Source organism: Zootoca vivipara, chromosome 5, assembly GCF_965207765.1.
Source record: "Zootoca vivipara chromosome 5, rZooViv2.hap1.1, whole genome shotgun sequence".
NCBI lineage: Eukaryota > Metazoa > Chordata > Lepidosauria > Squamata > Lacertidae > Zootoca > Zootoca vivipara.
This window is the reverse complement of record NC_142588.1, coordinates 78108957-78171331: the sequence shown is the minus strand read 5'-3', so window position 1 is coordinate 78171331 and position 62375 is coordinate 78108957. Positions and strand designations below refer to the sequence as shown.

The window sequence follows — 62375 nt, the reverse complement described above, 5'->3', positions numbered from 1 at the left end:
AGAAGCTGGATTTAGGATGGGTCATTATAGGAGACGTCTGCCTTGGAAGCATGCACAAACCAAACTCTGTCAACAGCATGCTCACAAATACATTAGATAATGGTCGCCCTTCTCTTTTCCAACCATGTCAAAACCACTTCATTATAAAGGAATTACCTCAAAAAAATCATTCAATTTGCCCTGTCGTCAACCTCCCTAACGAGGACGTCGGTTGTGACAGCGACACAGATCATCTAGGGTGTACAGTCTTTCAAAGAACCAGGGACGACAATAAGGTGGCAATGTCTATAGAAGATAAAATGTTTTTACAGACTATGGAACGGGAATTTGTTAAAGATGATACAAATAGCTGGGTCGCACCCCTTCCCTTTAAACTGCAGAGACGACGGCTACCTAATAACAGAGATCAGGTGCTCAAACGCCTCTCTTCTCTCAGACATAATTTACAAAGGAAGCCAGAGATGAGAGATCATTTCTTCTCCTTTATGGACAAGATATTTAAAAACCGTCATGCGGAAATAGCTCCCATCCTCAAAAACTCCGAAGAGTGTTGGTATCTGCCAATATTTGGAGTGTACCACCCCAAAAAGCCAGGCCAGATTAGAGTAGTATTTGACTCCAGTGCCAAATTTGAAGGTATCTCCTTAAATGACGTCCTTTTGACAGGACCAGATCTCAACAATAAACTTTTAGGAGTACTCCTCCGTTTCAGAGAAGACTCTATTGCCTTCACAGCAGATATTCAACAGATCTTCCATTGCTTCTTTGTTAAAGAGGAAGACAGAAATTTCTTGAGATTTTTCTGGTTCAGAGACAATGACTTCTCTAAAGACATCATAGAGTACCGCATGAAGGTACACATCTTCGGTAACAGCCCCTCTCCCGCAGTTGCTATCTATGGACTTAGACGTTCAGCACGTGAGGGAGAAGCAGTGCATGGCACAGATGTTAGACAACTCGTAGAGAAGAATTTCTATGTGGACGACTGCTTAAAATCTCTGCCTTCAACTGAGTCCGCAATCAGTCTCCTTAAAAGAGCGCAGCAGATGTTTGCCTGCTTTAACCTCGGACTCCACAAGATTGCTTCAAATAGTAAAACTATAATGGAAGCTTTTCCTACTCAAGATCACTCCAACGAGCTAAAAGATTTGGATTTGGGAACGGATTCTTTACCTATCCAACGCAGTCTTGGTCTGCTTTGGGACCTGAAAGCAGATTCCTTTACCTTCCAGGTAAATACAGATGAAAAACCCTTTACTCGCAGGGGTATCTTATCTGCGGTAAACAGTCTGTATGACCCACTAGGTTTCGCAGCTCCTGTCACTATACAAGGTAAAGCATTACTTAGGGACTTAACTCGTGGGACATCTGACTGGGATGCTCCACTACCCCCTGAAAAAAAAATCTCATGGGTGAACTGGAAAAATTCCCTAGCTGCTTTGGCTGAACTCCAGGTTGTACGCCCATACGCAACCATACCCTCCACGAAAGTACGAAACCAAAAACTCTGTATATTTTCTGATGCCTCTACCAAAGCAATAGCTGCTGTTGCTTACTTGAGAACTGTAGATTGTGAGGCACAGTGCCATTTAGGATTTGTCATGGGCAAAGCAAAACTTGCTCCTCATCCTGAGCACACTATACCCAGGTTAGAACTGTGTGCTGCAGTATTAGCGGTTGAATTAGCCGAACTTGTCACTTCGGAACTGAACATCAATCTTAAAGATGCTGAATTCTACACCGACAGTAAGGTAGTGTTAGGGTATATCTACAATGAGAGTAGACGCTTTTATGTCTATGTTAACAACAGAATTCTACGGATTAGGAAATCCACTTGTCCAACTCAATGGCATTATGTACCTACTGAACACAATCCTGCAGATCACGCTACAAGGGCTGTTGCAGCTGGTCATCTCAAAAACACCACATGGTTGACAGGACCTGCTTTCTTGTACAAGACAGAGCTGACTGCCCCTCAGAATGACATATTTGAACTAGTGAACTCAGACCTTGATTCTGAAGTCCGTCCTGAAGTTTCTGCACTTCAGACAATAACTACAGTCAGTCATCTCGAGTCTCACAGGTTCAGTAGATTCTCGACCTGGAAGTCACTCATTAGAGCCATTGTTAGCCTAACCCACATAGCTCATTCATTTAAACATGTCACACCTTCAGTAGAGAGTAATTGTAAAGGCTGGCATCTGTGTCCCAACATCCGCACACCATCAGAGCATCAACATGCGCAAAATGTGATCATTGGCATTGTGCAACATGAAGTCTATGCCAGAGAGATTAACTGTATCTTGAACAAAAAGGTTATCCCTAAGGACAGTACTCTTAGGAAACTTGACCCATTCCTCGGTCGAAATGCCCTGTTAAGAGTAGGTGGTCGTCTCAAGCAAGCTAAATTAGAGTTGAATGAAAGAAACCCTCTAATTATACCTGGCCAGCACCACATCGCTTCTCTGATTGTACTGCATTACCACCACCAAGTCAGACATCAAGGACGTCTATTTACAGAAGGAGCTTTACGTTCTGCTGGTTTTTGGATAGTGGGAGCCAAACGACTTGTGAGTACTGAAATTTATAAATGTATTACTTGTCGTAAGCTTTGTGGCATACTTCAAACACAAAAGATGGCCAATCTTCCAGCTGACAGACTCAGCACAGACCCTCCCTTTACCAATGTAGGCCTCGATGTCTTCGGCCCCTGGTCTGTTTCCGCACGTCGTACTAGAGGAGGTTATGCAAGCAGCAAGCGCTGGTCAGTCTTGTTCACCTGCATGTCTATTAGAGCTGTCCACATCGAAGTGATTGAGTCTATGGACACGTCTAGCTTTATTAATGCTTTAAGACGTTTTATTGCTATTAGAGGCCCTGTAAAACACATTCGCTCTGACAGAGGCACTAATTTCATTGGTGCCACCAAAGAACTGAGCATTCTCTCAAACTTAGACACAAAACAAGTAGAAAGATATTCGAGCAGTCAAGCTTGTACATGGACCTTCAATCCACCGCATTCTTCCCACATGGGAGGAGCTTGGGAAAGAATGATAGGAGTGGCTCGTAGAATCTTAGATTCCATCTTCCTACAAATAGGGAATACTAGGCTTACTCACGAGAGTCTGACAACCTTCATGGCAGAAGTTGCAGCAATTATTAATGCCAGACCTTTAACCCCTCTCTCCAATGACCCAGAAGAACCCTTTTTGTTGACACCGGCAACTCTCCTTACTCAAAAAATTGAAGTAGTCAGTACACCTCCTGGTGAGTTCACTAACAAAGACTTGCATTTGCGTCAATGGAGACAGGTTCAAAGTCTTGCAAACACCTTCTGGGATAGGTGGAAGAAGCAGTACATCTCTATGCTACAATCAAGATCTAAATGGCAAACTGCCAAGCTTAATCTAAACGTTGGTGACATCGTTCTTGTTAAAGACTGTCAGTCTCAAAGGAATGAATGGCCATTAGCCTGCATCACCAAAGTCTTCCAAGTGAAGATGGAAGAGTCAGGAAAGTGGAAATTAAAGTATGCAAAAACCAACAAACAAAGTTGTTTCTTAGACCAGTCTCTGAACTGGTTCTACTGTTGTCATCGGGGGAATCAAATAGTGGTATCTGTTGATACCAAGCGGGGAGTGTCATGCCTTTGGCACGGGCAAAGATCATAAATGTATTTAGTTTGTATAGTTTGTATACATAAATGTATTTAGTATTGTACTGGGTAGCTCGGCTCCACCTACTGGCCAAAAAGAATATTGCAAGAACGGCAGTTGCTGACAGTTGCTGACAGTTGGCCTGAGGGGTTAGAGAGGAGGAGTTCAGTGGTGCGAGGTACCAGAGGGAGTGCTGTTACATGTTCTCCACCTGCAAGATAGTATCGTTGTTTTACCTCATTTAATACTTGTCTTCACACTTATTATTTGTCTTATTTGATTTATTTTACCTTGTCCTTGACTGTTAATAAAGTATAGGATTAAAAGTAAAAAACAGTCTCTTTCCTTCCGTCGAAGACAAGAAGGTTTAGCTGTATGTCAAACTACCTAGGTCACCAGGCACGGTAGTGAGGACAGAACAGGCACTGTTCCGTAATAGAATGCTGTAACTTCAGTCTTTCTCGTTCACAATAGAATGTTTTTCTTGTACGAACATTCTCCACCAGTATAGATTTCTGTATCTGATATTTGCCACAAACAACAATGGATGAAAAATAAAAAAATTCCTTCAGTAGCACCTTAAAGACCAACTAAGTTTTTATTTTGGTATGAGCTTTCGTGTGCATGCACACTTCTTCAGATACCTGGTGAGGTTGATGGACTTCCATTTCATGCGGCTCAATGTGGTGCCTTCCATAGTTCTGGTTACAGGTAGGTAGCCGTGTTGGTCTGGATCGAAGTAAAATAAAAAAATTCCTTCAGTAGCACCTTAAAGACCAACTAAGTTTTTATTTTGGTATGAGCTTTCGTGTGCATGCACACTTCTTCAGATACATCTGAAGATACATTTCGTGCATGCACACGAAAGCTCATACCAAAATAAAAACTTAGTTGGTCTTTAAGGTGCTACTGAAGGAATTTTTTTATTTTACTTCGATCCAGACCAACACGGCTACCTACCTGTAACCAGAACAATGGATGAATTGGCCATCTTATATCTATCTCTACTCTACTCGAATTCAGAATGACTATAAGATGTCATTAAAATGTGCCACGACTAATCTTTCTCTAGATCTGGCTTCCACAACCTGATACCCTGTATGTTTTGGACTATAATTCCCATCATCTAGGACTGTAGACCATGGTGGCTGGGACTGATTGAAGTTGTGGTCCAAAACATCTGATGAGAGACAGATTGGAGAAAGCTGCTATAGATGTTGGTGATGGTGATGGTGATGATGGTGATAGCATGTGAGCATATTCCATCTTTAGTTTGAAGCAGCCATGGCCAAGGAGTAACTCGTTAGCTCCATCTGTTGTTGTTGTTTAGTCGTTTAGTCGTGTCCGACTCTTCGTGACCCCATGGACCATAGCACGCCAGGCACTCCTGTCTTGCACCGCCTCCCGCAGTTTGGTCAGACTCATGTTGGTAGCTTCGAGAACACTGTCCAACCATCTCTTCCTCTGTCGTCCCCTTCTCCTAGTGCCCTCAATCTTTCCCAACATCAGGGTCTTTCCCAGGGATTCTTCTCTTCTCATGATGTGGCCAAAGTATTGGAGCCTCAGCTTCACGATCTGTCCTTCCAGTGAGCACTCAGGGCTGATTTCCTTCAGAATTGATAGGTTTGATCTTCTTGCAGTCCATGGGACTCTCAAGAGTCTCCTCCAGCACCACAATTCAAAAGCATCAATTCTTTGGCGATCAGCCTTCTTTATGGTCCAGCTCTCACTTCCATACATCACTACTGGGAAAACCATAGCTTTAACTATACGGACCTTTGTAGGCAAGGTGATGTCTCTGCTTTTTAAGATGCTGTCTAAGTTTGTCATTGCTTTTCTCCCAAGAAGCAGGCGTCTTTTGATTTCGGGACTGCTGTCACCATCTGCAGTGATCAAGGAGCCCAAGAAAGTAAAATCTCTCACTGCCTCCATTTCTTCCCCTTCTATTTGCCAGGAGGTGATGGGACCAGTGGCCATGATCTTGGTTTTTTTGATGTTGAGCTTCAGACCATATTTTGTGCTCTCCTCTTTCACCCTCATTAAAAGTTTCTTTAATTCCTCCTCACTTTCTGCCATCAAGGTTGTGTCATCTGCATACCTGAGGTTGTTGATATTTCTTCCGGCAATCTTAATTCCGGCTTGGGATTCATCTAGTCCGGCCTTTCGCATGATGAATTCTGCATATAAGTTAAATAAGCAGGGAGACAATATACAACCTTGTCGTACTCCTTTCCCAATTTTGAACCAATCAGTTGTTCCATATCCAGTTCTAACTGTAGCTTCTTGTCCCACATAGAGATTTCTCAGGAGACAGATGAGGTGATCAGGCACTCCCATTCTTTTAAGAACTTGCCATAGTTTGCTGTGGTCAACACAGTCAAAGGCTTTTGCATAATCAATGTAGCAGAAGTAGACATTTTTCTGGAACTCTCTAGCTTTCTCCATAATCCAGCGCATGTTTGCTATTTGGTCTCTGGTTCCTCTGCCCCTTCGAAATCCAGCTTGCACTTCTGGGAGTTCTCGGTCCACATACTGCCTAAGCCTGCCTTGTATAATTTTAAGCATAACCTTGCTAGTGTGTGAAATGAGCGCAATTCTGCGGTAGTTGGAGCATTCTTTGGCACTGCCCTTCTTTGGAGTTGGGATGTAGACTGATCTCCAATCCTCTGGCCATTGCTGAGTTTTCCAAACTTGCTGGCATATTGGGTGTAGCACCTTAACAGCATCATCTTTTAAAATTTTAAATAGTTCAGCTGGAATATCATCACTTCCACTGGCCTTGTTATTAGCAGTGCTTTCTAAGGCCCATTTGACTTCACTCTCCAAGCTCCATCTAGCTGCATCCAACTTTCCTCATAGCAGGCTGAAAATATAGGAAGCTGATCTTTCCTGAAAAGTGCTGCTCCCAGTGGGAGATGAGAGGTTTCCCCAGAAACTTACCTTCAGAAGCCTTTCACTTATTGATGAGAGGTGATCTGTTCTTTAGCTTGAGGGGGAAGACTCTCCAGCAAAACGGAGTGAGTGCCATGACATCACAGATGGTAGCTGTGACCTGATCACTTTGATTAGGGAGAGGCCAGCACTGCAGGATTTTCTTAACTAATGTTTTAGTTTTCTAAAAATACTTTCTTGTTAGGATCAAATTATCACAGACCTATCATTGCATTCAGGATTATATCTGCTTTTGCAAAACTAAGGAAACCTAGCCTATAGAAGGATGAAGAAATACCTGTAATGGGGAAAGGGTTCCTTGAAGTTGAGTAATGTATAGGAAGATACATAACTGTTTACCAATATAGAGGCCCTAATCTAGCTAAAGTTAACTGTTGTTAGTGGGACTAAAGTTGTTGTCCCATTGATTTCAATGAGATTTAAATGTCTAATTCTAGAAAAAGTTTTCACTTCTAGTATATATGAGATTAATAGAAAGGATTATTAACTGAAGAATTTGCTTATTGGTTGGGCTATGGGATGCTCACTAATTGGCTAGTCAAGGAATTAGAAAAAGGTTTAGAAGAATCAAGTGACATTTGTCAGATAATTGTTTATTTTAACCAGTGTCACAACTCTATGATAATAACCACCTTGTATATATTTGATTTCTAACATTACAACTTCAAATTTGTATAGGCAAGTTCCATTTGATTTCCAAGACTGGAAGAGTTGAAAAAAGTGTAGAAGCCCACTGTGGAGCTGTACTTGCAGGGAGATGGAATTATGAGGGAACAGCACTTGTTACAGGTAAGAAGATTATTATTATTATTTTGTAAAAATGTGATGAAGGAGAACTGTCTTCAAAAGTATAATGTCTTCAAAGATGAAGTATAACATTCATAGAAAAGAACGTGTACCTTCCTGAAATGTAGTGACAAAATTAACATGACCAAAAACATACTAGATGTCTACTGAATATTGAGAGGGGTTAGATTGAGATTTTCTCTTATTGAACACAAGAAGATTAGAGTATTTCTAGATCAGACCAAATGACCATCTTGTTCAGCATCCTGGTCTCACAGTGGCCAACCAAATGACTATGGAAAGCCAGCAAGCACAACATCACTCTCCCCACTTCAGATTCCCAGCAACTGTTATGCAGAGGCACATTGTCCTCTCCATCCACAGTCCTAGGATTGCAAAAGTAATAAATGATTGTTAATCAATATCTCCTGGCCAAGGGTCAGTACCAACTGTTAAACTAGCCAAAGGCTGCATCACATCTGAATAGTTTCAACTCCTATAAAGTTCAATAAGTTGCTAAGCAATCTTGAAGCAACACCATGATGAATGCACAGCAACTGCTTGTCATTTAATTCTTGTGTTTATATAAGTGAAAATAAGGCAGAGTTTGGAGTAAGCAGTGAGATAGCCAAGTTTGCTGCTACTAAATTGTTGAGGTTGGTAAAAACAGTAAGTAGCTATAGGGCTGGCCCAAGCATACAAGCAAAAGAAGCAATTGCACAGAGTGACAAAATTCCAGGATCATTTATTTTTGTGTTGTATCCCACCTTTCTCCCAGTGCAGGACTCAAGGCAGCTCGCAGCATAAATTAAAATGGATACAACTAAAAACACAATGAATATAAATATACAAAAATACAAATAACCCTATTAAAAATAACACCAAAAACAATTAAACAAATGTAAAAGCACACATATAAAAGGACACCTGCTGTTCGAAGACCCTGTCACAGCGGGACACACAGAACACAATAATCTTTGCTTGCTAGTGAAAGCAAAGGGGGGCCACCCCACCCTCCTGTGGAAAGGAAATGCACTGTAACTGTGCAAAGAGGAAGGCTCTACCTGCAGTTTTAGAGAAGGCACATATCAACAGTTTAGGAGCTTATTTGTGGGGTGTTATCTCCTACTCTCTGACAGTGGAATGGGAGGTTGTAGACTCTTCTTCCTTGGAAGGTTTTAAGCAGAAGTTGGATGACCATCTGTCTTGGATGCCTTATTTGAGATTCCTGCAATGCAGACTCTTCATAGGATGTTATATTTGCAAATGGTTAACATTTACATGTTTGGCTTTAATCACTTTTGAATGCATGTAAATAGGTGCAATGAGGATTCTAATCTGTTAAGGATGGGACCCAGGAATCATGATAGTATTTAGTATAGATGAACTAATATGTAGCACAACACTGTGACAGTCATTTTTTTTAAAAAGGAATAGTATCCTGCTCTATTCTTGGTCATTTATTGTGTAGACAACAAGACACAAAGAAGCATATAGGCAAAATTTTAATTTTTGTGGTGAAACAAAACACTTTGGGCCAGCCCTGAATAGCTGTTGTCTGTTCGCTGTCAAATATTTGCATATAACAATGAAATACTTTAATGCCAATATGCAGTAATAGCAGGTAGTCATGTTAGTACATTAGAAAAACAACCCAAAAGTAGCAGTAGAGTAATATCTTTCTTAGGTCCAACCAAAAAAAATAAACTAATGATCAATTTTTATCTCAGTATAAATTCTTACCTGATGCTTCCATTTCTTTATGCATTTCATTATCTGGATGTCTTGTTACATCCCCTCCTATTTTGCATGTTCTGCCCTCACTTGGAGGAAGAGGGAGAACAGGCTAACCTCCCTGTTCCCCGGCCTTACTTATTGCAATGTTAGCAGATTTAGAAAACCTTTGGGCACACACCACCTGTGTCATTTAATCTCAGTGCCCTGAAATAGCCGCCCTCTGAGGAAGCATAGTTTTATAACGTAGAGTATGCATCTGTTCCCATTCTATATATTTCCAAGTTCTTGGGGACAAACAGGATCATGCTCATTCTATCACCTCCTACATGAAAATCACTGGCTATTACATCACTTCTTCCAGTCAGTTGAAGCCTGCTGTTATGACCCACCCCCAACCACTGACATACTGCATTGGAGCATGATTTATTATGGTTATTTTGGAGTGGCATAGGAATTCCAGATGAATGAGGTGATGTGGCATGTGATTCCTCAGAAAATATTAGGAAATTTTTATTGTCTGTTAAATTTGTTTTTTCAGTGTAGTTAACTTAACACAATGTTAAAAATTCTGAGTGTTACAATTAAGAATTTTAATTCAGTCATTTGCAAGGTCATTGCTAAATGTCCCTTTGTTCTAGTTGGTGAAGATGGACAAGTCAAAATATGGTCTAAGAGTGGAATGCTGAGATCAACTTTAGCACAACAAGGTAAGGTGTTTTCTATGTACTGTAACTGCAATATATATTCCTACATTCCCAGAAGAATTACTTGGTTCTTCAATAGTCCTGTACCACAAATTGTTGTTCGCATCTGTCTGTCTCACAAGACAATGGAGGAGTGTGCCTTTGGGGGTGCTGTGAAATTGTGAGGTCAGGACCACCCTGCTTGCCCACCCATATCTTGGTAATACACACAATAAGTCAAGTTGTGGATGAGCCAAGTTTTATTATGGACTGACATGACTTTTTATTTGACTGACATGTGGGAGGACTAATGAGCATCGCTACCCAGGTCCCATTAGGATTTAGTGCCATAGGTGCAAACTCCCTGGGGCCCTGGGTGCCCAAGCACCCACAAAATTCCCCATGATGGAGCTGGGCACCCACAAATTTTGGTTCCAGGGGCTTGCACGCTGCATGGCACCCACAACCCCAAGCACCCACGGTTGCAGGGCCAAGCTGGCACTCCTGGAAGTTGGAACTGAGGGGGTGACAAGCATCATCTGCCTGTCCCTCCTTTAATGATGGTAATAGATTCCATTTTCCAGTGCCTTATCTCTCTATACCCAGAACCTGGCAAATTGCTGCACCCCTTGCTGCCCCTCCCCATTCCCCATACCCAATAAGAGTTGTTCATATACTGGCTACCACTTGTAGGAACACTGCCAGTGGTAGCTTCCCAGCCAGACAAATCCATAGAGTGTAAGACTGCACTGGCTTATAGCCCCGATGGCTATGTTCCACCACTACTGTCAGAGATAGTATGCCTCTGTATATCAGTTGCTGGGAATTACAAATGGGGAGACTGCTGTTGCACACATTTAGCTGACCACTGGACTAAATGGGTCTTTGGTCTGATCCAGCAGGATTCTTACTATGTTCTTATGTAAAGGGAACATTTATTTATTAATCATCTGCCTCTTAGAAGATGAACCAATTAAGAAGGCTTTCATGCATGAATTACTTGCATGAATTTAAAATGATACCCACAAATCAGGTGTGCATCCATATATGCATTGGAATATGCGTATCTGAGTGTGGAGTATTACTCCCACTAGAATGTGCATCCTCATCCACATTCCAGCACATTTATTCATACCTCTCTCTTTTTGTTAAGCACAAGAGTTATTTTGAGCTTAGAATGTTTAAGAAAGCTCTTCAGCTGTTTTTATTTTGATCTGTATTTACTTAACTGTTGTGTTTCTGCTGTTTATAAAAGGACTGTAGTGTGGTTTAATCTGTGATTTATATAGTCTATTTTGTTAATGTAATTTTGTACACCAACTTGTGAGTGCAGTGTACTCTGAAATGCAGTTTTATTATTTTTACAAACAAATACCGTGTTTCCCCCTTTTTAAGACACCGTCTTATTACTTTTTTTTCTCAAAAAACCACAGGGTGGCTTATTTTTGGTGGGATGTCTTACTGGTACCGGTATTTTTATTACGAGTCTGAGGGAAGGGAGGTGTGTGCGTCCCTGGTGCAGCCCTCTCTCCCCGGCCCTGGGATGTTCGCGAAGGGCTGCTCTCTCTCTCCTCCAAGGTGGGGACTCACTTAATAGCAATCTGCTACACTGGAGCTTCTTAAATCTAAACCAGTATAATGGAATCTATCTGTGTGATACAGTCCTAGCAGTAGCCTATACCTAAAGCAAGTAAGGATCTCTACCAGCCAGCTGCCCAAGACTGCAAGACTGTCTGAAGTTCCAACAACATAGCACTTTGCAGTGCTATCACTGATAGCAAAGAAGCTACCTGCTGAGAACAAAGAAGCCAGCTAAGCAGCAATTAAGATTGCTGACTTGGTAAATGGTAGCAATTGAGAAGCAATTGAGCCAGCGAGGTGAGGAAGCACGTGTTGTTAGGACCGGCAGTTTAACTTTTGTGTAAAGCAGCGTTTAGCAGCTCCTTTTAGCAGCTCGCAAACAGCGAAGGAAAAAGTCCTTAATAAATAAATAAAAGTCCCCAAGGCAAGGACTGCGATCCAGACTACTTACAAATCCTTAAAGGGGCAGCTCCACAGACAACCAAGCAGCATAAGGTAGAAAGAAAACTGCAGCAGGATTTTTAAAAGGCTGCTTTATGCCCGGTAAAAGCAATGAGACAACAATCAGACACGGGAGATTCCCGTTAAGAGGAAATCAACGTGCATTGAATGGAAGGGAATTTAGGGAAAGGTGGGGGGAAGCGAGAGGTGGGCTGTGTGTGTGTGTGTGTGTGTGTGTGTGTGTGTGTGTGTGTGTGAGAGAGAGAGAGAGAGAGAGAGAGAGAGAGAGAGAGAGAGAGACGCAGGGGGGGGGGGAGAGAGACAGACGCGCGCACGGAGGTCTCTCCCTAAAAGGGAAAACAGCCTTTGCATTCTTCAATCGCCCCTCTTTTCTTCCTCGTGCCTTCATCTCCTCCCCACCCCACTTTTCTCCCCTTCACCAAGTAGAGCTTACACAGCTTGGCTAAAAAAATTATTTTTGGATCTTTTTATTTAAAAAAATGCTCTCAGAAACGGGGAAGAGAAATCACAAGGCTTCGGCAGCCAGCAGCTACGGCTGTTCGGTGCATTTTTACAAGCTTTTAAAGGAAATACGTGTCTGTGGAGCGACAGCAAAATGGGGAGAGATTTTTAAGGGGGGAGTTGGCTGGCAGGAGGGGGGTTATTGCTAGTGGGTGAAGGGTCTATCAGTATGTCTTATTTTCGGGGTATGGCTTGTATCGCGCAATTGCTTAGAAATCCTGCTATGGCTTATATAATGACTACGTCTTAAAAAAGGGGAAACACGGTAGAACAAAACATAACTGGGGATATTTCATTGTGATTTGGAGCTAATATATTTTAAATATGCACTTTTCAGTACTTTTCAGCAAAATATTTTGTGGTAATTTTCTGTTTCATTGAAAACACCCAACTCTTCTTTACCTTTGTACATTTAGATCTTGCACTCTCTTGACATTAAGAAGTCACATGCAGCTGGGTTTGGTGAAATGTCAGACCTTTATCTCTTTCTTTCTAAAACAAAATATCTAAATTCTCTTAGCCTATGAAATACATTTCTAACCACAAGAGTAAAAGACAAAGAGATGTCAACTGTTTGAAGGAAGTTTCTATCACAAATGCAGCGTGTTTTCTCATTTGCTGCGAAAAACCCCCAAGATGAGCCAACAGTACATGTTGACATTTAGTTTTCTTTCAACACAGTTAATAGAATGTTTGTGCCTTATTCCTGGCAGGGTCTTGCTTTCTCTGAAATTACACAAAAGTCTCATGTGTTCAAGCAAGCTAGCAATACTGGATATTATTCTTACCTGATATTTTTTTTAACATTTTAGATGTATTTGTGTATTTTTGAAATGCATTATAAAAATAATTGTAGAAGAAGTTAGTGAATGTATTCAAAAGTATTTTAATTTCAAACACAGTTTTTCTGATTTCTTATTAAAATGCTCGTCACTTAAATATGAGACTTAGGCCTAATGGACAAATGGACAGAGAGACCAAAGAAGGATAGGAATGGCAAGAACAGAAGGAAAGGCAACTTTTTAAAAAACGTTTTATTTTATTTCATAGGCTTATACAAAGTAACATGGATTTTGACCTATAACATATGGTAGATTATGAACAGATACATTAATCTAAAGACTTTTTTAATTGTAGAGTGAATTCAATAATATTCTTCATCAATGTACTTCTGTAACTGTGTTTTTTGGGGGGGTGGGGGGAGGTTGGAAATTGCATTAAATATATATATATTCTATTTCCTGTATATCCTTTAATAGATAAACACTTTTTAAAAAGTGCTTGTGACAAAAATTAATTATGTTACTATGAATAATTATAGTGCATAGTGGTGTTAATAGTACAATATTAAGGTACCTTTTTATATATTCAAGAAGACCAAAGAAGAGGAAATTAAACTACAGTTACAGTAGAATTAGAAGATGCTTGCAGTTTTAATATATTAGAGCATGAGCCATCCAAACCTGAAGCACTTTGAAGGCTCATAAATGCCATTTGGAGAATTAGGCTTGTGCTCACTAATTGATCCAGTCACTCTTCAGAGCACTTCATGTTGACTGGATCATATACACAGGGTCAGCACAACTTAGAATTGCCCCAAGTAATGAAGCAGGTTTGTCCCATCTCCCGTCCCCCTGGCAGACCAGAAGGTAAGCTAATAAAAACTAATAAATTACCTTTCAGATAACACATCATGCTATTTTAGTAATCTATTTGCCCAACTCTTAAATCTAAAAGATAAAGAAATTCAGTTGAGAATATTCAATCTAGCTTGAGTCCTGATTCTTGTCTTCTGACTCCTCACAGCCTTTGCATGCTCTCATCCCAATACTGTACATAAATTTGTGGCCAGTCAAAATGCTGTCACTCATTACATGTCCCCGATGCTCCATCATGCTGAAGAGGTTTCTTTCCAGTTTCTGTGTTTGGACCATAACATTCAAATTTCCCCCTACCATTACCTCCCAAATACTGTGTTTCTGGCTGTTTCATCGGTTTATCTTATTGGGTGTCTTGTTGCAATATAGTGAAAAATGAGCTCCCAATCTTTCCCACTCAAACTTCCTCCCACACAGATCCTATCATCTCTGCTTTTAAAATTCTTTTTTTTCTTGCTTACTGTTAATTTGCTACTTCTATTTTTAGTAGATATTCCAGCTCAACTATTTAAAATTTTAAAAGATGATGCTTGTTAAGGTGTACACTCAATATGCCAGCAAGTTTGGAGAACTCAGCAGTGGCCAGAGGATTGGAGAAGATCAGTCTACATCCCAATCCCAAAGAAGGGCAGTGCCAAAGAGTGTTCCAACTACCGCACAATTGCGCTCATTTCACACGCTAACAAGGTTATGCTCAAAATTCTACAAGGCAGGCTTAAGCAGTATGTGGACCAAGAACTCCCAAAAGTACAAGCTGGACTTCGAAGGGGCAGAGGAACCAGGGACCAAATTGCAAACATGTCCTGGATTATGGAGAAAGCTAGAGAGCTCCAGAAAAACATCTACTTCTGCTTCATTGACTACGCAAAAGCATTTGACTGTGTCGACCACAGCAAACTATGGCAGGTATTTAAGAAATGGGAGCGCCTGATCACCCTCATCTGTCTTCTGAGAAATCTCTATGTAGGACAAGAAGTTCTATGTAGGACAAGAAGTTAGAACTGGATATGGAATAACTGATTGGTTCAAAATTGGGAAAGGAGTACGACAAGGCTGTATATTGTCTCCCTGCTTATTTAACTTATATGCAGAATTCATCAATCGAAAGGCTGTACTGGATGAATCCGAAGCCGGAATTAAGATTGCCGGAAGAAATAACCACCTCAGATATGTTGATGACACAACCTTGATGGCAGAAAGTGAGGAGGAATTAAAGAACCTTTTAATGAGGGTGAAAGAGGAGAGCGCAAAATATGGTCTGAAGCTCAACATAAAAAAAACTAAGATCGTGGCCACTGGTCCCGTCACCTCCTGGCAAATAGAAGGGGAAGAAATGGAGGCAGTGAGAGATTTTACTTTCTTGGGTTCCATGATCACTGCAGATGGTGACAGCAGTCACAAAGTTAAAAGATGCCTGCTTCTTGGGAGAAAAGCAATGACAAAGAAGGCTGATCGCCGAAGAATTGATGCTTTTGAATTATGGTGCTGGAGGAGACTCTTGAGAGTCCCATGGACTGCAAGAAGATCAAACCTATCCATTCTGAAGGAAATCAGCCCTGAGTGCTCACTGGAAGGACAGATCCTGAAGCTGAGGCTCCAATACTTTGGCCACCTCATGAGAAGAGAAGACTCCCTGGAAAAGACCCTGATGTTGGGAAAGATTGAGGGCACAAGGAGAAGGGGTCGACAGGACGAGATGGTTGGACAGTGTTCTTGAAGCTACAAACATGAATTTGACCAAGCTGCGGGAGGCAGTGGAAGACAGGAGTGTCTGGCGTGCTCTGGTCCATGGGGTCACGAAGAGTCGGACACTACTAAATGACTGAACAACAACAACAAAATTTTAGTAGAATTTGTACTGATGTTCTTTTTTAAAATATTTGGTCCAGACTACCACTTGTAGAACTGTACGATTTCCTTATATCCTGCCTTCTTGCCCTTTCTCCACTGCCTCTCTTCCAGTTGCCTTGTTCTCCCCACCTGCTGCTTCTGCCTGCTACTGCAGTCCTGTTTCAGCTACTAGACAGATCACTGTGGGGCTACTCCAGCTTTCTTGTTCAGCCCTGAGATGTATGTTACCCCTGTTGTGCCCTTTCAAGTCTGCAGAACAGCGCTCTGTATTTGTTCCTCAGGCTGGAAAGAGCTGTGAGAGGATAAGTTAAAAGACAGCAGAAAGGGAGAATCATAGTCAAAATCTTTTCAGCACATTTGGAGGTTCGTTAAAACCACTGTAATAGAAGCTTGTGTAGAATATATATCACATATTACAAAAGCGAAGAAGTCGAAGCTCAGATAACAAAGGAAGGTATAAAAGGGCAAGAAAAATTATTTTACGTTCCGTTTTCAAAACTCAACCTTTCACTTATTTACTAGGGCCTAATTCAGAAAATACTGTTTGAATATGGGTTCATGGGAACGAGCCATAGCAACCAAAGCACCTTTGCCAATAAAAATAAAATAAACCAAAGCAATCTAATATTTATTAGCATCTTAATTTATTGATTGAAGTGGTAATGATATCTGAAATCTGCACTTCATTGTTATAGAACCCTATATGTAAATATACATGTAGCTTTCAAGCAGTGCAGATTTTACTGTTGGAATGCAGATAAGGCACATGCTAGTTTTACTTTTAATCAGGCAAGTCTCACAGTATTGAAAAACATGTCAGTGCTGTCTGTTTTTAATGCGTGTGAAAGGAAACAAAGTTTCACGCGTAGCATCTGCAGTTCACATTAAAACCTCATTACATCAAAAGGATTATTCCCTGCTTTTTGCTTAAATATTTTTAATTAAGTAATTTAATTAGTTTAATTAGACCTAGGCATACTAACAGACCTTTTAATCCAAATCTGTAATGATAGCTAATATATGTCAAGCACAGACCTTCTAAGCATGTGGAATGCAGCTATGTTAACTCATATAGCCAATCTCCATTCTTTATCTTTTCCTGTCCCTCTCAGTGGCAGCAGCAACCTCTACAGTACCTCTCTTAATCTTCAACACCCTTGGCTGCTGTTTAAATCATGTTTTTTAGAGCAGTCTTCTGCTAGAACTTTGCTGTTTTTTAGCTTTGCTAGTGGTGATATAGCAATGAGAGATTCTCAGAAAAAGTTAACATCGAGAAAGTTTGACTTTATTCCATAAAATATAACTAGAGCAGGATGGGATTATGAGGATTTGGGGATAACAGTGCTATAAAGCCATAGTTCTGTGTGTATCAGAGGCTACACCAGGTCCTAAAGCTGGGACCTTGTGGATATCAAACAGAGACTAAATTTATATACCACTTTGAAATCAGTTCACCTCACAGTCCCTGCAACAAAACGATTTCTTGTACCCTTGCTTGCGTTTCTGGAGCCTACTTTGTCACAGCTATCCAATAAGGGTGGCACTAGCATTGCTATAATCTAAAGCCATGATGCTGTTTCAGTAAATTCTTATGTTTCCTGCTGTTGATAGATCTAATGCCAACTTGCAGGATCTAAACAAACTCCAGATGGAGTGATGCAGGTCGTGCAATAACCCTGATCCTCTGTCAGAACTATCAATTCTGATCTGGTTCTTTGATATGAGGAACAAGAAACAGCCTGCTGCTAATCCCTGCTATTTGCTCAGCTCCTCCTTTCTGCCCTTCCTTCTCTGCTTCGATCCTGTACAGACATAAACTTTGACATACATCAACACTGAGTTTGGTTATTCCCCTCCAGGTACTCTAGATTAGTTTGATGTGCTGTCTTTTTAAGGACTGGAATTGATGCCAGCTGGAGCCAGTTGGACTCTTTATGTTTGAACTCATTAGCCCACTGGTGATAAATACATAACAATAACTAAAGTCCTAAAATCTAAAGACAATATCTAATTCTGCTCATCTGCTTTCAGAAAGTACCTCTGCTTACACAACATGACTTCCTCTGCTCCCCTCCCTCTGCACATATGGAGGAGTGCAGGAGGGAGGAGAGAAAAGGGAAATCTAGCACAACGTTGGATTTCTCTTTAATATTCCATTAAAAACCCTAACCATTTCCACAAGAAGCCAGCCCAAATAGAAACACCTTCCAAAAGAGGCTTTTGCTTTGTAAAGTCTTCAGGAAAAGAGAATTCCCTGTGTGTCATTGCTGTCTTAACCTATTGACCTGCTAACCTCCAAGTGCCTTTTGGCAAGCAGGAACGCATCTCACTAGTTGGTGCCCATGGGCCTGTCCCTCCTAGGTAGTGGTTTGTAAGTTTACAACAGTTGGGGTTATTGGTTTGTTATCTTCTTGTTTTTATTGTGTATTTTGTGTTTTTATCTTGTATTTTTATTCTGTGAACCTCCCAGAGATCAATGTTATACAAGTTTAATAAATAAATAATAGTTGCATGCCACAGTAGCTGACCTTGGTTACATCTGTAAATATGCCTTTTTAAAACAGATCAGATATCAGTGCTAGAAAATATTGGGCCTTACTCTGCAATTTAGCAGGATTTCTTACTAATATACAGTGTTTTTTCCTTTTAATTTTTTTTTTAAAAAGTAGAGCTGCCGCCATTTTGGAACTGGGCAGAGCATGCTCAGAAGCGACTTTTGATGTTGCTGTGCCCAGTTCCAAAATGGCCGCCGCACCAGAAGTCGCGCTGCAGCCATTTTGGAACTGGGCAGAGCAGCATCAAAAGTCGCTTCTGAGCATGCTCTGCCCAGTTCCAAAATGGCCGCCACGCCAGAATAAACCGGGAAAAAGCAAAAAAAAAAATCCGTTTTTTTGGCTGGGGACAGCTGGAAAAACGGGGGTTTCCCGGGGAATACGGGAGACTTGGCAGCTATGTTTAGGGGTACTCTCATTTACCTTGTTGTTGTTTAGTCGTGTTCGACTCTTTGTGACTCCATGAACCAGAGCATGCCTTGGAAACTCTCACTTTCTTCTCAAAGCTTCTCCTTTTTATGTCCCTGGAGTTTTCTTGGCAAAATACTGGAGTGGTTTGCCAGTTCCTTCTCCAGGTGAATCACATTTAGTCTAAGCTCTCGGCTATGACCTGTCCTTCTTCGGTGGCCCTGCACGGCATAGCTCATAGCTTCTTGGAGTTATTCATGCCCCTTCACCACGACAAGGCAGTGATCCATGAAGGGGATTTACCTACTCATATTCAAATATTGCCCCTCAATGAGACCAAACTTAGATTCACAAAATGTTTAGGGGTATGCGTACCCCTGCATCCCCCCAGAAAAAAGCACTGCTAATATATCCTTACTTCTTTTCTCTCTCCCTTTCTCGGGCTTTTCTACAGGCACACCAATATATTCAGTAGCATGGGGCCCTGATTCTGAAAAGATTCTTTACACATCAGGAAAGCAGTTGATTATCAAACCACTTCAACCAAATGCTAAAGTTCTGCAGGTACCATTACTGTAATGTGAAATGGGATTCAGCCTTTCATACTGTTGCAGGATATTTATATTTATATAATAAAAAACTGTGTGTGCATCAGAAGTGGCTTGGGTATAAATAATAAAATTATTATTATGTTATTATTTTGGCAGGAACATTGTCATTCACAACAGTGTTAAGGACTAACTCACTAGTGTTGGCATAGAGAATACAGTTCCTTCATATACGCAAGTTCATGTGTGGAACAGAGCCTCAGTATCCACACTACAACTATTATTAGGATTATTACCAGTATTTTTTCAATTTACATACCACCCTTTATCAGAAGATCCCAGGGTATACAATATAAAAAGCACATTACAGAAGATAAAAACATAATAAAAACATACTGACAGACAGCGTAATAATGACATTGGCATCATAATAACTGTCCACTCCCCCACACTTTCAGTAGCCATAGGCCTGGGTAAAGAGGAATGTTTTTGCCTCGCGCCAGATAGTTCAAGGCAGTTGTTGTAATCTTGTGAAATAAATGGGCATTCTCTTCACATGGTGCTATAATTCTAATTGCGCTTCTTAAAAGGTACTGCAACTGTTTGTATGTACACATAATACTTCTACTTTCCTCAACAGAGTCTACACAATCACTCATTATAACCACAGTTAAGCATTACAGGGGATCAATATTAACTGCAGTTAAGGCTAACCAGACTTAACCAGAATTTGAAATAAGTTTAGAAACTGGTTGAAAGTGGTGCTGATGTAATGCTTAATCATGATTGAGGAGGCTGGGGAGAAAGGGATTTGCACTCACTCAAGTAGGGAACCACTGGGAAGAAAAGAGCACAAAATCTTGCAACCCAGTCCTGATTGTTTAAGCACAGTTAATCAGTCATGAATGTTAAGTGTGCACCAGCACAGGATCTTTACAGGACTGACACCTAGAAGTGCATATAGTCCTAAACATTGGAACACATGTGGATTCATAACTATTCACCCTACATTGCAGAACCTAGGCCATTTCTTTTTATGAAAAAAAATTATCCAAAAAGTACACAGTGGGTGAATATTTAACTTTTATCTATCCAAATGTTTTTATATGGATTGTGCAACCTAACTTAGAGAGAGCTCTTTTGCAAAAGTAATATATGACTATATCAGTTTATTGTATATATAGTAAGTTTATTTAATCTTAGTTGTCCTCAAATGACATGACCTTTAAAAGCTTTGTTTTTAAAACAACTTGTCAATTATGCTGCTGTTTCCCCCCAATATGGTTGAAATGGTTAGCTAGTCTAAAACTGCAACCTTTTAATATTTAGAATTGTATGCAGTATAGTGTTAAGTTAGGTCACTTAGTGGTCTAATTGTTCTTCTGGCAAAATGTTTTACACCAGCAGAAAGTTATTGTGAAAGAGAATGCATAAGCAGGTTGCTTTGTTGTACAATAGAATACTCTCCCCAGGAAGGTGTGCCTGGTGCTTTCATTACATATCTTTAGGCACAAGGGGAAAATGTTTCTCTTTAACCTTGCCTGTGGTGATTGACTTTCTATGGGCTTTTAAATGTGTTTGTGGGAGTGGGGGTTATTGGTTTGTACTTGTTTCTATTATGTATTTTGTGTTCTCATTTTGTATTTTTGTATTGTGATCTTCAGTTGAAGGGCAGTACAGTGGCACCTCGGTTTGCGACCGCAATCCGTTCTGCGGATGCGGTCGCTCCCCGAAAACACACTTCTGCGCATGCGCGAAGTGCCAATAGAGCACTTCTGCGCACACGCAAGCTGTGCAGATCGCGTCTGCGCATCCGACGCTGCGGAACCTGGATGTAAACACTTCCGGGTCCGCGGCGGTCACTCGCTGAAGCGGTCGTAAACAGAGGTAGATGTAAACCGAGGTTTGGCTGTATACAAATTTAATGAATGATAATAATAAGAATTTACATCTTGCAATTGTAGCTGTTTGTAATATACAAATAATAACATCCTCCGGACACGACTAAACGACTAAACAACAACAACAACATCCTCCTGGTTTGTTTTTTAAAAAGTTTATTTCAATTCTTCTACAGTGGAAAGCTCATGATGGAATTATTCTAAAAGTTGATTGGAACTCTGTCAATGATCTTATTCTATCAGCTGGTGAAGATTGCAAATACAAGGTATGTATTATTTTCAACAAATTTTACAGAAAAAAATGCAGTGACGTAAAAGAGTTTGCTATTCAGAACACATTTCTTTAAATTTCTGGGGGGAAGGCAAACGGCGAAAAGCCCCCGCTGCGGACTGGCTCCGTCCCCCGGGCGCTTCAGCTCGGGGAAGCAGGCAGAGAGATGGCAACAGCCCGGGAAGCTGCGGGCTGTTGCCGTCTCCCTGCCTGCTTCCCCGAGCCGTAGCGCAAGCAGCGCCCACCGATCTTTGTGTGACAGGCGGTGGGGAAGGCAGGCAGGCAAGAGAGCAAGCGCCTGCCTGCCTGCCTTCCCCGCCGCCAGTCCCCCAGAGCCCATAGGAACGCATTGATTAAGTTTCAGTGCATTCCTATAGGAAACCGGGACTCGCTAGACGAAAAATTCGTTACACGAATTGACCCGTGGAACGAATTAATTTCGTCTAGCGAGGAACCAACTGTACATAACACATCTGAGCAGACCTGGTACTACTCTTGGTTTTCCCCATGTCAATTACTTCAGGAGTATCCCCAGCCACACATATCCAAGCTATCCCATTATTTATGAACCTTAATCCATTGTAGCATGTAGAGCAAAGAGAAAGATCGGGACAGATACTCCACTTGGAGAGTGGCTATAAAGGGTGGGAGTGGAGAAGGGACTGGAAATTGCCATTTCTCCCACTTTGGGTAATATACAAAAAATGTTACGTAGTTCTGAAACATGATTTGTATTTGTAAAGCAGGTAGACTCCTTTGAAATATGATGTCATTAACAATGATCTGTTAATGGTTTTATAGGTGTGGGATAGCTATGGTCGTCTATTGTATAGTTCACAGTCGCATGAGTATCCTATCACTTCTGTTGCTTGGGCTCTGGATGGGGAGTTATTTGCTGTGGGGTCCTTCCATACCTTACGCCTTTGCGATAAAACTGGGGTAAGTAACTGATGATTTGAAAATAACTCTTGTTTTGAGGTGTCTGTCAAGTGGGGTGGTTGTTGTTGTTGTTTAGTCGTTTAGTCGTGTCCGACTCCTCGTGACCCTACGGACCATAGCATGCCAGGCACTCCTGTCTTCCACTGCCTCCCGCAGTTTGGTCAAACTCAAGTGGGGTATCTATATAAATTATTTCCTGTTGTTCTTAGTGGATTCACTTTTAGAAAAGAATGCTGTATACATTAAAAATCTAAACTTTATAAAATTGTACCATAGCTTAGAATTTTTACTGTATATACTATATATTTATTTAGTAGTAAAGAAGAATAGTAAAGAAATTTCACTGGTATATCTTATATTTCCAATTTAAAGTTTTACATTCAAAGGATTTTCATCTTTTCATTATGCTATGTGATTAATAAGCAGTCTTATTCCAACATACAACACTTCCAAGAGATCTGCACTGGTTACTTATTTGCTACTGGGCCAAGTTTGAGGTATTACTATTGGTATATAAAGCCTTAGCCACTTGGAATCAGTTTACTTGAGGCATCACTTTACCCCATCTGTGCCCACTTAACTGCTTCAGTATGCGCAACTGGCCCTGTTTCTTCTGCACTTCGAAGAAATCAGACTTTCAGTGTGGCAGAAATTACAATTAAAAGGTCCCTTCCTGTTGACATCAGGCAGGTGCCTTCACTGTACCCTTTCTGGTGCCTGCTTAGAGCAAATTTATTTAGACAAGTCTATCTAGGCATATAAAAGTTACAAGTGTGCTATTTCTTTTTAGGTACTGTTGATTTTAATAATCATTTGAATATTTTAATAGCTGTTTTACGTTATAATTTTAATGTTTGGTTTATATCTCTGGAAACTGCCTAGGGTTTGTTTGCAATAAATGTATCTCTTAAAGTTGATGGCTCGTTTCAGGGCAGGTTTTGAATGTGCTTTGTGGTGGAGAAGGACACCTCTTTTCAAGCAGGAACAAGGGACTGATCAAAATACCTGTTAGACTGAGTAGTGGATGAAATGCCCACAAATGAAATGTGCCTATTCAGGATTCCGGCTGATAAGCGGGAATATGCTGGTAGTGATGTTGTGAGGTGGGAGCAGGCTTCCGTTCTTAATGGGGTTGTCATATCCCAGAGGCTAATATAGCATTGAGAGGAATTCTGAGTTCCTTGCAGGCAGGGATCACTTCATAGCACTACATAAAGTGCTACCAGCTTCTTTTCAGCCTGGTAATCTGATTACTCCACTAGGATTGCCACCCTCACTGTGGGCTGTGAATGACATGGGTCTGAGGTGTAATTGCACACATGTGCTCCTTGACTCTGCACAGAAGTGCTGAATTGGGCTTCGGATTTCTATTCATGTATGCGTGTTTCACTCATGTTTCTAGAACTGTTTTGAACAATGTTACTCTCTTTCCTCTTGCTACTCATGTCCAAGAGTTCAAAATGTGTCCAAGTTGACATTTAAATCAAAAGGAAAAAATGTGCTGCAAATGATCATTCACATACCGGTAGCTTCACATATATAGCAAATTAGAAACAGATATTAAATGTAGATAATAAGGAAGTTCAGAAATTATCATTTTCCTCTGAATCTGAAAATCTGGTATAAATCATAGCTTCAAGGTCTATTCACCCCTAATTTATTTTTTCTTCTAAAATACTTCTTAGTCAACTAAGAAGGTGGGTTTTACATTTTTAAACTTTCATCTCATTTAATAGTTGTTTTTGCTTTATTTCTGGCTAGAAAAAAAAGATAAATGGCTATTTCTGATCTAGGTTAACTAAGGTTCTCTGGCAAAATGGAGCTTTTCAATCATAATCTTTTCAGACCAGAAAGTATGCCCGTTCATAAAATAAGCTGCGATGTTGTGCCAAAATAATTGATTTTCCAAATACAGTGTTTGCAGCTGAAGCATCAAAGTAGGTAAATTGCTAATCAATCATGAAGACTAGTTCTTGTTACAGTGATTCACATCTGCCATAGTATATAATATTTGATCATAGTTAAATATAATTATAAAGAGTGAAATAGAGTTTCCTCAGGGTGCTGGCATGAGAGTTAGCTAAGTTTGTAACAGTAGAGTTACCATCCCTTTCAACACCTTACCACACTCCATGAAAGGGTCTTGTAACTTTAGTATGCAATAGTCTGGTATTAAAGTGTTTTATACTGAAATATTAAAAATGCTACATAAATTATTATGTTGGCTTTTAAAAAGAAAACTTTCTAATACATAACATTTTTGATACGATTCACATCTCCTGGTTTCATACATTTCTCTCTTGTCGTCTCTCACTCCGTTCCACACTCACTTGTCAAAAAAAGAAAGACAATATAGGTGCTTTACATCTCAATTATGAACATTATTAGCAGACAATAAATCACGTTGCACTAATATTTTACAGCCCAGAAGTTGACTTTCATGTCACAACAGCTTGTGACTTCTATTCCTTCCTCAAACAACTGTTATCATATTGGCACCTGTAATACAGCTGTAATATTTTGAGTGGCCTTAATTTTCCTTGACAAAGCACCTATTACCTAGCCTGACTCAGATTATGAATATTGGAATCCATGATTCATCAGTAACTTAGAAATAATAATGACAATTGTAGAATAAGATGCAGAAGACCTTAGGATAGGATACTGGATTACCATGTAAAATAGGGCTAGTCTCTGGGTCAGTCGCTGTCCCTTTTCCTAACCATCCATACATACCACATTGAGCTCCTTGAAGGAAGGGTGGGAGGTATACTTGTAACACATAAATTGTTGATAATGCAATAGATAATTGAAGAATGTGTTTAAAAGTAACACTAGCCCAGTTAGAACATAATGCTAAACTATGGTTTGCACAACATCAGTGACAAGGAATGAACATGAGCAAAGCTTTATGTTGAATCATTCCCAGAGATGTGAAGGCCTGGAAAGAAACTGGAAAAATCAACCCACCCAATTTTCCATTTTCTCCTGCAATTTTCCTGGGAAAAATTGAAATAATGGGGAAATGGGATTTTAGGTACCCCCCCCCATTTTCCTTGGTTTTTCCCCCTGGGCTTTCATATCTCTAATCCTCTCCTCCCATGCAGCTGTGAGAAGGGCTTTGCCAGTGTTTAGTTTCATGTTCCCCTAATCTTGACTTGTTGCATAGGAACCAGGGATCATGGTTTATTTCAAACTAGTCAGTTTCAAAATAAGCAAACTTCAAACCATGAGTTATGAAGCTGGCTTGTTTAACTAACCAGAGTTTCTGATAAACCACAATCTCTGGTTTATATGCAACAAACAAGTCAAGATTAGGGGAAAGTGAAGCCAAATGCTGGCAAAATCCTTCTCCAGTCTGCACAGGAGGTAGAGAAGGTAGGGGGAGTGTGTGAGCCCAAGCAAAGCCTTCCAGCTCATGCATGTAGTGCTAAATAGTGGTTTAGTGGTATGTGAGAACATGGCAAATGAGTCAGAAACTTTCCCACAAAATCTGTGACAACAAAGCCATAATCTGAGTAACTTTTCTGTATGCATTGTTCACATTCGTAGGCTTACTAATATGAGACTGCAATCTTATTCATATTTACTTGGGAATGAGCCATATTAAAAAACAGCAGCATTTACTTCTAGTAGATCTTAATAGGATTTCAAATTACTAAATTTTCAAATTGTAAATTATTTGCAACTCAAGATGTGACCTGCTGAATTCAGTTACACTTCTTAGAATTCAGTTACAGCCTAGAAGAAGAGTGTTCTTTAAGTTAAACTTTCAAAGCCTCGCTTTTTCTTTAATTGGGGATCATAAGAGTTTTAACTCCTTCGTTGAAAATCTGAGAGAATACTTTGTAATAAAACAAGATAGAGTTTATGCTGGATTTCAGGATGAAGCCTCTTCACACAGGAAAATGTCATTCTAAGGGAGGGGGGAATGGAGGGGGAGCTGCACACTTGTACTTGTTAATAACCTAACCCAGCAGCTGTAATGGGCTAGGAACTGGTCAACCAGTCAGCTTCTGGTTTATTGCAGCATCACTACCTCATGAAGACCAACATCTTGGGTCAGGACATTACCAGCACTCCACGCATCAGCATTGGTGGCCACATGCTTGAGGTGGTGGACTATTCTGTCTACCTGGGCTCCACCATAAACAGCATACTTTCAATTGACACTGAGCTGGAAAAGTGTAGGTAAGGCAGCTATGGCAATAGCTCTCTCCAAAAAGGTAAGGGAGAATGTGTTGCTAACAACCAGTACCAATATGAAGGTCTACCAGGCTTTTCTGCTTTATGGAAAGGAGTTGTGGGCAACTTATACCTGCCAGGAGTGACATCTAAATCCATATGTGCTGTGTCCGGAAGATTTTGGGCATCATGTGGCAGAGCAGAGTTTCAAAAAAAGATGTGCTCTATCATACCCACATTCCCAGTATGCTGGCACTTCTGTCTCAGCAACATCTACGTTGGCTTAGTCATGTCCACAGAATGGAAAATGGCAGTATCCCCAAGGATGTGCTCTACAGGGAGCTGCCTTCAGGCATCAGAGCTGTTGGCAAACCAACTCTGCATTACAAAGATGTCTGCAAACGTGGCATGAAGACTGGCAACATGAACCCTGCTGTGTGGGAGCCCCTTACAGATGACCTCAGTGCTTGGAGAAAGTCAGGTTGTGTATCCACAACAGTGACCAGAGGAGGAATGACCACTGGGAGGGAGCGCAGAGAGAAGAAACACCATGGTGCATCTGTAACAGCAAAACCGGATGCCTTCATCTGCCCCAGCTGCAACAAAACATGTCTCGCGCATATTGGTCTCTACAGCCACAACAGGCTCTGTAACTCCAACAGTTTGACCTCAGTGGCACTCTCTTTCATTGTCTTTTGAGACTAATGAATGACAACAACTGGATTAGCTTGAAAGGGTTGGAGGCTGGTGGCTGCAGCAGTGCTACCAGTGGGAGCAGGGGCATGTGGTAGAGGGTGCTTGGAGGAGGGCATTTGGAAATAGCAGCACTGGTGGACCCTGTTGCAGTACATGGGTGCAAATGTTTCATAATCTAATATATACAGTGGTGCCTCGCTTTACGAATGCCTCGCACAATGAAAAACTCGCTAGATGAAAGAGTTTTGCGTTGCGCGAGGCATTCGTAAGACGACAAAATTTTCTATGACCGCCGCTTCGTCTTACGAAGCGCGGCCATAGAAAGCGGCAAAGCATAAGAAGAATGAGAGAAGAAACACAAACTTTACAGAGACTTTTCTTTATCATTTGTAAGTTTATCTATTACAGAACACACAGCATAAAATATTGAAGTCGGTTTGCAGAAAAATACTTTAAAATGGGACTTTCTTTCTATGAAGGAATGGGGAGGGGATTAACAGTAGCTAAAGCCAGATACTATCTATTCCTTTACAGCTGGCAGGAATAATTTATGAGGCTTGCCGCCTTCGTTTTTGCTGCTTCGTGCAATTTTTTCCCTTGACTTAAATATAAATAGCTCCTAAAGAATTAGCCATGCTGGTGCTGAGAGAGAAGAGAGAATGAGTCACATAACCAGTGTGATAGTGTTTGAAGAGAACCAGACCTGGCTTTCTGGTCAACACAGACATTTTTATTGTGTCTGATGTAATGGAGCTGAATCAGCGAATTGCTCCCTCGAGAGCCATCAGGAGATATACATATCATTAACCCTTCTACAGCATATGCAACTAGTTACGAAGCATAATTTAATTAAATACACTAACAAATACTCTTTTGCTTCCATCTCTTTTCTGCTTTTCATCTGTTCCTGTGTGTGTGTGTGTGCGCGCGCCACTTTTACGGTAGTACTGCTTAGTAACAGACTTCAGTTAAAATTTCATGCAATTTCATGAAAAGCAACAACACCCAATATTAGAATTAACTTTGGTAGGTGCTCTTAACATTTGTGCCAGCCATAGATTGTTCAAAGCCAAACACACTTCTACATCTAATACAAAAAACAGTTGCATTTTCTTTGTTCCTGATTTTTAAAATGCTAAGTGTCTGAAGAAAAGACCAGTGCCTGACGCCTGTGACTATTCATACATACCTTGTGGGTGACTTCCTGTGGGTTTGTATGCCTGCTTTGACACTGTTGGTCATGTTGCATTACTCTTACACAGAAATAGAAATCAGGAAGGACTGAGGCCTTCTAATATTCCCCCACCCCCGCAGTTACAGAAAATGAATCACAAGAGAGGACCCCTTTCTCAGTGCCCCAGAGAATGAAAGAAACTTTTATATAGCATAAAGAACATAATAAACCACAGTCAGTACGAGTGCACACACACATATACATGATTTTTTGTTGTTACTATCATTTAGTCAATCTGGTCCTTCATATAAAGGAATGTTACTTTTCTGCTTTCTTTACCAGAGGTTAATTGAGCCCCATTAGACAATTGTTAGTGCCATTTTTATTATAGTTCTGAATTCTTTTGCAGATTTTAAGGAATTTTTTTAACCTGTGCACTATTGTACAAAAATAAAACTCTACTACGGTTGTTTAGTCTAAGTATTGGAACATCATCTGTATTTTTTAGATTTGCGGGCAACACATTTTCCTACTGAATATCTTGTTATATTGGGAATGCCTCTGCATACTAACTTTTAATTATATTATTGATCTCTACTCTATGCAGTAGGACATCTTCCATATGTCGCATCATTCTAATGCGTGAGCATAGCTTTTTAAAATAGTAGTCATTATAATAGCTGTGCCCTTTCAGCTGTGTTGAAGCAATGATTCTTCAACATCAACTTCGTTGGACTAGTCATGTTGTGCAGATGCCTGATGATCGTCTTCCAAAGCAACTACTCTTTTCCGAACTTAAAAATGGAAAGCGTAATGCTGGTGGTCAACAAAAGAGGTTTAAAGACTGTCTCAAGGCAAATTTTAAAATTTGTAGTATAAACACTGACAACTGGGAAACACTGGCCTGCGAGTGCTCCAGTTGGAGAACAGCCTTTACCAAAGGTGTCGTGGACTTTGAAGACGCTCGAACACAGGACGCAAGGGAGAAACGTGCTAAGAGGAAGGCACACTTGACAAATCCACACCATGATCAACACCCTCCTGGAAACCAATGTCCCCACTGTGGAAGGACATGTGGATCCAGAATTGGCCTCCACAGTCACTTACGAACCCAAAACCGTGTTTATGGAATACAATCTTACTCGGATACGAGTGATCGCCAAAGAAGAAGAAGAAGAAGTCCTTTCTTGAAGATGTGGTTGAGGTGGAGCAGTGGTCAGAAAATATTTTTACCTTCAGAGGGATTTTTGGTAGTAGAGACTGTACCACCATTTCCTTGACTGTGAAGGTAATGAAACTTGGGCACAATAATGGGATAGAATTTAAACCTGTTTCTTGCCCTGGCCTCAGGTATCTAGAGGAAGAGTTTACACTCTGTGTTGTTTCCTGGTCACATTTCAGAATAGATTGATGGGAATGGGTTTTTATAAAGCTTGTGACAACATTATATAAATCTGAAACAAGAATTGTGTAGAAAGCATTATTAGCAAGTTTCTATAATCTCCGGGTGGTGCTGTGAGTTAAACCATTGTGCTGCTTGGGCTTGCCAATCGAAAGGTTGGTGGTTCGAATCCCCGCGATGGGGTGGGCTCCCGTTGTTCAGTTCCAGCTCCTGCCAACCTAGCGGTTCGAAAGCACACAGTGCAAGTAGATAAATAGGTACCACTCCAGCGGGAAGGTAAACGGTGTTTCCTTGCACTGCTCTGGTTTTGCCAGAAGCGGCTTAGTCATGCTGGTCACATGACCCGGAAAAACTGTCTGCGGAAGCGGACAAACATTGGCTCCCTTGGCCTATAAAGTGCCGCAACCCCAGAGTCATTCACGACTGGACTTAATTGTCAGGGGTCCCTTTACCTTTACCTATAATCTCCTTACTATTTTCTTTGCCCTCCTGTAAATGAAGGTAGGTAGCAATGATATTAAAGAGAACCAGTAGACAAGGACTACAATGGCATTTTGTTTCTTCACTTCAGAATGTGTTGAGATATTTTCTAGAAGTTTTAAACTGCATGGTGAAGGGTTGTTAAACTCTGTAGAGTGCATGAAAGCCGTTTTATTTTCAGTCACATTTGGTTACTTGCTTTTACTGCCACTTCTCTCATAACAAAGCAGTTAAAAGAACTACTTCTTATGATCATTGTACTGTGACATTGGACTAGAGTATAAATTACGTATGATACATATTTGTTCTTCATACTTGCATGATACATTGTGCTCAGAACAAAAGCAGTCTTAAGATTTCCTTTATAATATAGAATCATAGAATTGGGAGGGACCCTGAGGATCATCTAGTCCAACCCCCTGCAGTGCAGGAATTTGCAGCTGTCCCGTACAGGGATCGAACCTGCAACCTTGGTGCCACTAGCACCATGCTCTAACCAATTGAGGTATCCAGGAGGGAAGCCTGTACCACTCTTTGCAGTACCTTCCTCCCGAAGGCTGCATCAGCAAATATGTATTTGTATTCTGTATTTGTAATATGTGTTTGTCAGCAAATATTTGTAGATATATTTTCAAAGTTTTCTATTGGGATTGAACTCCATGATCAGTATCAATTTGAAATTAAAAAAGCACCATGAATTATTTTATCCCATAATTAAAACTGTTGCTTTTGAGTCTGTTAAAAAAATGTAATTGATAGGCTACTCTTTTAAAAGTAGCTACTATGCATGGAATAAATGCATTACTGCATTGAAGATTATTGTTGTTTAGTAGTTTAGTCGTGTCCGACTCTTTGTGACCCCATGGACCAAAGCATGCCAGGCACTCCTGTCTTCCACTGCCTCCCACAGTTTGGTCAAACTCATGTTCGTAGCTTCGAGAACACTGTCCAATTATATTTCCATTCGATTCCATTCAATAACTGTAGACCTAGCAAATTTGTTTCCCAGTTTTCCCTAGTATGCTCTATATATTTGAATGTATTTATTTTTTTACCAAATTCAGTTCTTTAAAGAAACTGCACTGGAATATCATGGTTTCCGTTGTGGCATCCCATTGATTTCCTTGGAATATACTGGCTATGATTGGGTAGAATTCTACTGAAATTTGACAGTGCACTGTAACCAGAATTTAAAAATAGGTCTTTGGCAGCAGTTCTTTTCCAGAACAGCACATTTTGATATGATACAATTCACTAGATGAGATAATGATCCAAATATTTGAAAGTAGGTTATGCATTTAATTCATATCTTAGATTAGCATAGCTGCCAAGTTATCCCTTTTTAAAGGGATTTTCCCTTATGCTGAATAGGCTTCCTCGTGAGAAAAGGGAAAACTTGGCAGCTATGTAGATTAGTAAAGAGCCAAATCATAGACGTAAGTTCCAAAAATGAGAGGAGGATTGGAATTATTTTAAAAGGTAGCAGTGGTTTCAGTTTTTAATCACCTTTGTAGTACATTAGTTCACTATTAGTCTATTAGCTTTGTATACAACAGTGACTATAAACCTTGATTTCATGGGTAATACAAAACCTTTATATTACAGCTGTTTCTGCCCAGAAGTAAATACTAAAGTTGATTTAATGTTAACTTTGTGCAGATGCACATGCAAGTAATGCTTATGGCACTGTGCTTCTGGTTTGTTAATTTTATACATGAGCAAGCAACCTTGGAGGATTTTATCAGGCTGGCCCAACTGAAGAAGCAAACTGGACCACCACTTTGGAATGCCAGTCTGAGGTATTCAAATGTCTTGGAGAGAGCAAAAGCTGCTGCATATGCTTTTGTAGGAGGCAAATAGGTGGCTTAGTGATTCATTGACTGGATTGTTTCCTACATTCCAGGTATTTCTGCACCTTCCCCATCTATTTGGCTAAAGATCATTGACTGTCAGGATTTCAAAGAGCTTTCAGTTCCCAACATTGGTGCTTTAAAGAGTCCTACATGACACTTTGAAGCTACAAGAGCCAAGCTGATTGTCAGGGCTTCAAAGCACTGCATCACATGACGTCATTGTGGTGTCAGGTGATTGACAGATAGGCAGCCATGCTCACCTGTTAAATTTGGCTGGCAAGAGTTAGGGTAGATAAGGATCTGGCCCACCAGCCTGATCCAGTTCTTCACCCCTGATGTAAAAGTACAATCTTGTTATTCCCCAAATGTGAGTGGTCAAACCAGACAATCTAACAGAGAAGGATGGGGCAAGCAAAGGGAAACTGTGGCTGGGCTAACGAAGGAAAGCAGGTCAAAACATGGGGGATTGAAAAGGGGATAGCAGCAAAGAAAGGCAACAGTGGATAAAGAAAGAAGTTCAAGTTATAGCCATTTGGAGGAAACAAGGTATCTAAGCAAAAACCCCTGGAGGAAAAAGCAACACCAGTATGGAGCAAAGCCATCTTGGAACACAAAGGATACTGGGTCTGGTACTTGCCTGTCCACTTGGCTACAGGTTACATTTTCTAGCCATGTATGCATGTTCCCATCATCCAGTGAGCATCTAATTAGTGATGCAATTTCCACTGTGTTTGTTTGTGGGAATAAAATATATTCTGCATTTATTTGTTTATGGAATACCTTTTTCTGGATCCTTTTTTGCAGCCACAAGGTGGAACACACAGAAAAAAATATGCAATGCTGCTCAAATGTCACTGAAGTTTGGCTGTGATAATATTCTACAAGTTACCCATTTTAAAATGCATTTATCCCCCCCCCCTTTTAAATAACCAATTATAGAACATTGGTTCCCATCAGTTACAGAGGCGCTGACAGCATCTTCTAATTACAAGAAATATGTATGCTGCTGCTTTTGGTTCTCACAAAACTTTTTAATCTCTAGAGAGAAACCCAAAGACCCAAACACAGATTTTTTGTAGAAGTGTGTTTAAACTTAATTTTAACACAGTCGTAATTTTATCGTTGGCGTTTTTAATATGCTCCTGAGAAATCAAGTGTACACTTTTATGTTTTGCACATATCCCAAATCCAAACCTAGGTTGGTGAATTCATATATACTGATTTAGAACTCTTGTAATAAGATCTGATTTTGGCTTCCTTTCCCTTGAAAATGAAATGGGCCTTTTAAAACAGTCTAGGCTGAAACAATCTTTCTTCAAGAGAAGTAAGAGTAACCTTGTGCCAGGCTTAATACCATGTTAAACTTTTCCATTTGACACATGTATCCAGATCTCTCAATATGTGCTATTTTTACTTCTAAAACCTTTGCTCTGTATTGTTCTTCTGTTTAGGTTTGACTGTTCTGAGTTTCAGAAATTTGAATTTATTTTTCTTTTGTAGTGAAAGCCAAATGCAGTGCTGTCTTATAGCCTTCAAAACACAGGTCTTGGAACTTGCTGCTTTATTATGCTACAATAAGTCCTAAAAGCTTATTTTTGTTAATAATATGCATTGTACAGTATACAATGAATGCAAATGTGACATTCCCAATTTCTAAACTATGGTTAAACATTCAGGAGAAAGCTGTGGGATTGCAGAGTATATCTGGTTAAATGTTACCTTTGCAGTGATAGTAGGATGGTTTTGACAATCGTTTGAAGCTTCATAAAAAGTATATGAAGCCAAGAATGAGCAATGGAATGAAGCTATTCTCTGTGGCACATACCCTTCCATGCAGCTTTGGAGTTTAGTTTCTGGCTTGTATTGAGCCAGATCTTGTGGTGAATTGGATTCTGGCTTATTTTCATGACTTGACAACTGGTTAACCTGGTTCAGATGTAACACGGGACTCTGGCAACAACTAACAACAAAAAAGCTCCGAAGTAGTACATCAGGGAAGGGGGGGACTAGGGAGGAGAACCCAACCCAACACTAATTCCTGAGAAATACAATTGTTTCCACAGGTAGACCTGCCAAGGTTCTGTGGCCTCACAGTTGCTTAATTATTAGATCAGGAACTCATACGTGACTCCCCTCCCTCAGGTGTGTCACCTTCTGCATCATATGCAGACTGTGAAAATCACAAATAAATGAAGGCGTACTTGGAGAAGATTCAGGTCACCTTGTACTACTAAGGTATCTGCATTGCTTTGTCATCTTTTAGGTGAAATAGATTTTGTGAAGCTGTAACTTATTTTAAATATTATTACTTTTTGCACTATGGCCTGGAAGCACATCTGCTTAGTATTTATATCAAATTCTTTGGTAGGACAATTTAATGAGCATTTGGCCCTCAGTATTATTTTCATGCATTGTATTGCATACCTTAGATCATTTTCATTAGAAAAGAATGTTAAGAGCTTCCTGCTTTCCCCTGATTGTTCATGCCCATATTACAAAAACTGGTTATTAAGCCTGAAATAGACACAAAATGAGATTATGCCACCATCATAATATTGTTGAAGATTTTTCCATCATTTACCATATTAATCCATTGCTCTGGAAAGCAACCACAAAGTCATTCCCATCTGAAGAAACTACTATGAGGAAAACAGTGTCATTATCCTCAAAAACAGTGTCATTTTTCTGATTTAATTTCTACTGTAAAAAGGTAAAGGGACCCCTGACCGTTAGGTCCAATCGCAAACGACTCTGGGGTTGCGGCATTCATCTTGCTTTATTGGCCGAGGGAGCTAGCGTACAGCTTCCGGGCCATGTGGCCAGCATGACTAAGCTGCTTCTGGCGAACCAGAGCAGCGCACAGAAAGACCGTTTACCTTCCTGCCGGAGCGGTACCTATTTATCTACTTGCACTTTGACGTGCTTTTGAACTGCTAGGTTGGCAGGATCAGGGACTGAGCAATGGGAGCTCACCCCGTCGCGGGGATTCGAACCGCTGACCTTCTGATTGGCAAGCCTTAGGCTCTGTGGTTTAGACCACAGTGCCACCTGCATCCCTTTTAATTTCTACTGTACTGTGTAACAATTTACAAGTGCTCTCCTTTTGACAGACCACTGCTTATTTAAATAATGTATATTGTAGTGTTGTGTTAACTTTTGGTGGATGAATAGGTTTCAAGTCATGAGAAGTGCTCCTTCTGCATTAGTCAGACTTTTGCTGGAGCTCTTTGTCTTAGCTCTGGGTGCTGTGCTTTCAGAAGTATGTAGACAAACTGGAATGGGTTCAGATGAGGTCAATGAAGATGGTCAAGAGTATAGAAGACAAGTCCTATGACAAAAGGTTGAAGTACATTTAGCCTGGAGAAAAGAAGCCTTGGCAGGGTAAAGGTAAAGGGACCCCGGCCATTAGGTCAAGTTGTGACTGACTCTGGGGTTGCATCGCTCATCTCGTGTTATTGGCCAAGGGAGCCGGTGTACAGCTTTCAGGTCATGTGATCAGCATGACAAAGCCGCTTCTGGTGAACCAGAGCAGCACACGGAAACACCGTTTATCTTCCCGCTGTAGCGATACCTATTTATCTACTTGCACTTTGATGTGCTTTTGAACTGCTAGGTTGGCAGGAGCTGGGACCGAGCAACGGGAGCTCACCCCGTCACGGGGATTCAAACCACCGACCTTCTGTTTGGCAACCCCTAGGCTCTGTGGCTTAACCCACAGTGCCACCCGTGGCAGGGTAGGGATGGGCATAATAGCACTCTTCAAATACTTGGAAGGGATATTACAGTAGAAGAAGCAAATACTTTATATCTGCTGCCTTGGAAGGGAGGACTACATCTAATGGTCTTTAGTTACAGGATAGTAGATTTGGATTGAACATTCGGGAAAACTTCTTAATGTTAAAAAAAAAGTTTAACAATGGAACCAGTTAACCATAAACCAGTGAGGATGTTGCCATCGGAAACTAGGGTAGATTGGCCTTGTTGTAATAATAATGGATACAACTGATTGCAAAGTACACCATGATATGGAACTGTTTAGCAAACACAATGGGCCTTGATAAGGCATAGTAGCAACAGCACAAACCAAAAGTTTATCATTCTATTCTGTTCGTAACACTGCTGTGTAATATATTAAAGTAAAAGGTAGTAATCACCCCAAACCCTAGTAAGCTTAATAGCTGAGCAAGGTTTTAAACCTGAATCTCCCTGACTCAAGTCCAACACTTTGCATACTATTCTGCATTTGTCTTCTAATGTAGCCAGAATATGACTTGTGGGGCAATTGTGTAGGGTGCATGGAAGCTCATGGCACAGTAAATCTATTGGTCTCTAAAATGTCTCATCATGTTATATTTGCTGCAAGAATTAATACAGCTGCTCCTTTGACTTTGGAAGGAGGAGCTCACAACAACAACAACAACAACAACAACAACAACAACAACAACAACAACAACAACAACAAAGCATCTACAATAGATAAAGCGCTACTTTCATTGCCCTTTATTCAAATAAGATGTATGAAGTTTGAATCAACCTCTGTCCCATTTTGTGTCTGTATGTGCACTGTTTTAGTTGTTTTGTAGCATTCTCTAGACGGAGGCACCTGCAAAGGAACCACAAAGAGAGCTCTTCCCCTCTATACTTCCCCACCCACAGATACCTATTAGAACTGTTTCACAAAAATCATATGCTCTACATAACAAGTGTTCACTGTTGTTTAGCAATTTAGACTTTTATGTGAAATTATCCCAGAGATACCAACTTTTTTCCTTTTATTTTGCACTTACCATAGTTCATCTAATAAAAAGCTGGAATAGCCTTACTGTTAGCTAATTAGCTTCATGCCTTTGCTTCAGAAACCATTTAATATTTATTTAGTGTCCTCACTGCCCTGGATGCTGAACAGAAAACTAAGTAATCCTATCACTGTCCCAAAGACAAATAATTAACAGTGATAGACAAAGATGTTGTATGTGTACACATACACAGAGCATTATTACTGCTTTGTTGTAATATATGCGTTGTGTACTATAGAAGTAATTACATGTGGAACTATGCACTTTTTTAAAATTTGCAGTGGTCCTATGCCTTAGAGAAACCAAACACTGGCAGCATATTTAATATTGCTTGGTCTACTGATGGCACGCAAATAGCGGGGGCTTGTGGAAATGGACACGTGATTTTTGCTCATGTTGTGGAACAGCGCTGGGTGTGGAAAAACTTTGGAATAACATTAACTAAAAGAAGAACGATGGAGGTATGTGTTGGATGTTTCAAGCTTTGTGAGTGGTGAGCACAAAATGTTGGCAGAAAATAACTGGTACTTTTTGAATATCCTTTTCAGTTGTAGATGAACTGAGTGACATCCATCTCTATGGCCAGCTAACTATCCCCGGGAGATCTGTTCATCAGTCAGCTAGATTGAGCAGCTTTCAGGATGCTCCTGGTGATAATAGCATGTTGACCAATATGTTTATGAACAGAGGTCAATTCTCGCAACCCATTGTGAGCTTGTTGATGTTAGGAAGGCTACTCTGGAGTAAATTGGCTGTGGAGTGCACCCCTGGTTACTGCAGTGGCTGGAAATTCAGAATTTAAAAAAACCGCATTTACTGTATGCTAGAAATTATTTTGCAGCTGGCAACAAAGTCACAGCTGCAGGAAAGCAACAGCATAATAGTCCATGCACAGATAGCCTTGGTTTACTGGCTTTGGGAAAAAACCTGTACATGTACACAGCTGTGGTTTACCATTATAGCAGCTGCAGCATTGTTGGTTTTTAAAAACAAACAAACTATAGTGCAGGTTTTTCTGCCAAGAGCAGGGATAGCACTAAATGTGCCTGTTTTCTTTGATCACAAAATCATTAATTAGCCATGCACTTACCTTCCCCCCCCCACACACAACCAAATAGTGCTTCTTGATGAAACTTTGCCCAGAATATTTCAGCCCCAGGTTACAATAGTTTTCAGCTAGGTAAATAGGGTTGCCAGACTCAATAGAGGACAGGACTTCTGTGCCTTTAATTGCCCTGCTCTCTTTTGAGTCTGGAAACCTTAAAGAGAAACCAGCAGACCCTTTGTTTAATTTCCAAGCAAAGGGTCTGCTGGTTTCTCTTTAAGGTTTCCAGACTCAAAAGAGAGCAGGGCAATTAAAGGCACAGAAGTCTTGTCCTCTATTGAGTCTGGCAACCCTATAGGTAAAACATCTACTATGACCTCTTTTTTTACTACTAGTTGTCCTGCCTAGAGAAATCATAAGCTATTCATACCTAAAATCTGATTGCTTACAGAATATTTTAAAGAGCCTTTTATTAGACCCAATTAAAGATTTTCAGGCAACTTTCTATTTTATGATTACCTTATTATAGGTGAAGCCTAAAAGAATTATGAATGTAGGTTCTTTTATAAACACATGGTCCTAAATTTAAAATGTGAATCTGAGTATCTGAAAGCAAATGCATTAAATTTTTACCTGCTAAATGTTCTGTCCTCACTGACCAGACACTGACTCATAACATCCCACCCAGAGGACAGGGAGATAATATACAATTTCTGTTGTTACAAGTTTTCTCAATTACACATTCAGTATTAGAGTTCAGGCCAAGCTTTTCAGCCCTGGGTGCCCAGTGTTAGGCTCTCAAATCTATAATTAGGCACCTAAATATCTTTTGGCCTGAAGTGAAGTTGTCTTTGATGCTGAATATATAATTGGGAAAACTTGCAACAACAGAAATTCTATATTACCCATCTGTCCACTGGGTGGGATGTTATGAGTCAGTGTCTGGGAATATGGAAGACAAATTGGCAGGTAAAAATCATATTTTTGGTATTCATTCCCAGACAGCGAATCGTAATGAATGACTTTGTCTAGTAATCCCTGAACTTTAGTTATATTTAGCTTGTACAGCTTCGTGGGAAAGGTATACAAAGGAGTCTTCGCTAGCAGTGTATGCAAATGACTTGCACATAATTTAAATTCTTGTTTTGGGGCTGTCTCAAGAAAAGTTTCCATCCCAGCTTCTACCATGTTGTTTAGAAATAAGAATAAATGCACAATTAACACATCATTCTCAATCCTATATAACAGCTTTAGTTCACTTTTGTTATAAGATTCTGGAAACCAGAGCTGACTAGATCCCCACTGGTCCTGCCCTGGTTTGTTGCTTATAAATAGTTAAGTGACATTCCACCCATTAATTGTGAATTATTGTATTTCCATGTTCAGGATGGGAGGAACTATTCCCTTTTAACAACTTTCACTTTCCAAATGTCAACTTTCTTTGAGGCCTTCTCCGATACCAGTATCTAATGATACCAGTATAATGAACAAAGCCCTGAACAACTTAGGCACAGGATGCCTTTCTCTATATGTCCCAAGTCTGTTGCTGCAATAATCTGGGGAAGCACTATTAGCACTACCACATGCACAAGAAAAATGAGTCTTATTTATTAGGAGTTATGTGTTCAGTCTTCGACCTCAAAGAAGGCTGCAGCCCTACACTACTGATCTGAATAAAGATACATAGGAGCACACTGCCTATTGCTAGGTCTCACTCAATACATTTACAATCTTCAGCTCATTAGTTTCTAAATTATGGGCCCTAGATTCTTTAAAATAAATACAAAAATGGGAGTTTTAAAGCTTGAATTTGAGGAATATAAATACTTGAATATTCATTATTCATCTTCATTTCCTGACATTCTGTACTGTCCTTAGAGCTAAGAATAAGGCTACTGCTTTGCTTTTGCTTTCAAAATTATTTAAATTTTATTTAACCATTGGCTTCTGTTCCCACTAGGTTCGTAATGTACTTAACGATGCAGTGGATTTACTGGAATTTCGAGACAGAGTCATTAAAGCCTCTTTGAACTATGGGCATTTAGTAGTTTCAACATCTCTTCAGTGTTACATATTCTCGTAAGCAGCTTGAATTAATGAGACACAGCCATCTGATCAATTAAAAACCTTGAATTTTTCACAGCTACATGATTTGATTTGGGAAGCATCCATTGTTTTATGGAGATCTCCCATAAACCTATGCTAAACGACATAAACTTATCATAACTGTGAATGGAATTAGCTATGTTCATTTTCCCATGAGTGAGACCTTCCCAGTGAAGCCACATGTTATTGCTTATTGGCATCCTGTTTCCCAGTGCAACTGTGCACTATTTTGGTCTGTAACCTTTTAATCACTACTCGTGCCAACTTTCTAAATTACTTTTTAAAGTTTGAAGTCCTCTAACAGAGTTTAGGGTTACAGTTGGAAGTTCTGTTTCAAGGGAATATGGCAAAGCTCTAGTGGGCATTTAGCTGATGTTCATGTACATTATACTGGGGCATAAAAGTTGTAACTAGTGTTTAAAACAAGGCTGGCCCACACATGAGGCAGCAGACCCCAATATAGATCGTTTTATCTCCCTTGCTCCTGATGTAGATCTTCACTCACCCCTCCTGTGAAACGCAGCCAGGTGGGCAGGGTATAAATAATAAAGTTATTATTAAAGTTATTATTATTATTATTATTCCCTGGTGGGGAGGGAGGCTCCATTTTGTGGTTCTCCTCGGTTGCCAAAATGTCTTAGTCTGACCCTAGTTTAAACTAATCTTGGAAAAATGTGAAATAGGTTCTTGTTATATAAACGGAATGATAAATACTTATCTGTCCCCTGATTCTTTTGAAATCTTACCATAATGTTTTCAAGCTAATATATCTGTGAAAATCTCACTATATAACTAAGTATGTACACTATCTCTTCTTTTTCTTCTTCTTAATCTATATTGTCTTGCTGTTTGTTTTAGGACTAAAAACTGGAATACACCATTAATCTTTGACCTTAAAGAAGGAACTGTCAGTTTAATTTTACAGGCAGAAAGGTAACTTGCTGATTGCATGACTTGAAACAATATTTACTTAAATAGGGTGAGATAGTGGGATCATATTTGGAAGAAATATATGTGTTGACCTAGATGATACTGTTTGGGAAGCAGTTTCCCAGCTAGATCTGACTCTTCACCTTGTTACAATAATCTAGAGCTATATGCTCTGCTTGCCTTGTTATAGGCTGATGAATGTGACACTCCGCAATCTTGACTCTGTGAGTAAATCTGTATAGTACCTATGTGTGGTTAAACTTGCTTTGGACTTGATAATAATTTACCCTCCAAGTAAGTGTGTGTAGGTTTTGAATTTCTATCATTAACACTTGCCTTTTAAACCAGTTAGCCAAAAAACCTCATTTTCCAAATAAAGTGTATGTATCATTATGCAAATATTACCATGTATCCGTGCCGAGTCATTTCGGTATCAGATTGATGTAATATTAGATGTCCTAAGCAGGGGAGAAATTAGAGAACTTTAAAGGAAACACATTCGATTACAAATGCCAGTGCATTGATATATTATTTGAAAATACCGGTATGTACTTGAATCAATGCATTTTTAAACTATGCAAGAAATAATAATAATACAGTATATGGACAATTACATTAATATTATTGTGTGAAAATAGTTAATCAGTGTTTTCTCCTCTGCTTCTTATATATAGGCATTTTCTTCTTGTAGATGGTGGAGGGCTATATTTATATTCTTATGAAGGACGTTTAATTTCCTCTCCGAAGGTTCCAGGAATGAGAACAGATATACTAAATGTTCAGACCATTTCTTTGAGTAATGATACCCTAGCAATAAGAGATAAATCTGATGAAAAAGGTATGTTGTACAGACATTAAAATTGTTATTTTTGCATAAAATGTTTGTTCTGAGCAAATAGATGTAAATATGGAGTTGTCAGTGCATCACTTATGGGTGCACTTGCACCTACCAAGCCTTTTCTTGATGTCTTCAGCATCCTCTCTCTCCTACTTAAGTTAGGCTTCAAAGAATCTATTGCAGCATATAGGAGGTTTCTTTCAAACCTGATTGTGAAATGGAGTGAGGGTTCAACAGGCCACAGCTTAACTCTTCCCTCCCCGACTGATTATTCCACCCCACAAATGCCCCCCCCCCGGCAATTAGATTTGAAATAATTATTCTGCTGCAGCCAAAATAAGTCATTTTTCGAGCCAAATTTCAATAGGGAGTGGCATTTTTTGTGGGCATATCACAGATAAGAAGGGTTAACCCTTCTTTCCTTGGTTGCAGTTCAAAATTGTCCTTGCTCCATGTCAATGTCTCCTTTTTGAAAATGATGCTTATTGTTACAATAGTGAGGTCTTCTTGGAAAGTGGTATATAATTTTCTTAGACAAATAAACAAACAGAAAAACATGTATTTGAAATTAGAGTAACTTTTCCTCATTTTACAGGTAGGTAGCCGTGTTGGTCTGGGTCGAAGTAAAATAAAAAAATTCCTTCAGTAGCACCTTAAAGACCAACTAAGTTTTTATTTTGGTATGAGCTTTCGTGTGCATGCAAAATAAAAACTTAGTTGGTCTTTAAGGTGCTACTGAAGGAATTTTTTTATTTTTCCTCATTTATTCTTAATGAGGCAGTGCTGACCCACCCATGAGGAAAGGTGAGGTGACCGCCTCAGGCTGCAGGATCCACAGGGGCAGTGGATCCCACTGTTGATCTTTCTTCATGTCTTGTTACTGCTTCCCTCACCCCTTATTTCTGGGTGGGGAGGGGGTGTTATTTGGGGGTTCACCTCAGGTGCTAAAATGTCTTTAGCCAGCCCTCCATTGAGGGAAGGATAACTGAAAATCACATGGAGGTTTCATCTTCCTCCTTATCCTCCTGTGCTATATCCAAGGCCTTTCCTCCTGACTTTTAGTAGAGGTTTCTGAGGGCTAAAGAGGGGATAAGGGAGGGGAGAACTCCATTGTATAAGCAAACTTTTACTTACATAAATTTGGTTATAGCCGATGTATTTCTGTTATGTGTGCAGCAACAATAGTTTGGTTTTTTTTGTTGCATTTCTTTTTTGCAGGTTTATTGATAGTTCTGGGTTTATGCTTGTCTTTGGCTTGTTGAGGTTTGTCAAGTAAACAGTCAATAGTTCTCCAGGAGAGATAGCAGCATTAAATGACGCCAGAGGGGAAATACGTTTCAGTAACTACAGTCAAGAAAATCCCAGAATTGGTGGGAAATAATTTGCTATTTGTTAGCACACATAGATTTAATCAAAATCCCAGAAGTTATTGAATCATTTCAGTAAAATATGAGGTGTATTCCACTTTCCTTCCAAAACTAAGAAATCAGAATACATAATTTCCCTTGCAAGAGGTTGTGTATTTCATTGCTCTTTGTTTTCTAAGGACCTCTTAGAAACTGACGTTGAAGGGTGAAATGCTTTTTTTCTGAACAAGAGGCATTTCCTTGTGCTACATCTAAAGAAGTTTATCCAGGAAAACTGGATGTCTTAGGGCTTGTTTCCATCTGTAACCTCTGTACAAAATAGCCTGTAGTTGACATTCTTCTTTGGTGATCACTTATAGCCGAGTAAGATTGTCTTCCATGAACACGGTCTTAGTGGTGTGTCCATAGGTGACTCTGGAGGCCAATTCTGGATCCATATGTTGTTCCACAGTGGGGACATAGGTTTCTAGGCGGTAGTTGATCATGGTGAGGGTTTGCCAAATGTGCCTTCCTCTTAGCTTGTTTATCCCTTTCGTCCTGAGTTGGAGTGTCTTCAAAGTCCATGTTACAGGTAGGTAGCCCTGTTGGTCTGGTGTAGTCGAAACAAAATAAAAAAAAAATTCTTCTTCCAGTAGCACCTTAGAGACCAACTAAGTTTGTCATTGGTATGAGCTTTCGTGTGCATGCACACTACTTCAGATACACTGAAACAGAAGTCACCAGATCCCCACATATAGTGAGGGGGGGGCACCACTCAAAAGGGTGGCGGGAAACCGGACTGTTTATGACCACATTTGATCTTGCAGGAAGAATTTACGACTGTTTACGACTGCAAATTGGTCCCACAAAGTCCATGACATCTTTGGTAAAAGGTGTTCTCCAACTGGAGTGCTTGCAGGCCAGTGTTTCCCAATTGCTGGTGATATAGGCAATTTCTAAAGCCTAACAGAGGGTTTTAATTTCACTTTTTAAAAAAAGCACTAAACAATATTTATATACACTGCTGGGAATCTGCTATTGTGTGACATGGGAGTTGATAGGTCATGTGCTTTGCCTTTTCTTAGCTATCCCTTTCCCACCTTTATCCACTTCAGTAATTATTGAATCCAAAATATGACAATATTTTCTGTTTTCCACCTATTTTCTGATCTTCTTCCTCTTTTTGAGAAATTATGGGGTTTGTAATATATACACTTCTTATATAAAAAAGAACATCATGATAGTAAGTAAAACTTTTGGTTTTGATAAAAACACAAACAGTGTCTATGACAAGGGAAACCTTACATCAAAAAGAGCACAGCACTGTCTCAAGTCACAAGTTATTTTCCTGTGTTTACACAGCTGGCTCAAACTAGCACTGGATGTAACCCTTCTTTTTCCTTTTCATATGCAACCAACAACATCAGAACAGCACCTGTTCTCATAACATCGTTTTTTCCTGCCAATATAACCAGTGACCGCAAACCAATATCCTGTATCCTTCTAAAAGAAACTCATGACACTATGCTAAAATGCAAATGGAAGAGTCTTTTAAAGTTAAACGTGCATGCCACATGGAATATAGATGACATATTATCAGATGGATTTGGCATGTGATGTCAGTGCTTAAAATCTGTTTGGAATTAATCACTCCCTTCCATATATTTGCTGAATTATGCAACATTTATTTCAGATTGTACATGTGCTAGTTTTTCTAACCTTCCTGTTTTGAGAACAGTAAACATGGGGTTAATCCTTGTATAAAATGTGACTTTGTATAAAGTAGATTAATATATTAACTCACAAATCTCATGCTTGTCTACTCAGAAGTAAGTGCCACTGAGTTCAATGGGCTTTATTCCCCTGTATTGGTGTACATAGGATAAAACTGTTTTATGATGTGCCACCTACTTAACCTTTTCATCTTTTTTTTAACAGTAGCACTTTACCATACCAACAGTAAAAAACAAAGTAGATCCTGCATTGTATGGTTAATATGCTTTATTTCTCAATATTTCATGTTATATTCCTGTAAGTCTAATTGAAAGATTTAATCATTTTATGACAAAATGTAGTGAGCAGGGATAAAAATAACCACATTTTAATTTTTTTGTCATGTATTGGTTTTCGTTTACAAAACTTACTATTTTGGCCCAAGGAGTAAGCAGCTTGCAAAAGGACACAACTTGTGGGGGGGGGCTCTTTGTCCAGTTGTTAAATTTCAGTTATAAGTCTTTCAAGTTTCTAGCACAAATCAAGCTCTCAAGCAAATTTACTAACAATAATAACAGTTCAAAGCACTCAGATGAAAATTTCCTGGGCTTTTTCCTCCTTACAGTCATATGACAAGAGTGACTGTAAAGTATAGATTTTTCCATTTGCAGTAATCAAGCAGCTATTCTTTGCTTTGTGGTTGTATTGTTAAAATGGTCAGAAATCACGAGAACTGGGATTCAGTGTGGCCTTGGCAGTGTGTTACATCTAGACATGTGAAACCCTGGTTCAAACCCCAGCTCTACCATGAATTTTTTCAGTCTTCTCTTATCAAGGTTATGGAAAAGGTAAATGAAGTAAAGGTTGTAAACTACTCTGTACCCTGAAAAACAAAGGACCAGCTAATAGATGCATGGCACAAAATACGAATAATAAAATACACCAATATACCAATATTCCCATGCCATCCTACCCTCATTACAAAAACACTTAAAAATAGAGTATAACAGTCAAATTATTTATTGATAATCTTTTCTCTCTCTCTTTCTCTCAAGTTATTTACCTGTTTGAACCTTTAGCTGGAAAGCCCTTAGGAGATGGGAAGCCCCTTACTCATAAGGTAATGTACATAGTATCATTTAATATTTGGGGGTAATATCAATAGTCATTATCAGACCAGACCAACACTGGAAATCATCCTCTGTAATTTAGGTTGGAGAGGCAGGTGTAATGTTGCTGAAAACCTCAGTGAGCTCAGATTGTTGAAAGAGACGTTGCATGAATAACTTTCTACTTTGTAGCTTGGATATGTTCCCAGTTTCAAGTTCCAAGTATCCCAGCATGTTATCAGTTAGAAATCAGCCAGTGTTGATTGAAACTGAGAGAAATCTTAATTCAGTGATCATCGAGATTAATATAGCTGTTTCAGCAGTTACCTAATGGGAGTTTAGAAGTTATGCACATCTAATTAATGAAATACAGGTTTCAATTTTAAAAGTCAGGAAAAATATTTTGCCAGTTTGGCTAGATGTTTGATATATTTGGGTATTTTAAAATAACTGTGCTTGGCTTTGTTTTTTTAAAACAGTAAGATACAGGTCAGAGTAAGGTACTGCAATTCATTTGTAGAAATGAACATTTATTGTTGTTTTTGTTGTTTATATACCAACCTGTATCCAAATATCTGAGGCTGGTGTACAACATAAAGAACATAATTCACAGAGCATAATAACAAAACATCATACAGAACACAATAATAGACAGCACGATGATAAAATTATCATAACAACATTCCCCTCCACACCCCCATATTTAATAGGCCATACACATTTTGTTCATAACTTTCTTTATTGGAGAGCTAGAGACTTACTTTTTTAAATAAATGAAAGTTCAAAGTCTGGGCCTCAGGGATACCAGTGAAGGTCTTCATGGGCACTAGGTTCATGACCCCTGCTCTAAATAGCAAATATTTTTTTCCCTACCTTTTCTTATTTACATTCCCACATGCTTCTTGACCTGTCTCATTTCATTTCTTGTCTCATTCTCGTTTCATATTCAACCTCTACCTTATCACTACCCCCAGCTGCTCATTTCTTTCATCCCTACTTCCTAGTTCTTTTACATTCACTTAACTTCTTCCTCCTAGAACAGCTTTCCTCTTGTATTCCCTGTTTCTTTGTTGTTGTTGATAACAATAACAATAAATAAATGTCCAGTAGCACCTTAGAGACCAAGTAAGTTTGTTCTGGGTATAAGCTTTTTGTGTACATACACACTTCTTCAGATACCATGAAATGCACACGAAAGCTTATACCCAGAACAAACTTAGTTGGTCTCTAAGGTGCTACTGGGCATTTTTTAAAATTTTTATTCAACTACGTCAGACCAATATGGCTACCTACCTGAATCTAATAAAAAATAATAATTTTTTATCTCTCAGTCTCCTTCAACACTTCCTTTGGCCCTTCCCCCTCAGATGAGGGAGACCTCTCCCCCCCCCCCAAAAAATTCTTTGTCTCCTGGCCAATTTTACTCACAGTTGTTAGTGCTAGGATTGGTCCAACCAAAATGCTTTGGCATGGCTAGGGACTGGAGCAGGTAATTTAAGGGGCTCACCTGAAAATGACCCATGGCCTACTGATGTGTTCCAGCCCAAACATGGCTCTAAAGGAAAGTGGTCTGTGACTTAAGAAAGTACCGTAATGTAATATTGCCCACTTTTAGACTTCACGCTATTCTGATTAAAAAATAATTCAACCTATTTATTACAAGAGGATTCAAGACCTGGTATCAGTTATACCTTTGACTTTGCATAGTGTGAGCTTGTGTGGTAAAGGTAAAGGGACCCCTGACTGTTAGGTCCAGTTGCGGATGACTCTGGGGTTGTGGCGCTCATCTTGCTCTATAGACCAAGAGAGCCGGCGTTTGTCCACAGACAGCTTCCGGGTCATGTAGCCAGCATGACTAAGCCGCTTCTGGTGAACCAGAGCTGCGGATGAAAACGCTGTTTACCTTCCTGCCAGAGTGGTACCTATTTATCTACTTGCACTTGACGTGTTTTTGAACTGCTAGGTGGGCAGGAGCTGGGACTGAGCAACGGGAGCTCACCCATCGCAGGGATTCGAACCGCCAAGCTTCCGATCAGCAAGCCCTAGGCTCTCTGGTTTAGACCACAGCGCCACCCACGTCCCAGCTTGTGTGGTATAGTAGATAAAAGAGCAGGATCTGGAACTGGGACATCCAGGTTCCTGTTTTCTTTTTGGACCAACTCACTGTCCTTCAATGTACAAAATCAATGTGCAAAACGTTTATTCCTATAATGATTCATTCATTCATGTTTGTTTTTTAAATAAAGCATTTAGTTCCTAACTCCATGAAATATTACTGATTTATAATATAGACAGAAATCATGGAAATTGCCTTAGACCAGAAAGGACATACAAATGAAAGGAAAATTGCTTTTATTGACAAAAATAGAGACCTTTATATAACATCAGTGAAGAGATTTGGTAAAGAACAGAAGGTTATCAAAATAGGTAAGAATTAACTTTATGCAACAGATCTTTATCCCCTTCTTTCTAGCCCCTCCCTACTGACAAAATAAAAATTATTATCCTTTTTCTTGAAAGCCCTCCATTTTCCTGAAGCCCTCCACCCACCATCCCACCCACCCCAAAATGGTTCTTTCCCATGGAATCAAAATTTCTGGAAATTATATTTCTAAATAGAAGCATCCCTTAGGGGAGGGTGGACAAGTATACAAGGAGATAATTCCCATAATTGGCTTAGAACCATGGATTAAGTCAAGCCAATGGTATTTTCAGTTTCTAATATCTACACATAATTTTACTGTGTCCAATAAGTAAGCTAAAATACTGTACATGAAGCAATCAACAGTAATTTGTGATATTAAAAATTATATGCTCAGTACTTCTTGGTGTTCTTGGTGTAGCCATACATACAAGTTCTGCACCTAAGTAGACCAACACTTGTTCACTTTCTTTTTGTGGGGTGGGGGAAGCTCAGCTGATGTTGGAGAGGGTATACTGCAGACACAGAGGCATAAAACCCCAGTAGGACGACTCAGCCATAACCCTGTGTGCTGCAAGTGGGGGAAACAAGACCCCCCATGCCCAGTATTCTACAGTGAGAGGAAGTTTCAGCGCACACACAAGGAACACCAAGAAAAGGGGTTTAAAAAACTACCTATGAATTCTCGCAGGCTTGTGCTTGTTTGTTCTGCTTTAATCTCTCAGGGTACAAATTCTAATTTGTGGGAAGTAAAACATAAACATCTTTTTACACAGAAGACAAAACTGTTACTTAAGAGTCATATTTACTGGCAGAGAAGAGTTGAAGATACTGATGTTTATATTGTAGTGTCATGTGCTTGAGCCGATACTTGATTCTGCTTACTTTCTGTTAAGGAACAATGGTTCATACTTTGGCGTGGAATGACACATGCAACATACTCTGTGGACTTCAAGATACACGCTTCACAGTCTGGTACTATCCCAATGTGATATATGTAGACAAAGATATCTTACCAAAAACCCTTTATGAAAGGGATGCAAGGTATTATATACTTTTACATCTAGTGTTTAATCAATAGTACCCTCATCAATAAAATACTTTCCATTAGAACCATTGGGAGTAAGATTCCACAGTGTGAAAAACATGGGTGCAATTACAGGAGAAAACAAGTGTGAGTTGCCATTGTTTATTTTGGGTCGGGCTAAAATTGAGCTACTAAGTTTGCAGTTTCAAATTATCAGTTTCCATCTCTCCACCTGAAGCATCTATCTGTTCTGGTTATTTACTTTCATTTTTAGGGCGGTAATTAGACCTAGCTGCTATGTGCTAATCTATAATGTCCCATGTATAGTTAATGGTGGCACACTGCCATTGATTGTGGGCCCCCAGCTATTGAACACTCTCCCTAGAGAGGCTCATCTGGCACTGACATTAATGTACTATTTATTCTCTCATGCTTTTTAAACATCATTTTGTATTTATTTAGCCTTCGTTATTGCCACTTGATGATTGATTTTTAGCTCCTATGAGGTGTGTTTACCTCTTCAGCTGAGTTAAATCTCTTGTTTTCTATAGTTGACATTTTGCTTTGATGCTGTTTGAATTCAGTGTTTATTTCATTTTAATGTGTTATTCTTTAAACTTGTTTTATACTCTGTTTTCTGTATATCGCCTAGATAAATTATTTTATGAGGTGTGACTGATAGAAATAATAATAATAATGCGATGTCACAAAAGCCCAGAAGAGAAATTGGGGTATATAGACGTGAAGAGTATGGCCATATTTCCATTGATAGACAATGAATACTAAGAGAATGCTATTCTGAGTGCTGCCTCAGTCTCTCCTACATTGAGCACAGACCCTTAAACGTGCCCACATTTCATTGGGTGGCAGGATTCCATACCCATAGTCCTTTTCATTATGGAGAGGTGCAAAGTGCTTCTCTCTTAAGTGGTTGGTGTAAGTGCCTTTCCACCATTGATGGGAGCAATTGATGCTGGAGGCTTTGTAGTCTTGTCTCTTTTCTTGTTTTGTTTTTGATGTGGCAGCCATTTTGTGTTATTCCACACCTTCATGGCAGCCATTTTGTGAGTGGCACCCACATCAACTTCTCGAAATTTCAGATGTGCCCACCAGCCCAGAAAGTTTGAAATCCCTGCTTTAGACAAAACTATTCAACATTCAAATAATTTTATGATATTTTTTATCTCAACAGCGAATTTAGTAAAAATCCCCAGATTGTGAGTTTTGCTGGAAGTCAAGTAACGGTCAGGAGAGCCGATGGCTCACTTATTCACATCAGTATTTCACCTTATCCAGCCATACTCCATGAATATGTCAACAATTCAAAATGGGAAGATGCTGTCAGATTATGTCGCTTTGTTAAGGTAAATATAAAATTCTGCAGCAGAGTAAGTTTTTTGTAGTTTTAATATACCCATTACTACTTCAACTTTTGAAAAATGGACTTTTAAATATGAACTTTGTCAGGCTTTTGGGTCTGCCCTCAGCCATGCAAAGAGTTCTCTCCATGTCCCATCATAAAGTGTTTTTGAAACTCCCCTAGCTTTTAAAAACTAGCTTATGATGCACTAAAGAGTTCCACACCGCTCAGCTTCAGAGCCAGTGAGAATTCTAAAATTATTTACATTCTGGTAAAGTCATGTTTCTTTTCTTTATTATGAAGTTGCAGACATGTTCTTATCTTTCTCTCTCTCTTTAAATCAAATTATCATAAATTATAACTGGCATTTTATCTGCCAAAAAAGTTGAAATACAGCATGTAGGTTTGTAGGATTGGAACACCCCCCCCCCATTCTTAAAATGCTTTTAAAAATGCAATTGATTCTCATTGATGCAGCTGGTCATTTGCCTGAGCTGAGTAGCAAACTGCTCATCCTTCCATCTTACTGGCTGCCTTTCTGCTCACACCTGCTTCCAGACTGCTGTCATATGTGCCTTTCCAGGCTGTTTAAATGTAGGCATTGGCAGCCACCATTACAGTGTTTACATTCTATGTTTTTTGCACATAAGGGTTTTCTACGCATAAGGGCTAGTAGCCTTTTAAGGGCAGAAGAGAAAAGGGAACATGCAACACTGTGTTCTGACGCTTTTCTGTCTTCTGAAACAAGAACAGCCTCATTAGTTTAGTTCACTGCTATGGTGGCTGTCTCTCCTGGCAACAGATACCCTTGCCGCAGGTGGGAATGGGAGCAGAGGGCAGCAAGGCAAGCAGATAAATGAGTTGCTAACTCACTTCTATTTGTTTACATGGCAGGGTTATGCAGTCTACAAAAACCCTAACCCCATTTACCTGGGGAAATGCCTCACTGAATCCAGTAGTAGTTACTTCTGAGTAGACTTGGTTAGGATTAGCTTTGGTTTCTACACTATTTTTTATATAATGCATTTGCCTCTCTTTAAGAGCATGCAAATAGAAATATCATTTATATCTGGTAGCTTTAACAATATGGTTACAAACAGTTTTACCTAGATTGGAATATATTTACTATAATTAACAATGAATTTTCATCAAATAATTTTGCTATAATATGTATGGAATTTGATATATCAGTTGTCTCTTGTAGCATGGCTGAAAATCAGAATCTGACATACTTTTTTATTTTCCGTCATTTTGGTTCTTTTCTGTTCCCTCTGCTTACATTTCAGTGTCACTAGTGAACAAAGCTTCTTCTTCAAATAGAAAATTTAATTGTGGAGTACCCCCTCTTCATGGAGAGAGGATATCTACTGGCAAATCTGTTCGCAGCCCATTTTTATAACAACAACAACATTTATTATTTGTACCCTGCCTATCTGGCTGGGTTTCCCCAGCCACTCTGGGCAGCTTCCAACAGATCACCAAAAACAGAATAAAACTTCAAACATTAAAAACTTCCCTAAACAGGACTGCCTTCAGATGTCTTCTGAAAGTTAGATAGTTGTTTATTTCCTTGACATCTAATAGTAGAAATGAATAAATGTGGGGTAGGGTAATGGGGGACAACAGTGACACTTTAACAACTTGATATAGACTTTAACTTCTGCTCATTTTTCTTTGGCTGAAAATAAATAATTGTCTTAAGCTTCTTCTCTTTCACTTTAAGGATCAAACATTGTGGGCATGTTTAGCTGCTATGGCAGTAGCCAGTAAAGATATGAATACAGCAGAAATAGCCTATGCATCAATAGGTGAAGTAAGTAGATTCGCCTTAATGGTTTGGCTTCTTAGTTTCTTGCAACGTAACTTTAAATGCGCTAATTTTATTATAACTGTTGCATTTTTTAAATAAAAAAAACAGATCGACAAAGTTCAGTATATCAGTTCTATTAAAGATCTTCCATCAAAGGAATCAAGATTGGCTCATATCCTGCTTTTCAGTGGAAATGTACAGGATGCTGAAACACTGCTTCTTCAAGCTGGCCTTTTTTATCAAGCTATTCAAGTCAACATTAACCTTTACAACTGGGAAAGGTAATATGTTTCTTATGGATGTAGCATGTGTCTTACAGATTCAATTAATGCTGTTGTGAGATACTTGTAAGTCAATTCCATTATTTTATTAGTCATTGTTCCCTGACATTTAACTAAACTTGTTTTGAAGACTAAATATTTGGGAGAAAAAAAGAATATTTAATCCCATTCTTCTGCCCCGAAGGCTTTTTATTTTCTTATGAATGTAAAATAAGGACTGGATTCAGCTAACAAGTCCCACTAGCTGAAGCCTGCATGAATATGTGTACTAGCACAATGGGGCTTTCTCTCCCCCCCTCACCCTATTTGCCCACAAATTGGTTTGAGGGAGGGGGCAGGAGACCCCCCCCAAAAAAAATCAGCATGTGAGGGAAGATTGTTCCATCAGTCAAGCACTGACAGAGCAATCTCCCATAATATTTAAGAGAACCCATAATATTTAAGAGAACCTGTTTTTGTTGGTGGTAGTTCCTTTTAACTATAGAATTGAGTTATCAGTGTAGAACTTGTGCGCTTGCTCTCCCATTCTACTTTAACATGCTTTAGTTGAGATGTTTCTAGTCATGGATGCTTTCGCTGAAATTCCAGTGTTGCAGGGGGTTGGACTAGATGACCCTCGGGATCCCTTCCAAATCTATGATTCTATGAAAGAGAATCTTTGTTCCTTATGTATAATATTTATTATTTTAAGTATAATAGCTGGGATCCCTCAAGCCTATTTTAGGTGAGCCGGGGGCTTCTCCTGTTGATAAACCCCCAAAGTCTCTTGTGGAAATCCCTGGAGTCACAGATTTTAAACTCCAGCAATACAGGGACCACAGAGTGGCATTATTTGTGTTTAGTGTCTCTCCAATAGTTATATGAATCATTGTTTACGCTTGAAAGCAGCAATGTTGCTTTAAAAACATTATACACTTTTTGAGCAAAGTATATTATATGGGGAAGATACATTTCAATTTCTTAATAGCACTGTAAGGACAATAGAAATATGACTGCTTCTCATAACATACTTCATAAAATTCATCTAGTGCCTAGACATCATTGCCAGCACTAATGCTAGGTTTCTTCTTGCTTTATGTCAAGAAAACTTTCCACCAGTGTAGTCACTGTACAGCATGTATTTTTTTATAAAAACCAAAGCATTTGTAATTAGGCCAGTTTCTGAGTTCAGCCTGATGAGCTCATTATTGTTTTCTTCTAGGGCACTAGAACTTGCAGTGAAACACAAGACACACGTTGACACGGTTCTGGCTTACCGACAAAAGTTCTTGGATGACTTTGGTAAAAAAGAAACAAATCAGAGATTTTTGCAGTATGCAGAAGGGGCAAGTATTTGTGGAAACTGTGCTATACATTGTCAGAAAGTCAGCATTATAGCTGTGCAACAACTTGAAACTATAGTCTAATATGAGATTAGTAGTACTTTGTGTTTGTGCTTTTACAGTAGCAGATAGTCCTAACTGTTTATTATCTTTAGTTTTCAGGGTCTGCATTTTGTGGCTTAATTTTTAATGTCTACAGAGCTGGGCCCAAACAGTGGCGGAGGAAGCCGCTCAGGCACTCGGAGCAGCAAACATGACGTGCACCCGGGGACCAGGCGTCGCTACGTAGCGCACATGTGCGGTGTCGCTATGTACAACGCATGCACCGTACGTAGCGACGCCGCACAAGCGCGCTACGTAGCGGTTTGCCGGCAGTGCGGTGCCGGGATGCTCTGCTTGTGTTGCCTTGGTGGGGCGCCGCCTTGTCACCCCCGGAGACGTGGCACCAGAAGCGCAACCCCCCCACCCCCATTACGGCGCCACTGGGCCCAAAGTATGTCAGAGGATGTCCCATGACAATTTTGACAATCACGCTGTGTTAATATTACACAGCTGAGTAATATAGGTGGAACATTGTTATTTAGTGGGAAATAGAAACATTAAGGTTGGGTGTGTTTTTTCTGTTTCTGAAACTTTCAATTTTGAGGTTTCACCAGTGCAAGCTGGTTCAGTGACAGATGCGGTCATAACCTATTCTTGGGTTGACATCCTGTGGGGCCGCTACAGCAAAAGTCCCAGTGCTGTTTTGCTTAGCATAGCTTTTAGTAAGGTATAATAAATATTATCTGAAAATCATATGCAGCTTTTGGCAATCTGCATCATAGCCTTCACACTCCTCCTGTGTAAGAGAGGGTTAGAGATTTAGCAAAGCAGCATGGGGGACTTAACTTGGCCAGCAATATTTGGCAAGTTTTGATTGTACTATAACAGATCTCAGTAGCAGCCTTCTGAAACAACATAAAATAGTTGTGGTAAAGGGAGGCCTCATTTGGCTCTAAAGTCACCACTGTTATTTGTGCCATCTTTGATGGAAGTGGAGACATAATATACAATAAGGGGGAACACAGGCTGAAATCCAAACAGCTAATGCAAGGGGCTTCTGCAAGGGGCCAGTTGCCTTTTTAATTTTAACAGCAGAGTTCTTTAACAGATCACAAGCTGATTTTGAAACTCCCATCAATTTCAAAATCTGTCTCTATGTGACATGGGGTCATATTTGATAAAAAGAAGCATAACTCTTTGGGTCTAGAGAACATATTTCATACTTCTTTAGATCCTAGACATTTATGAATTCTAATAAAATTAACAGGGTTTTTTGTTTTTTGTATTTGCTGTGAAGCTGTGGTACAAACTGCAGTGAATATGGCAAAAGATGGATATCAGCCTCTTACACACACACACACACACACACGGAGAGAGAGAGAGAAAGAGAAAGAGAAAGAGTATATTTTCCTTGAAAATATTTAGGAGTCATTGTTTTCTAAAGGTTCTGAAAAAGGCACAAATTCCAATTCTTATAATGGAGGGTTATGGTACACATACATGTTTGTTTCACAGCTGCAACATTAAGTGTTGATTTGCCTCTATGAATGTACCATTAGAGATATGAAACCTTAGCTAGAGCTTTTATATATACCCACATCACCTCAAACAGTACTTTAACTGGTCAGGTTACACATTCAGCAGCCAGTCAACAGGTTTAGAGAAAACAAGCAATGCCAGATCCATCAGAGCCCACTTTATGCCTATCCTAGTGCCAATAAAAGAGATATCAAAATCATGAAAAGGTTAAAGTCATAACTGAGATGCACAATGCCTCTAGATGTTTGGATGATGTATTTTAATATTTTGGGTGAGGATCTGAAGTACAACTTTTGCACATACAAGGGCCTTTTCAGTTGCCCTGCAGCAGCAGCAAACCCCACCCTACAATCAAGTTTGCCTCTAAAGTCAGAGGACTTTCCAGAGTGACAACCCATGAGTTGCAAGGGGCTGCCAACAGAAGGAAAAATTGGCAACCCATTTGCATGCAGAAGCATTTGCTGCAGCCACATGGGCTTGTCTGGATCGCTGCCATAGTACCAAGATTTAGTTTCTTAATCTTGCTAACACATTGCAGAAAGCTGCCCAGCCACAAAAGGCCAACAAGCAGAAAGTTATGAAGAAATCTGTAGCAGATGTAACATATAAAGTAAAGACTTGTCAGGTTAATTTATATGCATCTACTATAATTATGATTAATGGATACTTTCTCTCCCCCTCGCCCCCTGGCTTCTGCAGCTTGAAGTCAACTGGGATAAAATCAAAGCCAAAATAGAATTGGAAATTGCTAAAGAGAGAGAACGAGCTGCAGCTACACCAGCAGTCAGAGCAAGCGTAACCATACAGCGCTAAGTGGCATGCTGATTATATTAAGTAGTGGTTTTATCACTCTGCTACTTCAGCATACTGGTAAGCCTTGGTATTTTGGGATGGACAGTAGTGCCTGACTCCCAAATCCTGAACTTTCTATAGCTATTGCTTTATTGTTAATGCAAATGAATTTGTATGTATGTCATCCTATGCTACGAACGACAACCCTATTCTGGTTATGGTAATATGAACAGTTTGGAGTGAGCATGGCATATGTTACCAGAATCAGGTTCCCTGACTTTTGGTTTCTCAAAAGAAAATTGTTGGTCTTGGTAGCAGAGATGAGGCAGTGGAAATAAATAAATGGTCAACTATTAAGATTACCAATAGACAAGCATGGAATTTATTTTCAAAGCAGACCGCTTACCTAAACATATTTATGCCTAAGGAAGCTCTTTTTGTATACAAGTTTATGGGTCTGGAGTATAATCTGCCTGAAAACTGAGGAAGCATTATACCATGAGCACAGACTGCAGTCCTGAAACTGCTGGATAATGAATATTTCCAAGGAATTTAATAAAGTTTCTGATTTGTTTTTCTTTTGTAAATGATTTTGAGATTGCAGGGTTAACTTTAGCAGAAGCAGCATAATGAACCCTGCTGGAATGAAACAAATATTGTTGATATAGACAGTGGCATACAAGATGGTTGATGTAATGGGTAGTCCTTAATTGAACTAACTTCTGTTGACACTGAAGTATACAAAACATAAACTCTGTACAATGAATACCAGCATATGCAAACACCGAACTGGAGATACTTTTAAAAAACTTTTTTTCTCCCAAGTTCAGCATAGCAAGTAATCCACCTAACACTATGCATATGTTGTAAAACTTACTTGTTTAAAATGACACTTAATTTTTCTAGAAATAGTTAATGCTAGGTGATAAGGCCTTTCTATTTTTGAAAAGGTTCAGATATCCCGGTCCTTTAAAAGCATTTTGTGATGGTAAGCTGTCCTGTTTCCCTTATTTATTTATGGTATTTCACCAGTGCACTGGGGATTTAGAAAAACCTCAAGCCACTTTATTGGTGTAGCCTCATTACTTGTCCAAATTATCCCCATTGCCAATGATTTCAAGTATACAGGACTAATGTCCTGATTGTTCAATAGGCAAAACACAATATTTTATGGTGATATCAGTAGTAAAATATTTTTGTACAATAAATCATTACTTGGAATCATAAATCGTTTTGTAATGGTGTTAATGGAAATGCTGTGCCTTTCATAATAAATGCATAAATTATTACGTGTTTCAGTTTGTTAATGAACTTGCTAAATGAAACCATTCTCTCCTTAAGCTTTTGCAATACTTTGAAATATTACAAATCCACCACAGGCTTTGTTCCTATTAGCCGGGAAAGCAGCCTTACATTTCACTTAGTGCCAAGTGTCCATAAGAAGCATGGACAGCCAAATGGCAAGGGACTCACATTTTTACCATAATGTCGAAAGTGGGATCATGGAGCCCATCAATGAAATATGAGAGTTTTACCTTGAATCTCAGAGCAGAAGTGAGGATTTTTGAAGCACAAGTCTTTGGGTTCATAGATCTGTCTTGTCGTCTTGTTTGTCATTATGGCCTGATTGGACTCAATTGAGCTCTAATAAATTATATTACGTAGAAGCCATTATCATCCATTGTAAACAATATTATCCATAACAACTATATAAACATAATACGAATATGAAGCTGAAGAGAAAAAAAATGTAGATTTCACATTCATTTTTAAAACTTTAAAATTCAATTTAAAACATATTAACAAGAAAGCCCTCTTCAGGCCAGGGTTTCTGTTGCCGAGGAGGGAGCTATACACACATGATTCCCAGAGGGCTATGGGGTTTCAAGGTGACTGTTCAGACAAATGAACCCTAATCTTGAAGCATTGTCAGAACTAAGGGTGTGCAATAAAATGCCTTTTGGTCTGGAACATGTGTCATTTCTGAATATTATTCCAAATTGATCAAGGAAGCTGCTGTATTTATTCACCAAACAACAATATCTACCCCTCTTAATTGCAGAGAAGTCCCCTTTACGTGGTCAGGTCAATGAAACAATGAAAATAAATCTAATGTTTTTGCCAGGATAGATGGCAATAATCAGAAATGATGTCATTTGCGTCATCTATTGAAAATGTTTTATAGGTTTCTTTGAAACAGAGATTTCTAGCAATGTGAAAAGAAATTACTAAGATGCATTTATTATTACCGGTATTATTATTATTATTATTATTATTATTATTATTATTATTATTATTTGCATTCCTGGCAACCTTAGCTTAACTGGTTTATCTTCCCAATGATTTTCAGGAAAATCTGTCTTTGTCAATGATGAAAGAGCAACCTATAGTGAAAGAGGTTACTGAAAATATTGATTTATTATGGATCAGGCAGTTATAATGGTTTATTAGACTTACAATTTATTAGGGTCCATCATTTTCTAAGCTGAGTAGACTTTAATATACAGTAAATTGGGGGGGGGCAAAATTCATCCCTAGCATTTTATTAGACATTTGTATATCTAATAAAATGGCGCTGGCGGTTCGAATCCCCGTGGTGGGGTGAGCTCCCGTTGCTCGGTCCCAGCTCCTGCCAACCTAGCAGTTCGAAAGCACCTCAGAGTGCAAGTAGATAAATAGGTACTGCAACAGCGGGAAGGTAAACGGTGTTTCCGTGTGCTGCTCTGGTTCGCCAGAAGCGGCTTTGTCATGCTGGCCACATGATCTGGAAGCTGTATGCCGGCTCCCTCAGCCAATAACGCGAGATGAGCGCCGCAATCCCAGACAGAGTCAGTCACGACTGGACCTAATAGTCAGGGGTCCCTTTACCTATATCTTTACTTAAAATTCACAGAAGCCTGATTTCTGTCCACTTAATAAGTTAGTAATTGAAATACAGGATCATTTAGATTGGAAACTGCAGGTTTGAAAATAGGTGGGGAACATTTTCAGCCAGATCCTGAGGTCCCCCACCCCCAGTGGGCCATTTTACCAGATGGCTAGGCCCACCTAGTAGGTATGATTTCAGGTGACCCATTTTTTTCTTTGCACTGTGGCCTGAGTTCCAGTTTCATGTCCGAGCCACTCCCTGCGGAAAAGGGTGTCTCACTGGCTGCAGAAAGAAGGAATAGGAGCCACCACCACAACAGGCTTGTGTGTGTGTGATGTCACGCATCCGCATTGCAGTGGCGGTCTCTCACAATCTTGAGGGCAAGACAGCACCCCTGTTTTGGAGTGCAAATTCATTGAGCAGGCCCTAACCATGTCAGCACTGATGTTAACTACAGTTAGGGGTATTAACAGAGCCTGGCGTGCTCTGGTCCCTGGGGTCACGAAGAGTCGGACATGACTAAACGACTAAACAACAACAAGGGGTATTAAGGGTTCCTGCTTCCAGCATCAACAGCCAGCTTTAAACCGTTGTTTCAGATACTGACTCAAACAGGAACCCTGACAACCTCAAGCTATGGTTAACATAAATGTCAATATAAAAATTGTCTGTGGTTAATCTCAGCAAGGGACATCTGCACTCCAAAAAAGAGGTGGCACGATGAGTAAACCAGTTGATGGCCATGTCTTATCATTCAGTAGTGTTGTATCTGCACTGGCATTTGTAGCTGTGCTAGCAAATGATGTGAGTTAGAGTGTATTTCAATCCTGTTTTAACTTCATACTTTATTTCATCCAATTAGTTATTATAGAGCTCAGGTTTGGTATGTTGGGTTGATGACAGAACCCCTAGTTAACACTCCAACACATTTAAGAAACATTCCACAAGGGAATGAATGTCTCCCAATGGACACATGTCCCCAGGTTTTGGACACGCAGGGCTTGTACTTGTGCACTTACCGGTAATAAATTTAGAAATGTTTTGGTTGCACTAGCTCGTAGTTGCTGCTATGACATACTTTTTAGCCACAGCGGAAATGCATAACTTTGCAATACAACTTTTCTTTAATTTCTTCTGATATTTTTATTCTGTGATACTCCTGGGAAAAAAAGTAAATGTAGCATGTTCGTAACTGATAGGGAGAAGCAATACTGTGATTAAAGATAAGCAATAAAAATTGCACTGCTTGCATTTTTTATAAAACCAGAAGAAGCAAAATCTGAACCAAAAATGTACGTCCCACTGACAAGAGCCTCAAGGATATGCCAAGCTATTACACACCCCAGTAAGGTTTTTAAAGTACTAAAACACTCCAGGCCCAATTTCAAATGGGACTCATGCCAAGTTAAAATGCTTTTTTCAAAGCATAAGACAAATATGAAAAGTAATAGGATCCTGGCATATTTGCTTTGGCTTCCCTCACAGAAATGTTAAATGATTCCCATAATATAATTTGCAGTACTGAAGTAATTTGGGCTTGTATTAAATATAAATGAGAAATGTACCATTTTTATCAAAATTTGAGATAAGCTGGAACAATGCGCCTCCCTTTCTCTCCTGTGAGGATTTTGTGGGCAAATAAAAAGCACTTGGATCTTCATCTTCAAATGCTCCAAGGGGAAGAACACAAGGAGTGCCCTGCTAGGTCACACCAAAGGCACATCCAGTCCTGCACTCTGAGAGTAACCAGCCACATGCTCCCAAGAAGCTCCTAAGTAGGGCATGAAGCTGAAAATCATTCCCTGTTGTTCATTCACTGCATCTGGTAGCCAAATATAATGCTTCTGGATATACAGGCTCCCCTTTTAGCTACCATGGCTCAAGCCACTGGTGGATAGATGGATAAATTTGTCTGATACATTTAAAGCCCCCCTCCCATGGTAGTGGGCATCACCCCATGTGGTATCAGTGGTTAGGGCAGTAGTCCTATGTACACGAAGTATTTAAACTTCTGAGTAAACATGCATAGGATTGGGCTGTAATTATTCTGTGCTGTGTGAGAACACCACAGGGTAAGATCCAGCTAGGCTAAGAGTAGACCCAATGAGCATAGCATATGAATGTAGCAAGCTGCCATGTATTGAATCAGATCACTGGTCTACAATGACTGGCAGAAGCTCTCCATGGTTTCAGGCAAGGAGCATCTCTCAGCCTGACATACACTTGCCTGTGATTAAAGTTCTGCATGGATAGGAAAGTTAGTCATCTCCATGAATTTCAGAGCATATGCCCTGAGTATGACTTAGTTGGATCTTATCCTGTTGGCACAGTGGCTCTATCCAGATGTTTAATTAAAAACATAGTAACATCTGTATTGTGATTTGCCCAAACTCCATTTAACTGGTTAGACAACAACAACATGATGGTTTGGTGGTCCTATTTCCCCTGCATAACTGAAAAATTGAGAAGCTGAAAACCTATTAATGTGCATTTGTAGCTCTGAATGGCTAACATAGTGCATGGCAGAGGTGGAGAACCTCTGGCTGGACTATTGGAAGTTGAAGCCTAACAACATCTGGAGGACCATAGAAACTGGAAAAGGGTTGGAAGTCCAACACATTCAGTTCCTACCATTAAATGTAAGATCTCTTTACAAATCAGAGAGAAGTGATAAGGATGGTGGGTTTTTCTTAAGAGTGTGTGGTGTGCCACAAGATGAAGCAGAAGACAGGTTGATTTGGAAAGGACTGCA

The 62375-nt window shown here is 39.7% G+C and overlaps 1 protein-coding gene across 2 annotated transcripts; it reads left to right on the top strand.

Moving 5' to 3' along the window:
- The first annotated feature begins 7256 nt into the window (after nucleotides 1-7256).
- IFT80 (intraflagellar transport 80) lies at nucleotides 7257-58043 on the top strand. Of its 2 annotated transcripts, XM_088669149.1 has the most exons (17): nucleotides 7257-7397; nucleotides 9770-9838; nucleotides 19282-19391; nucleotides 21453-21542; nucleotides 22349-22486; nucleotides 37354-37533; nucleotides 40078-40196; nucleotides 41082-41156; nucleotides 41828-41991; nucleotides 46106-46170; nucleotides 48451-48586; nucleotides 49478-49625; nucleotides 50801-50972; nucleotides 52692-52781; nucleotides 52887-53059; nucleotides 54261-54384; nucleotides 56662-58043. In XM_088669149.1, exons 2-17 carry the CDS (start codon nucleotides 9811-9813, stop codon nucleotides 56773-56775), a joined length of 1926 nt encoding a protein of 641 aa, XP_088525275.1. In that variant the 5' UTR covers nucleotides 7257-7397; nucleotides 9770-9810; the 3' UTR covers nucleotides 56776-58043. The 2 variants fall into 2 exon arrangements, with proteins under 2 accessions (XP_088525275.1, XP_088525274.1); XM_088669148.1 differs by lacking the exon at nucleotides 37354-37533 and having other exon boundaries at nucleotides 7268-7397.
- The last annotated feature ends 4332 nt before the right edge of the window (nucleotides 58044-62375 follow it).

What these genes read in the sequence shown, in the direction of transcription:
- IFT80 (XM_088669149.1), top strand. Translation starts at nt 9,811, where the DNA reads ATGCTGAGATCAACTTTAGCACAACAAG. An exon ending in ACAGAAGGTTATCAAAATAG is followed by an intron (nt 48,587 to 49,477) that starts GTAAGAATTAAC and finishes CTTTCTGTTAAG; the next exon opens with GAACAATGGTTCATACTTTG. An exon ending in GATTATGTCGCTTTGTTAAG is followed by an intron (nt 50,973 to 52,691) that starts GTAAATATAAAA and finishes TTTCACTTTAAG; the next exon opens with GATCAAACATTGTGGGCATG.